The 71,043-nt window shown below is 51.4% G+C and overlaps 1 protein-coding gene across 1 annotated transcript; it reads left to right on the forward strand.

The window, feature by feature from the left end:
* Nucleotides 1-7,983: 7,983 nt before the first annotated feature.
* ANGPT4 (angiopoietin 4) lies at nucleotides 7,984-47,866 on the forward strand. Its single transcript, XM_065892148.1, has 9 exons — nucleotides 7,984-8,803; nucleotides 27,633-27,788; nucleotides 29,238-29,359; nucleotides 32,106-32,338; nucleotides 35,999-36,114; nucleotides 38,961-39,062; nucleotides 40,841-41,007; nucleotides 46,103-46,233; nucleotides 47,197-47,866. The coding sequence occupies exons 1-9, from the start codon at nucleotides 8,495-8,497 to the stop codon at nucleotides 47,355-47,357; spliced, it is 1,497 nt and encodes a 498-aa protein (XP_065748220.1). The 5' UTR covers nucleotides 7,984-8,494; the 3' UTR covers nucleotides 47,358-47,866.
* The last annotated feature ends 23,177 nt before the right edge of the window (nucleotides 47,867-71,043 follow it).

A 71,043-nucleotide genomic window follows, 5' to 3' on the forward strand; every position in this document is an offset into this window, starting at 1 on the left:
TCCATTAAAACCCTAGAGAAATGCTTGCTCATGGTACAGGGCTAGTGTATAAGAAAGCCACAGAACTCGTTAGGAACTACAGAAGCATTGAGTCAACCCAGATGTCCATCCGCAGAGGCTGAATAAATAAAGAGTACCGTGATCATTGATGCCATGCTGCACAGCAGTGAAAAGAAGATGACCCCAGTCACGGGATCTATCTGTGAAATTTGTAGAGATCTGGAAAACATGGTGTGCACGCAGGACATTGCTTACAGCTTAATAGCATATGTTTGAGCTTTGGAAACAAAGAAATAGTATCATTATTTATGGTTACATACATATGGACCTGTGGGCAGGGAGAAGAGAAAATGAGACTGGGGAGGAGGATGTAAGGGATGCCAACTTAACCTGTAACAATATTTCATTTCTTGAAAAAAATCTGGGAAAATTTGCAAAATGTGGACAGGTACCCATTAGGAGTGATGGGTATATGGGGTTGTATTATATTACCCTGTGCACTTCTTATATTTTGTTTTTCAAAAAGTAACACCAATGTAAGTAAAACAAATTTTTAAATGGCTTAGAAATGTTCCTTTGAGGTTCTGGAAGATTTTTTGTTTTGGGGGATTGCTAGAAAACCACCCCAAAATATACGTGTCTGTATGTAGAGAGAAATGATTGGGGGAAAAATACTCCAAAATGTTAGCTGTGGTTTTGCCTTTGGCTGGTGAGAGCACAGGCAACATGTATTTTTTTTCCCTCTTGCTAAGTATGTATTTTCTGACTTTTCTATGAGGGACATACTGTGCTCGTTTAATAAAAACAAACAAAATACAGAGGGGCCTGTTTGTTCTCTGGGTCACAGGCTCCCCTGGGCCTCCGGGGGGTGCCAGGTTCCAAAATAGATCTGCCCTTCGACCTGGCAGCCTCACTCTTTACGTCCTACAGCGAGTGCCAGGCGTGGGCTCAGAGGCAGTGGGGCTCCCCAGGCCTGAGAGAGGATGGATACGGATAGTGGCCCAGGCTGAGTGGCACAGCTAAGAGGTGCGTGTCCTCCACCCTGGTCCCCTCAAACTCTGGGGTAGCAGAGTCAGGCCTGCCATTGTTCAGAGGGAAAGCCGAGGCCAGAGGGGATACCCCAGGGAGAGGCAAGTGTCGCTAACAGCAGAGAGAGCTCTGTCCAAGGCCCGTCTGGCTGAGACTGGACTGGGTGCTGATATGCTGGGTGGCTTTGGACAAATCCCAGAGCATTTCTGGGCCAATTTTTCTGGCAGCCCCGATCTAAATAATCCCACTTCCTGCTGCACCTTTAGCCATTAGAAGGGCTGAAGGACATTTTCATGCAAAGAGATGCTGGATCTTTCCCATAATAGCAGGGATAATAATAACAGCTACCAACTATTAAGCACTTTTGTGCTAAACACTTAAATGGCATTTTCTCATCCTGCCCTTCTGTGGCAGATTATATTTTCCAAAAATGGCCACACCTCCCAACCCACATGCTCTTCCAAAACTTTGCCACTCTCCATTAAGAGGTAGTCTATTCCCTTGCTTCTTGAACTTGGATGGGACTTTGAGAGCTGGCCTTGCATGATTCACGAGGCTAGGTCGTGCCTGATTCTCTTGAGATGCTCCCCCTGGACAGCCAGCCACCACGTCGTGAGGACCACCCCGCCCCCCGACATGCGGAGGCCGCACGTAGTCTTTAAGGCTGACAGCCCCAGCTGAGGTCTCAGCTACACGCATGGATGAGCTGTCAGGTGATTAAAGGCTCTAGCTTTCAAGCTGACCCAGCTGATGTCGAATGGAGTCATGTCAAGCTGTCCCTACTAAATCTGGCCCAAACTGCACATTTATGAGTAAAATAGGTGTTGCCATTGCTTGTAACCACTAAGTGGTGGGTGTTTTATTACACAACCCTGGGAACCGGAAGCCACCCACCCCCAAATCACCTTGCTAATGAGGGACGTCTTGCTCATTATATAGATGAAGAAACCAAGTCTCACCTACTAAAATGGAATCAAGATTCAGTACCATGAGTGGGGAGCTCTTAATTGATAGGTGTGGGTCACAGGAGTGACCTCAATACCTAGCCTGGGCCCTCCCGATCCATCAGCTGTGTTGTGGCTCTAGGTTTGGGGTGGCAGAAAGCAGAGGCAGGGAACAGTTGACAGACTTGTCTTGAGTGGAAGGTCTCACGGGGGGCACCATGATTCCTGCTCCAAAGATCCCCCCCTTGGCCTCCTGGGGACACTGACAGACCATCCCCCCGGTGGTCAGCAACCCCAGAGCTTCCTGCCAAGACTCTCCCCATTGCACTCAGCAGCCCTAGCAGATGCCAGGCCATGTTCTCCAGGATGTGGAGAGTAGAGAACAAGAGGCTTGGGGCACTTCAGGCTGCCCACTTGCAAGCCTCAATTATCACCCTGGGTGTTGAAATGTAGGAAGCTGAAAAGGGAGGTGGGTGGGGGAAGTGCTGGATTGTGGAGATGAAGCCAGGAGTAGGAGACTTAGACTTGTGACTAAATCCTCTTCTTTGGATCCAAAATCAGTAAGTGACTCTCCAAGAATGATCCCGTTTTCCCCACCTTTGTTCCCCGGAGCAGAAAGAGCCATACTTTCAGGAGAATTGACCCCAGTGTGTGACTTGGGGCAAGTCACCTCATGAGCTAAATGCAAGGTGAGAACCCGTGGTATCCCTGGTTATGCCAAGGCTCCCCTGGCTGGGGAGAGGGGGGCAGGAATCCAGTTCACATGGTGAGTGACTAAGATGGGGAAGCAGTGGGCAGGTGGTCTGTGCCCATTAACATCCATCTCCCTTCTGGTCTCTCTACCCCAGGTTTCCTTGAGAGCCACCCTACCCTCCCCTCAATCCCTTTGGGTCCCATGAGGTTGACCCATGAGGCACATGGCCCAGCCTGACCTACCAGAGTACCTCATCCCTCTGGCTACAGTACTTGGTTCAGGAATGCCCATGTGACCCAAGCCAGAACTTTCCCAAGAGTTGTCAGGAAAGGGGTACTCCATTTCTGGGGGCATGGCTAAGTTGATAGATTAGAGCTACCCTCATCAATGGTAGAGGTGATGGTGGTGAGAACTGTCTGGCGATAAACTAACAGAGGAAAACAAGAGCTTAGAGCTAGAGAAAAAGGGGAAAAAAGAATTCCTAATATCACCTGAGCACCTGGATCCAGGCTATGCCTGAAGCCAGATACCCCTACACTTTTCAGTTACATCAGCCAATAAGTTCTCTTTTTGCACAAGACATTTGAGCAAAAGCCAAAATCTCCAGAAGGATATGAATATTTTCTCCACGTTCTGGCTCCACGGCAACAGCAGGCCAACAAAGGGAAAATAAACTAGGGGTAGAGGGGTTGTTTTAAGTATTTGGAGGCAAGATACTTGAAATACCCCAAACAGAAACTTCCTGCTTCCCTTGCCCTGGAAAGGGTGATTTCCTTAGTCTCCACCTTGGGACTGCAGCTCCAGTCCCCACACCAAAGTGGAGACTATTCATTCAACACTCTTTAGAACTTACTATGAAGTTGACCTTAGGAGAGGCAACAGACACAGAAATGGAAAGTGTGGCTGATGCCCTGAAAGAGTTTTCAAACCAGAGGGGGATAAAGGCATACAAACAAGGCTTTATAATACAGGGTGAGAGCTTTGATGGGGAAGCACAGGCAGGGGGCCCCGGGGTCCCAGAGGAAGAGGGCCTATTTCCACCAAAGGAGGGAGGCTGACGGGGAAGGCTTCCCAGAGAAGGTGATGCCTGAGATAAGACCCAGAAGACAGGTAGAAGGAAGCCAGTGAATAAATGTGAGGAGGATTGTTCAAGCAGAGTGACTACAAAAACTAAGGAGCTGATGCCGAAGATAGCAGACAGAGTGTTGGAAATTAAAACCAATTCTTCATCACAAGGTACCAAGTCCTAGGATAAGAGCGGTGAGGCTGGAGGCCAGATCCTGCAGAGATTTATAAACCATGTAAAGAATTTGGAGTTTAAAACTGAAGGGTCTTAAGCAAAGGAGTCAAGAGCTGGATTTGTGTCTTAGAAAAATCACTGACTGTAGCATCAAAGGTAGATTAACAGGAGTTCAGTTCTGAGGCTGTTATTCTCCCTTTGGCAAGGGATGAAGACACTGGGCTAAAAGAGTGACAGTGGGGGGAATGATGACATCATCGCACTGCCATTTATTGAGCCAGACTGTATGTGCCAGACTCTGTGTTAAGCCTTTACAGGGATAAGTTTTTTAATCCTTTTAACAGCCCTACCAGATAATTGCTAGTATCAACCCCATTTGACAGAAGAGAAAACTGAGGTACAAACAGGTTAAGCAAATTGGCCTAGACCATACATTTGGGAGATGGGAAAGCCAGAATTCCAACACAGACAGGCTGGCTCCAGTATGCCCAGAACAGTGAAGAGGGGCAGAAGGGAGAAATATTTAAGGGATCATGTTGGCAGAACAGGTCTGATTGGATGGCAGGTGGGGTTAGGGGGGTGGTGGGGCCTTGTGTCTCCCTGGCAGGACCGGCTACATAATTTGAGGGGCCCAGTGCAGAATGAAAGGGCTGGACCCTTTGTTCAGAACTTATTAAGAATCTAAAGATGGTGACAGCAGAGCATTAAACCAAGTGTGGGACCCTTCTAAGCGTGGGGCCCTGTATGACTACAGGGGTCACACACCCATGAAGCTGGCCGGCCCTGCTTCCAGGACATGTGCCTGGTCCAGGTGCCTGGTCAAGGTGGGGCAATTCCCAGGGATGGAATAATCCAGAAGAAGTTCACTTGGAGTGGAGTAGGGGAGGAGAAAATGAGGAGTTCCGTTTGAGACCTAGGAGGTCACGTCCAGAAGGTGACTGGGTCTGGTGCTCAGGAGGGAATTCGGGGCCAGGAGTCCACAGCACAGAGCACGCTGGTTACCAAAGACCCTTCAGGTCCAAAGTTCAATGTTGCCTCTAGGCTCCCTGAGCTCGCTAACCGACCCCAGATGGCATCTTTCCAGTTTCCTCTCTGGGTCTAGGCACCAGCTCCCCCTGCCTGCTGCCACCTGGGTACTTGCTGCTTCTCGTGGGACTGGCTGGTTCCCATTTCCCAGAATGCCAAGAGGCCACTTTGTAAAACCTCCGTCTCCTGGCTAGACCTATGCCCAGACTACCTCCGACACTGGTCCTGAGGCCCTGTGTTCAAAGATTCTCAGCGGCCTGACAGTTTGTAAACTTTCCCTAGAGCTCTCCTCTGCAAGACCTCAGGAGACCTGGTGGAGCCTGTTTACGCCCTCCGCCCTCCGACTGAGGAGGAGGTAGCTTTGGCCCCAGATGGTGATCTGCCCGAGGCCTCCCAGCGTTGTGCCAGCTGGGACTTGCCCTGGTGCCACAGCCCCATGGCAGCTCCACGGCATCCCACCTCCTGCCCCTCATCAGTCCGACAGAGAGAGCCTGGCTCAAGCATTCATTCACTCATTCATTCATTCATTCATCTGACAGATATTTATTTACTGAGAACATACTGTATATCAAATGCTGCGAACAGAGGGAGATAAGTAATTACACAAGTAATTAACCTCTGAGCACCTTGAGGAGGGTTAAGATAAAGGGGTAGGGCTCCAAGAGGGGCGGGTCTGGTTTGAACAGGGCTGAGGGGGGCGTGTAATCATGTGTCAGTTCTCCGGCCTGTAGCATTTCCCAGAGGTGGCTACACTAACGCATTTCCCATCCTGCAAGCTCCTCTTGTGACGATGACACTCCTCCATCAAGGGATGGTGTCTACATTCCTGCCTTGAACCTGGGCAGACCCCATCCAATAGCATAAGGCAGAGCTTCCACTGAATGCCTTGCGCGGCTAGGTCATAAAAGGCGATGTAACTTCCACCTGGCTCTCTGAGGACATGTGCCTTTGTAGCCACCATCTGATTTCAACTTCATGAGAGAATGGAACAGACTGTCCAGCTGAGCTGCTCCTGAATTCCTGACCCACAGAAACCCTGAGAGATACTACATGGTTATTTTTGTTTTAAACCACTAAGTGTTGGGGTCATTTTCTGGCAGCCACAGTAACTGGAACACTGATGAAAGGTGGGGGTAAGGGCGTGTGGACAGCAGTGTTCTGGACAGAGAAAGCAGCATATGCAAAGGTCCTGAGGTGAGAAGGAGGTGCTACAATGAAGGTACAGAGGTTGGCAGGGCCATCTCCCAGGCTTTCCAGAAGTGTTCTTTTGATTCTACCTGCATTTCTCCTGTGAACAGACAATCCTATTTGCTCTTCTGTGCAGAGAGGCATTCTGTGTTAGTGCAATTATGGGGCCCATGTCTATTTAATTAAGCCCTAGGGAGTGGTAGAAATTAACATTCATTCTTTCTTTCAATCAACAGGATTAAACGCATTGCCCGTGCCAGGAGTTTCTCTTGTCATATTGGTGCCCACGAGGAGGTGTTAATGCTCCCTCCAGTGCACAGATGAAGAGGCTGAGGCTGAGGGGCAGGCGTCCTCACACACTGCCTTGACAGGTACGTGGGAGGAAGTGGGATGGGCTCTGGGGCCAGCATGGCTGTCGAGCCTGCCCACCTTTGCCACTTCCGGGTCAAGCCCCTCCAGGCTGTGTGGCTTTGGACAATTCACTTTCCTTCTCTGGGTTTCAGTTTTCTCCTCTGTAAAATGGGGAGGCTAATAATGCTGGCCTTACTGAGATTATCTCGAGGCTCAACCTACACAATCTTAATGATAGCTGCCCTTACTCTGGGCTCATCTGCGCCCAGCACTGTGATTAAACTCCTGACTTACATTAACATTCTTCTTTCTTGCAAGGGCAGAGGTGGTGTGACCCCCTTTACAGTGGAGACAGTGGAGGCAGAGGTGGGCAAGCAGGGCTCAGTGAATGCTGGTGGCTGATGACCAGCTGCCTTTCCTTTTCCTGCCAAAGCCTCACACACCTGGTTTCGTGTTCTCAGTCCCCCGGATGAGCCCCTACTTTGCTGCTGTCCCAAGCGGCCTGCCCATTTCAAAACGCCATCAGGATTTGGGAAGACAAAGGGAAAAAAACAATACCAAACAGCCGGATAAGCCCCCACTCTGGGAAAACAAGCAGAGAAAGCCAGAAGGCAGCCCACACAGGAAGGGCCCAACCAACTCCTGGGCACCTTCTGTCCAGCAACCAGGTCCCCCAAGGACAAATCCTTGCCCCTGTGGTGTTTACATTCCAGCAGGGTGGGGGAGGGGAGGTACATAATAACTGTGACACTGATGACAACAACAACCAAAAACATTTATTTAGCGCTCACCTTGTGACAGCATTGCTGTAACTCAATTTTCACATCCTGTGAAGTGCATGGTATTATTTCTCTCTGTTCACCAAGAGGAAATGGAAGCACAGAGAGGTTAAGCGACTTGCCCGAAGTCACACAGCTGATAAGTGGTGGAGCCAAGATTTGAATCAGTAAACAAGTTAACAAGTAAATCAAAAATTCCTCAGTCCCCACGAGCAGAACTCATATACATTCCTCATGCAAGAGATGGGATTTACCCAGCTTACACACCAGGGTATGGAAGCCGAGAGAGGTGAAGTTGCCCACCCAAGGTCTCAGGGCCAGTAGTTGGGGCAGGAGGATTTACAGCCAGCTGCCGCTAACTCGGGCACTGCTGCACCCCAAGCTCTTCTCCCCAAAATCTACTGCCCCAAGACAGGACAATCTCTCATTACTGTCACAACAACGGAGCCAGGGCCACCTTAAGGCCCAATGTCCCTCCAGGCCCTGAGGGAGAAAGGAGGATGGGAGCCGCTCTGGCTGGGGCGCCCACTTCCCTGTCTTTGCAAGGATGTTCTCTGTCTCTAGAAACAGATTGAACTGGCTGCCTCCTCCCCAGCCTCACCCATCTGCCCCCCTCCCCTTTGCTCCCTGTAAGGTCACTTCACTGTGTTCCAAGGCTAACTGGGAATCAAAGGGGGGAAGGTGGAGCGGGGAGAGAAGGGGAAGGCGTTGGGGGCTGAAATTTGAGATCCCAGCCTCCCTGTGGGGGGAGGTTGGAGAGAGAGACACAGAGAGACAGAGACAGGAAGAGAGAATTCAGTTGCCTTTGGTTTTCCAAAGCGGGCAGCTTGGGGGTTTGTGTGTGCGCGTTGTTTTCTTTCCTCCGCTCAGGCAGGGAGGCCAGGCCTCCCCTGGATAATCCAAGGACTCAGAGGCGAGGCAGGCAAGCCAGTGCAGGGACACGACAGTGTGCGGACAAGAGTGAGGAGGCAGGAAGGGAAGGGGGGAAGAAGAGAGGTGAGGGGGTGTCTGGGGCGGGAGCCTGAGGCGGTGGGAGGAAGCAGAGCAGCTGTGGTATTCGGAGCAAGTATAAATAGCCGCCTGGACGGAGCTTTGGCCAAACAGGGCTTTGCAGCTGCAGCGGCTGTGCAGGCGGGACTGGCCACTGTTGGCCACGGTGGGTGCAAACTGGGCAGGGAGACAGGCGGTGGACAGGCACGGCCCCTGGGCTCTGACCTGACACCCCTCGCCATCACATCTCTGGATGCCTTCTCGGCCAGCCATGCTGCTGAGTGGCCTCCTCCTCATTGTGGCCACCACGACTGTGGCCCAGCGGAGGGGGCAGGAGGCCGGCGGGCGCCGCCGGGCACACCGAGTCCAGCATGGCCAGTGCAGCTACACCTTCGTGCTGCCCGAGCCTGAGCCCTGCCCGCCCGAGCCCGAGGCCTTCGGGGGCTCCAACAGCCTCCAGAGGGACTCCCCGGCAGCCGCACTGAACCTAGGGGACTGGCCGACCCAGCGGGTACGACAGCTGGAAAACATGCTAGAGAACAACACACAGTGGCTGCAGAAGGTAAGGGCTGGGCCTGCAGGAGGGTGGTGCGCAGCGAGCAGCAGGTGAAACATCTACCCCAGAGGCCTGCCCTGGACACAGATGGCCAGGCTGATAGGTCCTTTGTCTCCGAATTGTACGGGTTGGGATGATGAGGCCCAGAAAGAGAGGAGCCTGAGGCCACACAGCAAGACTGGGCGGCGTCAGAGCTGGAAACCTGACTCCCTAACTGCCATTCATTCATTCATCCGATTAAGGGCCAGGCCCATCCTAGGCGCTGGGGATACAACAGTAAACAGAACCGTACATCCCTGTCTGGACTAGTGGAAGAAAGAGGCAATAAAGAGATGAACAATAAATATCTATTCTGTCAGATGGTGAAGCAAAATGAAAAAGGGAAAAAGGCAAGGAATGACCAGAGGTGACTATTTGAGGTCAGATAATCCGAGAAGACTTCTCGGAGGAGGTGACGTTTGAGCCCAGAGAACAAGCAAAGTGATGAGGCAACCCAGGAAGGTATCTGGTGGGAGGGCATTCCTGGCAAAGCGATCAGTAAGTACAAAGACTGTGTGGTGGGAATGTAGTTGGGTTACCTGGGGAACAGCAGGGTGGCCAGTGTGGCTGGAGCAGAAAGGAGGAGGACAGAGGGGTGAGGGACAAAATCCGAGAGATGAGGGGAGGGCAGACCATGTTGGGCCTTGGAGTCCACTGGGAAGGATTTTGGCTCTTTCTCTGAGCATCACGAGAGCTATTGCAGGGTTTTGAGCAGGTGAGAAACACCTGATTTAGTCTTAACAGAACAGACTGTAGGAGAAGATTCGATGCTGGGAGCCCAAAGAAGAGACCACTGCAGCCACCAGGCAAGAAGTGATGGAGGTGTGGAGCAGAACAGAGCTGGGGGAGGGGGTGTGGCCGTCAGGTTCTAGTATATTCTGAAGAGGGCGTGAATGGGCTCTGCTGACGAATTGAATATGGCGTGGCAGAGATCGAGGAGTTGAGGACCCCACTGCCATTTTGGCCCAAGGCCAGGGCCACTCTAGGGTCTCCTGTCCTCATACTTTCAGCAGACACTCTGAGCACCCTCCATGTGCCAGGCCCTAGGCAAGACACTGAAGTACAGAGGTGAACGAGGCAGGTTTGGCCCTGGGTGGGGTGGGGGCGGAAAAGGCATCCTGTGATGTCCAAGATGGGGAGCAGTCCCTCCGTACCCATGGTTTCCAAATCTTTCAGATCATTTGCCTGATCAGCAAACAATGCTTCGCTCCCCCAGTACACGCATATTTATTTAGAATTTACGCACGTGCACCCATATTAATATAATATGTACAGGGTATGAGACAAATGAAAATGGAACTTTAAGAAGATAAGATATGGGGCTTCCCTGGTGGCGCAGTGGTTGAGAGTCCGCCTGCCGATGCAGGGGACGCGGGTTCGTGCCCTGGTCCGGGAGGATCCCACATGCCGCGGAGCGGCTGGGCCCGTGGGCCATGGCCACTGGGCCTGTGCATCCGGAGCCTGTGCTCCTCAACGGGAGAGGCCACAACAGTGAGAGGCCCGCGTACTGCAAAAAAAAAGAAAAAAGAAGAAGATAAGTTATGACATCATGTAAACTGAAGTTCTGGTGGTTTCCTCCTGTTTTCCAAAGGATTGCCTTCTGCATACCCTGGGTTGGTCCATCCCCCAGGTGGAGAGGTGGCTCTATATGTATCTAGTCAAGCTGATTTATGCACACACTCAAATACACACTTAACCTCCTGTTTCATTCCTGCCCTGGCCATCTGTCTCCCTAGCCCCCCACTCACCATCTTCCCATAGTCCCTGCCTTTTTGCCCTCTACCCCTCCTGCCCTGCAGCACTTCCAGCTGCCACCATCCCACCCCTGGATTCCCCTTCAAGGGAGCTCTTGGCCTCATACACCAGAGCCCAACCCAGGGGGCTCCATGCTGCCTTGAAATCTGTGTGTGTCTCTTCAGGCAGCTGTTTCCAGTCCCATAAGTGTCGTGCCAAACCTCACCTCCTCCTCAGGCCTCCATCTTCACCCCCTGTCCATCATCTCACCAGACCATGGACCTCCTACTTCAAAGAGAAATGGGGCCTGCCCCACACTTGCAGATTCACCCGTGCACCCACCAGTCCCCAGCGTCTTTCTCTGGCTCAGAGGGAAGTGTTCCTCCATGAGCCAAGGCCACTCTTCCCTACCTGCAGGTTCCATCCCTTGCAGCCCCTCAACCTCCTCAAACCAGCCATGCCCTCCTGTGTCTCTAACAGCACCTCCCTCTCTGCTGTTCCTTCCCCTCAGTCTTTAATTGCATCCAAGTATCTCCCATGTTAAAAAAGAAAGAGAACGCAGAGAATGAGGAGGAAGGAGAACAAGCCCCTTCTCCAACCCCCACACCCTCTGACGTCTGGCCTGTCTCTCAGAAATCCACAAGCTCTGCCTCCACTTCCTCCTCCACTCTCTCCTTTCCCTAAGCAGCCTCCTACTTCCCACTTCCCACTTCCCACTTCCAAAGGCCACGGCTCAGTCTTCATCTTACTTGACTTCTTGGCAAATTTAATATTGCTGACCAATATCATCCTTCTAGAAAGAGTCTCCATCAGCCAGTCCTCAGCTGCTACTCCGACTACTTTCCGTACCTCCACCCAGGACCAGCCACCTCCATCTCCTACCTGTATGGTCATCATGGCCGCTGCCCTGGGCTCCATTTCCACCCTGACCCCCATAGTTCATTCTGCACTCAGCAGACAGAGGGGTCCCGTTAAAACCTAAGCTAGATCCTCTCCTCAAAACCCTCCTGGGACTCCCATTCTCTTTAGTTATTCTCTTATTGAGCAAAAATCCTTACAGCCTGGAACACCCCTCACCCAGACACTTCAGTGGCTCACTCCTGACCCACCTCAGGTCTAGTGCTTAAATGTCACCTCCTCAGAAAGGCCCTGCCTGTCCCCCCCATTTAAAATAGCCACAATCCTTCTGCCACTCTCTATCCCTTTACTCAGCTTTGGTTTTCTCCCTTAACACCTACAACCACTTGTTCTTAAAAGCATTCCTTTTGGTCTGTGAGCCCCAAGAAGGGAGGAGCCATGTCTGTTTTGTTCACTACTGGGTTCCCAAGGCCTAGAACAGTGCCTGGCACATAGTAGGTGCTCAATACATGTCTGTTGAATGGATGAATGCATGGATGCACAACGGTCCTCCAATCTCTCAGGCCACTCCTGCTCCTTTCCCCACCCTGAAATGTTGGTGTTTCCCAGGACACAGTCTCCATTCTTTGCTTCCTCTCACACTTCGTGGCACAATCCACAGGGCTGCCCCTGTCACTTCCAGCAGCACCGTCTCCAACCTGCCCCCCAGTGACACCAAACCAACATCTGATGGGCTCCTGATCTCCTCTCCGAGGGCTCACAGTATCTCAACTCCAAAGCTGCCTGAAACTCAGCTCTTCCCTCCCCTGCCCACCTGTCCTGTTGAAGACATTACCACCCAGCCAGTAGGTCATCTATGGCCCTGGGGAGTCCTTCACCCCCAACTCACCCCCAGGCAGCAGGTCCCATCCATCCTGTTGCCTCAGCTTCTCAGGCCATCCTCCTGTCTTCCTGGCCACTGCCCTGGCTCAGGCCTTGTCACCTCTCCTGTGGACACTTCTCTCACCTCTCACCTGCTTTTTCTCCCCCAGGTCTCACGCTCTCATCCATCTTTGACTCCCCTGGGTGTCTAGTGCTTGGATAACATTGGCTGAGCCAAATGATGGATTTAAACCAACGGTTTTCAGGTTAGGCGGTCACTCTCCTCTCTATCTGGCAGTGGAGTGTCCTCTCCAGGTATCTGTCCACGTATCCTGATAATCCCAGGCAGGGGTCACCATGGAACACCATGGGGCTAAAGAGTACTGATGTGGGAATCAGGTGGACCTGAGTTCACATCCCGGCCCCAGCACTTACTTGCCACGTGGCTGTTGATAAGCAAGGCTCAGTTTTCCCTTCTGCAAAGTGGAGAGAAGAACAGTATGTTAAGGGGTGGCTGGGAGGACCAGTGAGACCACTCAAGCACCACTCACAGCCTGCTGCCCGGCTACAACATATGAAGACGTGGGGTAGCTCACCTGGGCAAGGATACAGTAGCTCAGTAGGCTTTTACTCCATTCAACATTATCTCTATTTGGAGCTCTGCACCACTGGGTGGGGGAAGCTCAATCCTTGTCAAGTCAGTCCAAGGGTGGCAGGTAACCTTGGGGCAGGGAGTGTCACTTGTCCGTGCTGGTATTCTCGGGGCTCCCCAATCCTGCCTGGTCTCTGTTGGAGTCCAAGCAGAGGTTTGTTGTGCCATCTCCCGGGTACCCTTGGGTTGAGTGCCCCCTTCATGCCCTTTGGTCTTTGGGTTACTGCCAGGTCACCCTGTGCCGGTGGAGCCTGCCACAAGGTCAGACCCACTGGCAGTCACTTTCCTCCGGATCCTGTCACCTCCTGGGCAGCAGCACAGCCTGGAATGTGAGAGCCCCAGATCTGGAGCCCAGCTTCTGGGATTCGGGACCCCTTCTGCCCCTTTCTGACTGTGTGACTTGAGGCAAGTTGCTTCACCTCTCTGAGCCTCAGTTTCCTCACCTATAAAATGTGGTGACAACACTATCTACCTTTATGAATATTTAATGAGATGATGCATATGAAGTCCTTTGCCCGGCACCAGGCGTACAGTAAATTCTCAATCGATGTTGGCTGTTTCTATTAGGAGTTCTCCCTGGAAAGAAACACAAATCCTGCAATTCTTGAGTTCTTCCTCTCCCAGATGAGACATGTGGCCCCTGGCTCAGAGATACAAGGCCCCTGAACAGTCATCTCTCTCCCCCTGGTCAGGGACGCTTGCTACCTTCTGTGACCATGACCTGCCCCTGGCTCTTCTCTTGTGTATTCTCTTGGTCTGGGCTTATCTCACAGTATTTGAAATTTGAGGGCCTCTTTTTGGCTTCTGCTGTAATCTCCCAGAAGAGAAAAAAAATGAGTTACAAAATATTCTCATCACCATCGCCATCAGGGATGACCAGGGATGACTGGGGAGGACTGGCCTCCCAGACTGAGCTCTCAGCAAGACTCGTTCAGCTGGGACGGCACAGGGAAGAGCCTCCCTGTTGCAAGCTCGCCATAGCCGATACCTGCTCAGCCCATGCCCCCAACCCCTCTCCCTGTTCCCAGTATACAGGCGAGCAAACTGAGGCCAGAGAGGGGAAGGAACTTGCCGGAATGGCACAGCAGCGAGACCCAAAGTCCAGCTTCCTTCTCCAACTCTGCAGGGTGTCAACGAGGTGGAGGAAGCCCGATCTGAGACAATGGGGTGCTCCCTTCTGCCTCAGAGTTCCCAAATCCCCAACACCTACTCTTCTTGCAGCGCTCTGCTGTGGTGTCCTCCTGCCTACGCTCAGGGGGCACGGGGGTGCCCCACCCCCGCTCCCTCTCCCCCATCCCCACTCCCCTGCAGGCACCCCTCCCCTCTCTTCCTTCTACTAGTCTCCTCTTCCTCTTCCCTCTCCGTCCTCCTGGAACCTCTGCCCGATGACTCATGTCTGGAGCCGGCTATCAGCTCAGTGGGATGCACATCAGCTCTTGGCTCTGCTCCACCACTTCATCTGGGTGAAGAGCTGCAGCAGGAATGTTGGGGGGACAGGGGTGGGTGGGACAGAGCCAGCTGGAGAGCAGGCTTCCCTCGCTGGGCCGTGCGGACCAGTGGTTAGCGCCTGGCTCCTGAGTCCACCTCAGATTAGCCCTGGGAGCCTCAGCTGCAAGATGGAGAGTGAAAGGTCCTACTCCTGACATTGGATGTAGGGTCAAGAGAGGCAGCGTCCAGAAAGCATCTACCCATAGCAGGTGCTCGATAAAGCCCCACTCTTGTCCTGTCATGCCCTCAGCGCCCCAGGCCTCCCAGCCAGGAAGTGCCATACTTGGCCCTCTCCCGTACCCCCTAAGGAGACCCGTTCCTTCACATGAGGGGCGTGAGGAAACGCAAGTCCCCAGGCTCCCGTCCCACCCCCAGCACCTGAGGGTAGCAAAGCTTCTGCTGAGAGCGGGGCAGACTCCGAACCCGGAAACCGTGGAGCCCTCCACTTTCTTACCTGTACCGAGAACTGCTGGCCCTCTCTCTGCCGATCTCTCTGTGTGTCTCTGCCTCTCTCTGTCTCTGTGTCTGTCTGCCTCTTGTCCTAGGGCTCTCACAGTGGCCTGACTCGCTTTCTCTAACTCCGTGGGTGCCTCTGTCACTCTTATTCTCTCTCCTGTCTGGCTGGCATCTACCTGAGTCTCTCCCAGTCTCTTGCTCTGGTTTCCCCTCACCCCCAGGCCATCCATCCCTCCTGCCTCTACCTCCCCGGTGTCCACATGCTCTGTCCACACTGGAGGACCCAGGACACACTGGCCCGATGGCTAGCACCCCACCCCTCAGCCAGGCTCAGCTGGGGCCTCTTTCTCTTCCCCTTCTGCACCCAAAGCCAAGCAGAGAAGGGTCAGAGGCTGGGCAGGAGCCCCCCAGCCTCTGCTGTTCGCTCCAGGTCCCTGACGTCAAACCTCAGAATAACTCGGTCCCTCGGCCCAGCGGTCGCGAGGCCTTGCCTGGCTGAACGAGGATCGAAAGTGCATCCAGCGGGAGCTCAGCGTGGGGTCCTGGCCCAGCCCAAGATCCTCCCAAACTGGCCGGGGCTCCCGGCTGCCCTGGCCTCCCCAGGCTGCCCGTAAATTCTTGGCATTTTCAGCCTTCGGTTATCCAAACAAGAAATGAATCTTGGTTGCCGAACAAAATGTCTTGAGGTTTGATTTCCTAACCTCACGGTTGGCTCCTCTAAAGTGTTTGGGGCTGGGGAAGGGGGTGGGGAGAACAGCATCTACTTCTTGGAAGAATGGGGTTATTGTTCCAAGGAGGGAACCTAGAAACGGATTGCACAGATGCCCTGGGCGTAGGGATGACCAGGGAGCAGAGGCAGTGTAGCCCCTCATGCAGGATTCCCCAAAGGAGCAGGCCATCCCATACGGGCAGCTTCTGGCTCTCTCCTCCCGGGCCCCAGAGCTTGGCCTGGCTGGGATACACACAGACCCCTTCCCCTTCACTCCTTGGGCAGGAAATGTGAGAAAACAGGCCCCAGGTCTGCCCCTCAGCCTGAAGCTCTGCCCGGACTCTGGCCTCTGAGCATTTGCTTAACCCCAGAGTCAGGTCTGAAATGTCTGGAATGGAGCCTGAGTCAGGGGTCATGTCCCAGGGGGGCCACCGACCAGCTGTGGGCCCTGGGGAAGCCACCTGCATCAAGTAATTCCTCTGCAAAGTGGAATTTAAAATCCTGCCTCCCAGCGAGAGGGTAAGATAAAGAAATAGAACAGGAGTTATGGCCAGCGTTTATGGAACACTTCCTGTGTGCCAGACACTGTCCTATGTGCCTTGCGAGAATTATTGCACTGAATTGTCACAATGAGCCTAAGACTGTTTGCCCATTAACAGATGAGGAAACTGAGGCACCAAGAGGTGAGGTGACTTGCCCAAGGTCACAAGACCAGGAAGGGTGAGGTCAGGTTCACACTCAGGCTGTCTGATGCCAGAAACCACGCTCTCAACACAATAAACAAGACATGTCCATTGTGACCTGGCCCCTGGGTACCCAACTGGGGCCTGGGGAACAGAGAGGCCCTCGGCCATCACAGGGAAAACTCACAGGTGCTAGATTTTCCCCTTCTCCCAGGAGGCCCTCAGCCAAAGAGAACTTCTCTAGGGCTCTTTTGCCAGAGTAAATTCAGCTAGCACCTCAGCCATCAGGGGCAGCCCTTGAAAGCTGAGGGAACCCTGAACTTCCGTCTAGGCGTCATCACTGTCACAACCTCCATCCTTGGCCCAGGGCCTGGGGTAAATCCCACAGAGACTGAGCGTGGGCCTTGGGGCTCCACTGACTCAATTTGAATCACATCTCTACTGTTTGCTGGGTGTGTGTTCTCAATCACTTTGCCAGTCTGTGCCTCAGCCTTCTTGTCTGTGAAACAAGGACACTAGTAGAAGCCACTTTGCAGGTTGCCGTGGAGATTAAATGAATTAATATACATGCAGGGCTGAAGACAGTGCCCGGCATAGAGTCAGAGCCCAGGGAAGCCAGCTGTTGAAAACATGCTTGGGATGCTCGGCACAGGAGGGCAATCGATCTTGGAGTCAGCGCAGGAACCCAACCAACTTCTCTGTGTCCCGCCTTGTGTGATCTTGGGAAAGTCCCTTTTTCTCCTCCCTGGGCCTCAGTTTCCTCATCTGCCAAGTGGGGAGAATGAAAACAAGTACCTCAGGTGAGGACAAAATGAAGTAAAGCATGCAGAGATCTGGTGGGGCCTGCAGGCTAGGAGGTGACTGGGGACTCTTGTAGCTGAAAGCAAAACGGCTTCCTTTGGACAGAGGAACGGAGCCTCAGAAGCTCATGCTGGCGGAGCCTTGTGGCCCTTTACTCCCGACTCCAGTCCAACACTCGTTGGTCTACCAAGTAGGGCTGAAGGATGGAAGGTGACCCCCAAGCAGCTGACGGGAACCCCCATATGAAAGTTCTGCAGAGACTGTAAATGGGTCCCCCAGGCACAGAGATGAGCTAGGGAGAGGCTGTAAATAAAGCGGCCGGGGTCATGCTGACCTAGGGTCCAGCTTCAGCTCTACCTCCCAGCAGCCCAGCTGTTTCTCTCAGCTTTTGACGAATTTTCAGCGTGCAAAAATTGGGAAATATGGAAGTGTGTAAAGACAGAGGGAAAAAAATCACCCAATCCCCTGATCATCTCCTGGTTAGTTTCCTCGCTGTTCATTCTATGCATTTGTAATTTTTACTGAGATGCTTTAGATGTATGAAAAGGTAGAGAGAAAAATCAGATGAAATTTCTTGTCCCCACAACCCAGCTTAAGAAACAAAGCCTTACCAACCTACTTAAGCCCCTCACCCTCTCCTGCCTCCTTCCCCCACCAGAGATGGCTACTGTGAGTTCTGTGTTGATGACCTCCTACTCCAGGTCCCTCCCTAACCGATGTATATTTGTTTCCTGTATAAGCGGTCACACTGTCTATCTCTTTCTACAATTTGCTTTTGTTCACTCGACCTTGTGTCTGTGAGATTTATAGCTCTGCAAGTGTGGGGAAAGCCTGAGTCACAGTTTTTCCGTCTGTAAACTGGGGACAACGGTGAGCACATGCCTGAGTTTGCCGTGAGGCCCAGATAACTAGCGCATGCGGAGGTCCGGGAGCGTGTCTGGCGCTGGGTCTGCTTGCAGGGAAGTGGGAGATGCCGTTATTGCTTCTTCTCTCTTCTGGGGTGAATGCGTTGCTGTGGCCCCTCCACAGACAGGACTGTCTCTGTGCCAGGCACTATCACACGTGTTTTACAAACATTGACTCATTGAACCTCACGAGAGCCTAAAAGGTGAGGACTGTTATGATCCCCATTTACTGTGGGGACACTGAGGCCCAGAGAGTTCACACATCTAGGATGTGAGGGAGGTAGGCTTGAACCCAGGCAAGCTGGCTCCAGACCTCACGCTCTTAATCACTACACCGACTGAGTACACTGATCTTGGGTGGGGGAATGACTCGACTACATTCACCCCAGGGTCATCGGCAGGGACAATCTTGTGGTGACAGGACACACAGCATGTCAGAAACCTTATGAAAAATCCATGCGTCCTTACAGTTCTGAAGCTCTGGGCTTATGTGCAGACATACAGGCCTGCACACGTGCACACATGCACCGTTCTGAACTTAATTTGCCAGGTAGAGTGTTCATTCCTCCATGCACTTCATCATCCCCTCCACTGATGTTTACTGCAAGCTTACACGCTAAGTGCAGGTGATGGGGATTCAGAGTAAGCAAGGAAGACTCAGTCTTTCCCCTCTGGGAGCAGAGGAAGAGACACTAACTTAGTAATTTCTCATGTGTAATGATAAACCATGATACATGCTGTGAGGGAGGGGCTCACCTGTCCTAGGAGTGGATAATAGGGGGCCCAACCTTGATGGAGGAAGGACAGAGGACAGAGCTGAGATGTAAAGAGTGGATTAGCAGTTCCTAGGCAAGGAAGAGAAGGGGAAGACGTTCCAAGCACAGGGAACGGCAAGTGCAAAGGCCCTGAGGTGGAATGGAGCAAAAGGATTTTGAAGGAGCGAAAAATGTTTGGTGTGGCTGTAACCCAGAGAGTCAGCAGAGTATGGCCAAGATGAGACCAGCGTGTTCATCAGGGCCCAGACCCAACCTCCCCGGGCCTGACCCTGCTCTCGAGGCTTTCGGGTGCTGGAAACTGATGTGGCCACTTTCTGTCCTGCCCCCAGTGATGGGCAGTGGCAATGGACATCTGGACCTGCTCCTCCCCTCTTTGCCTGACCCTGGTCCTATCCCTGTCACCCTGTCTTCAATATCAGCCTTGCCCACCAGAGATGGGGGATGGGGGGATGGGTGAGGGAAAGAGCTTAGCCATTGGATTCAAATCCTCATTTACCAGCTGTGGGTAATGCTTGGTCTCTCTGGGCCTCAGTTTACTCATTTGTCAAGGGTGGGGCAATCTCTCCTTTCCTCCAGGCTGCTGGGGATCAGAGTTATACACCAGAGTTGCGCAGGCAGGAAAACCTGTTGCCGCATGGGGAGATACCCCAGCAATGCCTCCTTTCATCTAGAACACACTTGACTCCATTCCCCCAGGTGGAGCTGGGGCTGGGAGGGGAGCTGGGGTTACTGTCACATGATCACTTCAGTCAAGCCAGCTTTGAAGTGCAGCCTGGGAGAGTTACTCCCAGACAGCCTGGATTTGCCCTTGATGAGCTGTCTGTCCTTGGACAAGTTGCTTAACTTCTATGTGCCTCATCTGTAAAATGGGTCGATAGCATCTCCTACCACAGAGGATGGGATTTAATATACATAGAGGTTAGAACAGTGTCCAGCACATAACAAGCACTAAGTAGACACCTGCCAAGCAAAATGGACACACCACCCCACTCTGTGTAAGGGCTGATGCACAGGTGGCAGGGAGGTGAGTGACTGCAAGAAATGTGCTTCTTCACTTCCTCTTGATCAAACTCCCAATTCCTACACTTGGGAGAATAAGGAAGCCTCATCCACTGGGCCTCATTGTAGACAATCCTTCCAAGATCAAGGTTTAGATACAGACAACCACAAAGGGATAGCTGAACCTGAGGCCAGAGCCCTGGCAGCTCCTTCCCAGCTTATGAGAGGCACCCACATCCAGGTGGCAGAGGCACCCACGCCAGCCCCTCTGCAAGGAGGAATCAGTGAGCCCCATTTTCTGATGAGGACACTGAGGCTCAGAGAAGCTCCCTCACTGGCTCAGAAAGCAAACACCAAAGCTGTGATTGGACCAGCGCCTGACTCTCAGCGCCACGCACCAGGCCCACACTGGACTCAGCGCTCCAGCTGGAAGGTTGGCGGAGCCGGGCCTGTGCCGGGAATCGCAGCTTGAGCTGAGAGTTGAAAAGCGCATTCCTCCTCAACAGCCCGCTGGTCCCTGACGCTCTCCACTCCTGGCTCCCTGCCCACTCACTCTGCTTACTCTGAGCCCTGACCCAGAAGAAAAGCAACAGAATCTCCTGCAGGGAGGAAAATAGCCTAGGAAGTCTGGGCCTGGCGGCTCAGGAAAAACAAGACAACCCCCTCTGCCTTGAGCCAAGGGGTCAGGGCCTGTGTGGGCCCCCGAGGGGATGGGAGGGGCTGGAGCCAGGCAGAGGAGGAGCGGCCAACCTTGGCCGTCAGGCTCACAGCCACAAAGTTCGTTCCATTGGGAAAATGAGGAAACTGAAGCCTGGGGATGACAGGGCAGGATGTGATGGGCCAGACAAAGGGGGCAGGGCCGGCGAGAAAGAGGGTCTAACTTCTGTGACCTCTGCGAAAGCAGTGCAGTAGTTCCGGTCATCTATTGTGTCATAATGCGTCACCCTAAGATGTTCAACAAGTTACAGTAACCACAAACATTTATTATCTCGCACAGTTTCTGAGAGTCAGGAATCGGGAGCCCCTTACCAAGGTAGCTCCAACTCGGGTTTCTTTCCATGCAGTTACACTCAGATGTCAACCGGGGCTGTGGTCATCTGAAGGCTTGACTAAGGCTGGAGGATCAGCCCCTAAGGTGGCCCCAGCACAGGGCCGGGAGGGTGGTACTAGCTGGTGGTGGGAGCCCTCTGTTCCTCTCCAGATGGGTCCCTCCTCAGGGCTGCTTGAGGGTCCTCAGGACATGGGGGCCAGCTTCCCCCCGAGCAAGAGATTCAAGAGGGGGCAAAGCAGAAGCCACAATGTGACGATGTCACCACGGGCTCACCACCAACATCTCTCCAGTGTCCTGTTGGTCACACTGGCTAGTCTGACTACACTGGGGCATGAGTACTGGGAGGGTGATTGGGGCTACCTTGAAGTCTGGCTGCTATAGCAGCCAACTGGAGTGGTGAAGGCTGTGGTCTCAGGAGCCCGAAGGCCTGGGTCCCAAGCCAGCCTCTGCCACTCCCAAGCTGTGAGACTTGGGGGACGGACTCATCTTCTCTGTGCTTCTTTTCCTCATCTGTGAAATGGGAGTGATGAGACCAAGGACTAAACGGGCTAAGTAAAGCCCTTGGGGCCACACCTGGCACCCCTCCTCAAGCAGGAACCAGCCTTCCCTGGTTACCGCTCTCTCCCCAGTGCCCCGCAAGAGTCCTGGCACTTCTGAATGAGTGTGTTGAACAGACGAATGGGCCCCGAGACTGTGTCAGGTTTCTGGAACATTTCCCCTGCAGATACCACAAGCTGGCTCCCTCCCTTGCCGTGGGCCTCCCTCAGCTCCTGCCCCCCTGCCCTCCAGTCTCTGTGCGGCATTTCTTCCCCTTTTCTTCCTGTCCTTGGACCAGTGGTCTCCCCACACTCTGGCCCTCTGGCCATACCTCTCACGGGGCTCCAGGGGCAGCTGGGGCTGGGTTAGGACGTCCAAACTTATTTCTAGCAGCCAAACAATGATTCAGTGGAAATCCGGTGCTCCTTACATAAAATGGACCTATTTGTTCTTTTTAACAAATAGTTTCTGAGCACCTCTTATGTGCCTGGCACTGTTAGAGGCACAGAGGGCGTGGCCATGAACAGGGCAACCCTGCCTCCCGGGGCTGATGTTCCTGTGGGGGGAAGAGACAAATAGGAAATGACCGCAGTGATTTCAGATGCGCGACATGCTGTGAAGAAACCACAGTCGTGGCAGGTGGAGTAGGGCTGGGGTGCGGTTACCTTTGATGGGGTGGCCAGGGAACGCTTCTCAGAGGAGGTGACACTTGTGGGCAGACCTGAAAGTCAGAAGGGAGCTGACAGGAGAAGCTCTGGGAGCTCCTGAGATAGGGGCGTGTGGATGTGTGTTGGAGGATTGGAGTAGGTAACACCCTGGCTCAGGGCCCCTCCTCCAGAGGCAGTGTGGGAACCACAGACACAGCCTCTGCCCAGGGCAGTTTGTCCACATCACTAGTGTACACACCCTTAAACTCGGCAGTTCTGGTTTAAGGGATTTATCCCCAAGCAGCCTTGCAAGAGAGCTAATGACAAGTGAACAGGATGTTCCCAGCAGCCCTGGTGTGATGGCAAAAGCCTGGAAATAACCTACAGCCCAGCTGTAAGCAAACGGTGGGAGGCTGTTAAAACAGCAAGGCGAGTCTCCCTGGATGAATCTAGAACAATCTCCAAATTATATTAAGAAAAAAGACGCAGGGTGTAGCACGGTGAGCTGACATTTTTATAGACTAAAAGCAGGGGGATATAAGCATACTTACTGCTGGTACATGCTTAGAGTTTCTCTGAGAGGAAACCTGGAAGCCCCTTCAGTGGCCTGTGAGTAGGGGAAACAGGACAGGGCTTATATTACCCATTCGAAAAATTTAAATTAAAATTACAAAAATTTGCGTTTAAATTGAAACACATACACAAAACCGTCAAAGCTCTGACCTTCCAGATGTCCATATGTCTGGCTAGACAGGGCAGTAGCTCCTGTGCGTAACTTCCTGCAAGTTACTTTCCCGATTGGGGCCTCAGTTTCCCTGTATGTGAAGTGGGGCTGGGCTGACTGGGCCCTGCATGTCCTCCAGGCTCGCCAGGTCTCTGCTCCTGTATCCCTCCCTGCCTGGGGCCCAGTGCCTGAGGGACCCCTGCTGAAGCCCTTTCTCCTTCCTTAGGCTCTAATCTCTGCCCTTCCTCCCCTGGGGCCAAGGTTCAGCCTGTCCTGCTTCACCCTAATTCCCATCCCAAGACGGGATGCTCAAGAAATAATTTCTGAGTGAATACATGAATGAAACTCAGAGGGTGAGGGATTAGCTTGAAGAAACACATTTATTATTGTAACACATTTTTAAATGGGACATTTTATAGAACCTTGTGTTGCTAGGTTTGTTTTATATTGAGATATAGTCTCAATATGTGGATACAGTGAAATTCACTCTTTTAATGTACAGTTCCACGAATTTTGACAAATGTATATAGTCATGTAACCACCATCACATGATATAGAATATTGCCAGCACCCCCCAAAATTTCCCCTATGTCCCTTTGCTGTGGATCCCTACCCCCGGGCCCTAGCCCCTGACAACAACGAATTCTGACTTTTCCAGAAAGTCATATAAGTAGAATCCTACAGTATGTAGCCCTTCGAGTCTGGCTCTTTTCGCGCAGTGTAATTGGAGATGCCTCCGTGTTGTCGCATCAGTAATTCATTCCTTTCTACTGCTGAGCAGAGTTCATGGGATGAATGGAGCACAGTTATTTACGCATTTACCAGTGGAAGTCTTTTTCATTTAGACCAGGGCCTGTTTCTCCACGGGGGTCCTTCCTCCACCCTTCCAGCTGGTGCCTGAGCCCAGGCTGGGCCCAGCGCCCACCACACAAGCTGACATCAGTCACCAGAGCTGCGGGCTGGCTGAGCGGTGCCCAGATTACCCATCCTAGGGCCCATGAGCATGCGTGGCAAATTGGGTGATGGGCCCCAGCTGTGGGTGGCCTTCGCCCCACCCAACCATTGGCAGCCACAGGACAAGTGGGGGACTAATAAGAGTGCTTAAGGAGCTCCCATTGCTCGAGAGGATCCCAAGCTACCCTGCTCTGCAGACCTGAGGAGTCTTGGAACACAGCCCACCAGCTGGTGACCTTCGGCAAGTCTTCTGGGTCTCAGTTGGACCATCTGCAAATGAGACTCTTTGGGGAGAGGCTTGAGAAGGTCTCATGGCTGGAATAAACTTGCTGTTTGTGTGGAGCAGAAGCTCAGGGCCTGGGAGTCTATATTTTAAACCAGCCTTGTGACACGTGGGATAGTCTGAGAGCAGCCTCAGTATAGCTCTGCTTACCCTTGTGCATATGAATGCACGCTGGGCCGCATGTTAGAGTCCCCAGAGTATTGATAGAGGCATGGCGGGGAGGCTGACCTGTGGGTATGCTGGCAGCCCGGCCCAGGGTTCAGGGAAGTGAACAGATTGGCAACTCACATTAGGATCATAGTGACCAGAACTTGCTAGCGGATTGAGTGCAGTGGGTGACAGAAACAGTCAAGGATGGAGTCTGGGTTTGGGGCTTAAGTACTGAGTGAGGCCATTTACTGTGATGGGAAAGAGGGAGGAGAATGGGGTGGACAGGCAGGGATGGGGTGCTGTGGGAGCTGGGGAATCAAGGGTTATGTGTTGGGTGCTTCTGCCTGAGATGCTTTTGGAAGCCCGGGTGGTGATGGCAAGCTGGTGGGACATTCAGGGGAGAAATCCGGGTGGGATGGAGACCGCGTAGTCAGCACATAGAGGGATGTGAAAATCCTAGGACCCACTGGAGTGGCAGGACCCTGATGCATCTGGGGCCTTGGGCACTTTGCCATCTGGTCCTGGGTGGAGCTTATGGATCCTTTTTCAGACTACTACTTTTTTGTTTTTTTGGGTTTTTTTGCATTACGCGGGTCTCTCTCGCCGTGGAGCACAGGCTCCAGACGTGCAGGCTCAGCGGCCATGGCTCACGAGCCCAGCCGCTCCGCGGCATGTGGGATCTTCCCGGACCGGGGCGTGAACCCACGTCCCCTGCATTGGAAGGCGGACTCTCAACCACTGCGCCACCAGGGAAGCCCCAGAATATTACATTTCAATGCATAAAATAAAAGCCTAAGGACACCCAGTGATAATGCGATTATAATCAAAACATTAAAAGTTAAATCTGTGCCGTAGCTGTCACATTATCCAGTGGTGGGTTTGAGAATGTCTGTCATTCTGAAGTGATGGTCAGTATCATATTTTAAGATACTGTAACATCGGTGCTGTGATGTGAAAATATTTGTGATTTCTATTGGTAATGAAGTTGTACAATCAACTAACAGTGCTATGATTTGGGGCCTATGCTCATAATTGAAGGAAATACCAAATTTTAATTACAGGTTAGTGAACAGAAATGTAATTTTTCTCTCATCCAAGTTCACGGACCCCCTGAATTCTCTTCACAGGCCCTGTGGTCCCCCATTAAGCACCCTTGACCTAGGGAGAGAACGTAAACACCCTTGACGAGGGCCCAGGATGGGGCTCATGAGAGCTCCCTAAGAAGGCTGAAAAAGGAGGACTCAGAGAGGGGGTGATGGGAGGGGAGGGCAAAGGACGGAGGAGGGGAGAAGGAAAACTCAAGGAGGGTACATCTGGGAAATACTTCCAGAAAAAGGGAGCGGCCATATGGGTTGACTGCTGCTGAGGTGGAGAGTAAGCTGAGGGCATAGAAGTGTCCCCTGACCCTCCCCTGTCAAGGAGGGTTATAACAAGGTGCGTTAAAGAGTGAAGGGGCTCCCTGGGGCTGGGGATAGGTCGGCGGGTGCACAGGATTCAACAATCTGGATTGTATATTTTTCTTGAGTGTGGTAAATACACAGACTTTATTATACTATTCTTTATGCTTTTGTGTGTGTGCATGAAGTACACCATAATAATATTATTAATTTTTTTAAAAGGTGGGGACTTCCTGGTGGTCCAGTGGTTAAGACTCCATGCTTCCACTGCAGGCGGCAAGGGTTCGATCCCTGGTTGGGGAAAAAAGATCCCGCATGCCACAGCCCCAAAATTAATTTCGTTATTTATTTATTAAAAATAAAAAAATTAAAAGGTGAGCGTGGGAATGGAGGTGAAGATGGAGACAACTTGTTCAAGAAGTTTTGTTGTTTGGGGGAGCAGAGAAACTGGAGACACAGATAGAGGGGGCTGTGGAGTCAAGGATATTTTTTTTCTTTAATTTTTAGCTGGGAGCCCTTGGAGCACATGTGTGTGCTGGGGGCGGGGGGGCGCTGATGGTGTAGAGGAGGAAAGAAGGGGCCAAAGGGACAAAGGCTTGAGAAGCTCGGACGTACTTGTCTCCCTGGTCCTCAAGTCCCCTTTGTGACCTCTGCACCACGGGTTCTCACACTTAAGCGAGCATCGGCTGGCTGGGCCTCTCCGCAGAATTTCTGATTCAGTAGGTCTAGAGTGGGGCCTAGAAACTTGCATTTCTCACAAGCTCACTGGCGATGCTGCCACAAGGACTGCAAGTTTAGAACCACTGCTCTAATCAACACCACTTGCGCCCCCTTCAGGATTTAACATCGCACTACAACGGACCATGCCCCTTCTAAGGCACTCAAGGGAGGAAGGTATGGGAGCAGACACTTGAGATGGAAGAGACTAAGGAAGAAGCAGCTGGAACCTGACCCCCAGCCAAGGTCACTGCCTCTCTCTTGGAAGCACCAGTCTTCCCAGGGACCCTGGGAGCTGCCCTTTTGGACCTCCTGGAAGACTGACAGGAGAAGGGAAGGAGCCAGGGCTGGGGGATAGAGACTGTGGCAAGAGGCCAGCAAGTGTGCCAAATGGAGATGGAGTGGAGGAGGGGCACCGGCTCTCTGCCTTCAGGCACTGAGCCCTGAGAACATGCTGTTCACCTTTGCAATTTGATCCTAGTCTCACACCAGACCAGTTTTCTCCTGCTCTTGGGAAAGAGAGCCGCCCTGTCAAAGAAACGACCATTAGCTTGTCAGATCCCAAAACATCTGAGCTGGGAGAACCCTTGGAGACTGGCCAGTTCAGCTCCATTTCACAGATGGAGGGGGCCAGAAAATAGAAAGTCCAGCTTGGTTGATGGACCTGCAAACTCTTGTACGGGGAAAGATGCATCCCCACTTCCTGCTACTGACTCAGCCCTAGGAAGCTGGGTAACGGGCATGACACTGGGTGCTATGCTCTGACCCTTGCTGCTTCCCCTTTTCATCGACTCATTGAACACATTTTTTTTTGAGCACCCACTGTAAGCTAAGCATTGTGCTAGATATGGAGATAAAGCAAGATCAAGCCCCTTGCTTCACGGCACTGACATTCCAAGGGTTAATTTTAAAAGGCAATAAACAGATAAATATGTAATACGAAGTCAGGGATTGATAAGTGGTAGGAAGAGACCTGAAATGACATGAGGGAGTGAGCCTTGTAGATGGTGTGTGAGTGGGGAGGATCCACACAGAGGGAACAGCATGTGCAAAGGCCCTGAGGTGGTTGTGTGCTTGCTCTGTTGGAAGGGTGTTACAGAGGCCAGTGTGTCTGGAGCTGAGTGAGGGAGAGAAGGCAAGGAGAGGAAATCAGAGTGGTAGCAGGGGGCCAGGTCATGAAAGAACCTGCGGTCAGAGAGGATTTTGGCTTTCCCTCTGAGTGAGACAGGAACCGTGGGAGGGTTTTGAGCAGAGGAGAAATGTGATTTGACTTAGGTTTAATAGGATCCCTCTGGCTGCTGAGGGGAGGATGCCCCTGGTTGCTCTATGTCCTTCCATGGGGACATATGGAAGGGACAGGAGCCTTCCCCCAGGCCCTACCCATGACCCCAGCCCACCGTCTGTCTCCCCACAGCTAGAAAGGTACATCCAGATGAACCTGAGGTTGGAGCTGGCACAGGCCCAGCAGCACATGGTCCAGAACCAGACAGCCACCATGCTGGAGCTGGGCACCAGCCTCCTGAACCAGACCACCGCCCAGACCCGCAAGCTGACCGACGTGGAGGCTCAGGTACCGGAGGGTGAGGGGGCAGCACTGGGGGGCCTGTGGCAGGCCAGGCTGGCTCACAGCCCTAGTCATCTTGCCCTGACCCCTGTCCCTGGGTGAGGTCAGGGCCTCCTCTGACCCTGTAGCCTCCTGGGCTCCTCCCTGACAACCCCGTTACAAAGCTCTCCCACCAGGCCATGAGCCCAGGGTAGGGAGAGGGGGGAGGGTAGACACTGGGTTTGGCTCTTCTGCCTCTGTGACTCCAGTGTCCGGGTCCGTGCTGGGCACTGGGATGAGGGGATGCAGCAGCACACACACCCCAAAGGACTCGCAGTGCTCCAGGGGAAGGTGGATAATAAACAATTCATTAGAACTCAGGGGGCCAGTGACTCTGAAAGAGGAGGCCACAGGGAACAGCAGAGAGGGAAGGAGAGGACAGGAGTAGAAATGAAAGGGTGAGTGACTGGCTGAAAAGACACTGACAAATGGGCACATGTTGTTAAACCCCACTATGTACCAGGCACTGTTGGATGGGGCTGGTTCTAGTTTACAGCAGTAAACAAAACAGGCGTGGATCCCTACCCCCATGAAGCTTCCTTTCTAATGAGCACCAAGAAAACAAGCAGGATAAATAACATATGTGTGTGAGACGGTGGTAGCACTAGGGAGAAAGTAGCATGGACGAGATCAGTGGGGAGTGTGTGCCGGGAGTGGTGGGAGGGGCGAGTTGCAAGTTTAGACAGTACAGCCAGGAAGGCACCACTGGGAGGGTAGAATTGGAGCCAGGCTTACTGGGAGAACCTTCCCGACAGGGAGAACGGTATATGCAAAGGCCCAGGGGTGGAACGGTGCTGGCAAGCTCCAGGAGCGTCAGGGAGGCCGGTATGACTGGAGTGACCCAGGGAGACTAGTGGGCTCAGACAGGTGATGGGGGCAGATGGCGTCACAGGGCTTTGCAGGCCACTGCCATGTGAGGTGGGAGCCACAGGGAGAGCATAGGGGCTGCTTTTTAAGTCTGCCTCAGACTACCGAGCAGCCAAGGGCTGCAAGGGGCAAGGGCAGGAGCAGAGAGCCCTGTGAGTAGGCTGGCCCGGGTACGGCGGGAGATGGAGGCCGGGGCCTGAGTGGGGGCGGGGAAGCGCAGGGAAGTGGTCAGGTACCCATTTGGAAGGTGGAGCTGATGGGACCTGCTGATGAATTAGATATGGGGGGGGGGGGTCAAGGGTGACTCCTGCTGGGGTCTGAGCAGCAGGAGGAATGGAACTGCCATGCAGTGATGGGGAAGAGTAAATTTAAGAAGCAGATCATAAGCTCAGTTAGGGTCTGTGAGCGAGTGAGTGAGTGAGGAAATACTGAGAGGGTGGAAATAGGTCAGCAAGTTTCTGGAATGGCAGGGCCCAAGGTCAGGTGTGTGGCTGTTGGCAGGGCTTACATGGGCCCCCACCTCCCCCCACCCCCCGCTCGCCGGGGCAGGTCCTGAACCAGACATCGAGAATGGAGATCCAGCTTCTGGAGACGTCACTGTCCACCAACAAGCTGGAGAAGCAGCTGTTGCTGCAAGGCCACGAGCTCCACCGGCTGCAGGGCCACAACAGGTGGGCACGGGCACCCTGGCACTGGACAGGGACAAGGGCTGGGACCAGGGCTGAGGGCCAGGGCCAGCTGGGACCCAAGTGGGCTTGAGACCGAGGGTGAGCACCAGAGCCAGCCAGGGCTGGGCTCGGGCTGGGGCCGAGGTTGGAAGTTGGACTTGGGCTAGTGCCTAGGCTGGGGGGTGGCGCCAGAGCTAGGGGCCTGGATTAAGACTGGAGTGAGGGGACACTTGGGGGACTAGGGCTGGAGCTAAAGCTGGGACGTGACCAGGGCTGGGGGAAAGACTGAAACCAGGGCTGGGGATCAGACTGAAGCCGAGAGTGAATGTGGACCCTGGGGCTGGCGGCCAGGCAGGCCTGGGGCCTGGCTACCCTGTCCTGGGTGGGACAGGGGACAGGCATTTTCCTGGGGCTCAGGACACGCTGATTCTTTCTCTGATCTTTCTATCTTTCCCTCTCTCTTTATTTCCTTCTTTTCTTTCTTCCTTTATGTATTTCATAAATTTTTAACAGCTTTATTGAACTACCATTTACATACCATACAATTCACCCTGTACATTTTAATTTGATTTACTTACTTGTAAACAAATAAATCTGATCTCATCTACCAACTCTCCTTCCCGGAAGCAACCACAGTCACCAGTTTCTTTTCTGCATTAGCAGAGAGTCTCTGCATTTATAAGCAAAGACACACAAGGGGAACACCCTTTAAATTACAAAGAAAGAAAGCGTCCTGGGGTACAGATAAGGCAGAGAGACATGGACCTCTGAAGCTGATTTCATCTTGGTTTCGAGCTGAGTAGAGAAAACACTGCCAAGGTCTGGCTGCTGGAGGAGGCACCGAAGCAGCCACAGGCCTGTGTACAGGGCGAGATGTGACTGTTGCTCACATGCTGGGTCAAGATAAGGCATAAGGGGGCTTCCCTGGTGGCGCAGTGGTTGAGAGTCCGCCTGCCGATGCAGGGGACACGGGTTCGTGTCCCGGTCTGGGAAGACCCCACATGCCGCGGAGCGGCTGGGCCCGTGAGCCATGGCCGCTGAGCCTGCGTGTCCGGAGCCTGTGCTCCGCAACGGGAGAGGCCACAACAGTGAGAGGCCCGCGTACCGCAAAAAAAAAAAAAAAAAAAAAGATAAGGCATAAGGATTCTCCAGCTCCCTGTGACCTGGGGACCGTTAATGATAGTTTGCATACCTTCTTATTCTTACTCTCCACCCTGAGGGGGGGAAGGACTGGGACACTATCAATCACTCTGAATTGAATTACCAAGTGCCTAGAGACCAGTGAAGATGGAGGATATGATCAATAAGCTCGTGGCCCATGGAGACAGCTAAAATCCTAGAACACAGTGTGCCCAAATTCTCTCTTTTCCTGCGGCATAATTTGCGGTCCAGGGAAAATTCCTCCTGCCCTGGCTGGACTCATTTTCTTAGTCTGGAGAATGGGTTGGCATAGCCTCATGTATAGGAAAACATCTCCCTCCTACCCCTATCCCTCAGCCACCCACCCACCCACAGCAGAGGCAAATATGTATGCACAGTCCCTTTTTAAACCCAAGTGAAGCAGACTCCTCCTTGGCACGTTGGTTTTTTGTCTCGTTTTTTCAGTTATCCTAGAGATGGTTCCATAACTGCATGACACACTTGCCCGTTCTTTCCTCCAGCTGCATAATGTTTCACTGTATGGCTGTCCCCGCATTTATTTCCCAGTCCCCAGTTAATGGGTATTGAGGTTGTTCCAGTCTTTTACGATTCCAACCAGTGATGCTATGAATAACATTCCCATATCTTATTGCACACACGTGAGCAAATCTGTAGGCTAAAATGCCAAAAGTGCAAGAGCTGAGTCAAAAGCTTCTTTCTTTTTAAAGACTCTTTTTTTAAAAAACTCATTACAAAAATGCCTCGTGCTTATTAGACAGTCTTACTTATCAGACAATAGAGACCTGTGCAGAATGAAAGGGAAGGTCAGTCCCCTCCACCCGCCCCCTCCTCTCCACCCCCGTCTGCTCAAACCTGCTCTGCAGAAGTAACAGCACTTAGTGGATTTTTTTTCACATTCGCTAGAAACACAGGCGCCACTATGTCCTTCCACGTGTCCATCCACGCCTTTTCCTATAAGCTCCCCAGTATCCCTCTACATTTACATTAATACTTTTTTCTTTCTCTTTTAATTTCCCACATGTGGGGTTAGACTAGAGGTACTGATGCGCCAGGGCGCCCACTCCAAGTCCCCGGCATCTTTCCAATTCTGCGCAAATGCTCTCAGCCTCCTTCCCCTTCACCGCTCCGGAACATTTCCAGGGACACCAGAACAGAACAGACTCAGCCAGTCCTGGCTGTTGGCATTTTGGCTGTTTTGTTTTTCCCTATTACAACCCATCCTCCAAAGGGCATTCATGCGCATGCTCCCTGGAGGCTATCTCTGGTGAGTGGACTGCTAGGTCAAAGGGCACGCATATTTGGGACTTGATAATGGCTACCAGGTTGCTGCTGTGTCCCTCCCACCCCACCTCTTTCCTCTACTGGACTCCAATCCATTTTACTCCAAGGCCAGGTCTCTCTTTCCTCCCCTCCTCACTCTGTGCTATCTGTGGGCACGGACCTCCGGGCTGTGTAACCCTGGGCGGGACGCTACCGCTCTGAGCCTCAGTGCGGGTCTGAGTCTCATCCCCGGGCCCAAGGGAAAGCCCGCGAGTGTGACTGCAACGTGGGGACGGCGGGTTCACGCCTGTGCGCCCCCGCCCCGCAGCGCGCTGGAGACGCGGGTGCAGGCCCTGGAGACGCAGCAGCAGGCGGAGCTGGCCAGCCTCCGCGGCGAGAAGGAGCGGCTGCGGCGCCTGCTGGGCCGCCAGAGCGGCGCCCTCGCCGGCCTTGAGCGCAGCCTGCGCGCCGCCAGCAGCAACTCCAGCCTCCTGCAGCGCCAGCAGAGCCAGCTGCTGGAGTCGGTGCAGCGCCTGGTGCGCGTCGTGGCCCAGGGCCCGGGTGAGCAAAGGGGGCCCGCCAGGTGCGGGAGGCGGGGAGGAGAGGGGTGGGAGACCCCGCTTACCCTCCCGGTTCACGCCAGTCCTGGAAGCTACCTCGGGAAAGACCACCCCCCGCCCCCACCTATGAAACAGGAATAACACCAAACAGTAGTAATAATGGTGACGACAACAGTCCTAAGAGGAACCAATCCAGACTCTTGCCCCGACTCCACCTGTGACCTTGACCGGCGTTCGTTTCCCCATGCGTTTAATGGAGGTGATGATAATAAGAAGGATACCACCAGCCCAGACTGAGGAGTCCGGGGTCCAGGATCCACCCTCCATCCTCACTTGCTTGGGCTTGCCCCCCTCCCCAGGCCTCAATTTCCCTATCTGCAGAATGGAGAGGTTGGACTCAATGCCTCCCAAGGACTTCTCTTACCCTAGTGCCCCCTGCCCCTAAGCCCTAGAGGGCCAAACAGAAGTGGGGAGGCACCTGTGGCCCAGGCTTCTGAGAAAGGAGGACAATGGCCGGCCCCGCTCCCCATCCCTCACTTCTAATGGGACCAACTTCAATCACTCAGTCAACAAGCACTTACTGCGCCAGACCCGGTGCTGGGTGCTGCGGATACAGCTGTGAACAGCAGAGTTCCACAACTGTCTCTTGCAAAAGATGCCCAACCCCTGTCTGTGGGTCTCTGAGGGAAGGAGGAGGAAATACATATTTGTTAAGTGCCTACTATGTGCTAGATGCCCTGCTAGCCGTGTTCCTGAAGTTTCCAGTGGTTAAGAATCTGCCTGCCAATGCAGGGGACATGGGTTCGATCCCTGGTCCTCCGGGAAGATCCCACATGCCGTGGGGCAACTAAGCCCGTGCTGCAACCACTGAAGCCCACATGCCTAGAGCCCGTGCTCCACAGTAAGAGAAGCCACCACAATGAGAAACCCATGCACCACAAGGAAGAGTAGCCCCCGCTCGCCACAACTAGAGAAAGCCTGCGCGCAGCAACGAAGACCCAATGCAGCCAAAAAAAAAAAAACAGCAATAGTGATGGATTCCAGACACTCTGGCTGGCAGTGATTTACAGACAGAGGATGGCACCATGGCTCCATCTAAGTTGGGCAGGCCCCACCAGATAGGGGTGTGAGGCCTGAGGTAGCCACAGGCAAGAGAGGTGAACACCTTCCAAACCATGAGATTAGGAGTGACGCGAACCCATCACTGGCTTGTGCATAGAGCCGTAGCAACGAGGCTGCCCAAATTAATCCTGTAGCTCTGCCAAAGGCACGGGGCCTGGGCCCAACACTTCTCCCCACAGGCTCACCACTAACTCAGTCTCCAGCTGTGGCCCAATGTCTGCTCACCAGTCTGGGTGAGAGGTTGTATAGGGGACTTTGCCTCAGGCACCCTTTGACCAAACGCCTGTCCTGCCCCACTGTCACCAGGGAGAGGCACTACGGGTTGTTTCTCCCTACTGTCTAGATGGAGAAACTGGAGGAAGATTAGTCACCAGGTGTAGAACAGAAGATTGGATGGAGACGGGCACAGGAACCAGGCATCCATGAAGGCCAGCAGGAAGCCTGCACCCCCTCTCTGCACAGCTTTGTCCTAGGCAGGTGGAGGCTGGCAAGGGGTGGAGAACTCAGGGCATTCAGAAGGTTAGAAGGACGGGGACACAGGTAGAAAAGACCTAACCCATGCATGGTATCAGAAGCAGCATTCGTTAACGAGGTCTGTTTGTCCAACCTTGTATGGGCTCAGTGGTGGAGACCCAAGGAGAGGTGGGTAGTAGGAAAGGTACTGGCTCTCCAGTCAAATGGACCAGAGTTCAAGCTCTGGCTCCTTCACTTACTAGCCCTGGCACTTTGCACAGGTCATTTAACATCTCAGAGCCTTGATTTTCCTCACCTATAAAATGGGAATAATAATAGCTCCTATCTCTCAGAGTTCTGGCACAGAGCATCCGATGAGTTCATACACATGAAGGGGCTGAGCATGGTGCCTAGGGCCAAAAGGGGGTGAAGCTGGTACAAAGATTAAGCAGGGTCCAGGCTGAGGCTAAACTATGTTGCATGTCAATACTGGTCCATCCTTGCTCTTATGCTCCCTGAAAATACTTCTCCTGGCCCCAGACTGCCCCTGACAGTACCTGGCTGAGAAACACTACAATGCATGGTGGGTATTTCACTTTTATTGCTATGATTGTCGTTAAGGCTATTGTTGTTGACTAAGGAAAACAATAGTGGACAGACCCTGAGAAGAGTGGCTGGAAATCTGAGGCCAACTCCCAGCTCTGCCCTTGCCTAGCTGGGAAAGTTGGGCCTGTCCCAGCTCGCCTCTAGGCCAGCAACCTACCAGGCTTGGCTAGACTCCAGTTCCCCAGGGACCAGGGGGCTGGCAGATGGGGCCGTGGAGACTCTGCCCAGGGAATGTTTGTGCACAGACTGGGATGGATTTGGGGCCTTTGTCCCTTCATTTGTGATCTTGGAATAACAGCCTCATTTCATCAGGGCCTCAGCTCCAGGACCCAGGATCCAGGTTCAAGAATGAGGCCAAAACAGGAAGTCCCACCCCTTGGTAGCTTCCTGGTTCCTCACTGGCCAGGATACCTATCCATCTGGAACTTTAGCCCTATCCTTGGATACCCACCTACCCACAGATTGGTTTCTGGTGGAATCATAGCCCAAACCTCTAACTGGATCCCAAAAAAGGAGCCAGAGAGGGTGTTTGAAACCTCTGTAGTTTAGTTACCAACAGTCACTTTTTTCAGGTTAAGCCTGAAGGCCTCCAGGGCCCTGGTGGGATTTGGCCGTTAAATTAATATTCTCCCTTAAGGCCAGAGGTCAGCTCCCAGGGAGGGCATAATGAGGGGGACCCACCTAAGAGCTGCAGGGATATCCAGCTGGTAGAGTGGGCTGTGGAGGGGACCCTGGGTCTCCTACCCGAGAGAGCTCCAAGGACAAATCCCCCATAAGACCTGGAGAGAGGGAAAGCCCTGCCCAACCCCTCCCACCTGACCCAGCTGTGTGGCCTTGAGCCAGTTACCTCACTTTTGGGCCTCAGTTTCCTAGTCTGTGAAATGCGGAAGTACCTCAGTGGAGTTCAAGCCCCAATTACCTGTCCTGGAAAACTCTAGCAGCCTCATCTCTGCCCTTCCTGCTTTGAGTCTCATCCCCTCCAATCTCTGTTCTATCCTCTGGCCAGAGGGCTCTTCTTCTGCAGAGTCTGGGCTCCTCAGCCTGGCATTCAAGGCTGAAATCTCAGCCTCATCTCTCCTTCCTTAATGTTGCTCTCTGGTCCATCAAACAGCCAGAGCTCCCTCTGGCCTTAGCTCTGGATTTGGGTGTGAGTCATCTCCTCTTTGTGGCCTCAGCCAAATTCCCCTCACTTCACCCCGAACCCTGCACACACAGGACTGTTCCCGCCTTGGAGCCTGTGCATATGCTGTTTCCTCTGCCTGAGACACTCGCCCCTTCTCCACCTGGGTGGCCTCTGCTCCTCATCCAGGTCCCAGCTCACTGTCAGCTCCTCTATGAAACCTTCCAGGGTCCAGTATCTCTCCCTATCCCCAACGCCTCCCAGCCCAGAACCTGGCACAGAGCAGACGGGAGTGCCCACCTGACCCCTTCCCTCTCTCCTTAGCTCACTTCCAATTGTTTTTACCTTGTCCCATTGCAGCCTCCATGAGGGCAGCTGAGCAGGTGTTCCAGGACTGTGCAGAGATCCAGCGCTCCGGAGCCAATGCCAGTGGCATCTACACCATCCATGTGGCCAATGTGACAGAGCCCAGAAAGGTTAGGGGGCTCCTGGAGGGCTGAGGCTATCAGAGGGTGCTGAGCCAGAAGACTCTCAGACAACCGTCCACCCCACCCCACCCTACCCCCACCAACGTCACCTCCAGGCCTTGTCCAATATCTGAGATTCCAGAGAAGGTGGGGGTGACCCTACCCTCTGGAGCCTGCACTCATTCAGGGGTCAGATCATGCGGTTAAAGCAGAAGTTCCCAAAGTTGGCAATGCATCCTTCTCCAGCACGTTTGCCTGGGATGCTTTTAAGTTAGAATAGCAATAAATGGTTCTGTGTTGGTTCAGGTAATGCTAGCTGATACAGCAAACAAACCTGCAAGAATTTCAGTTCCAGGGACTTAACACAAAGAAGTTTATTTCTAATCTACTTACAGTCCAGCTGAAGGTAGGTGTGGGAGCTTGCTTTAGGTGGGAAATTAGAGACTGGGGCCGATGGAAGCTCCACCATCTTCAGTGAGTGGCTCCCAAGCTTACCCAGAACTTTGAGGCCCAGTTATCAGATGTGTGGGGGGAGGGCAGTCAAGGGAAAATGTGGATGTCAGGAGGGAGGGTTTGGGGGCCAGGCCCAGAAGTGGAAGAGTCTGGGGAACAACTAGCCAGTCTTCCCACTTCATATTCCCTTTTCAGTTTTCTTTCAACCCAGCTGAATATATCAAGGAGGATGGCTCAGATTATCTTCAACAGTTCTCACACACCTGCTAAATCCCCCTTTTAACAAAGAGAGATCAGGCCCTCAATCTCTAGCTAGAATTTTCTAACACTATTTTGTTTTCATTATATATATTTTTACAATTATCTGAATAAAGGCAAGTGTTACTAATTTTCCCTCTATGGTACTAATAAGATTTCCTTTTAAGATGCATTTAGTCTGAGTATTTATTTAAGTAAAAAAAAAAGACACCATTTTTTTTAACATCTTTATTGGAGTATAATTGCTTTACAGTGGTGTGTTAGTTTCTGCTGTATAACAAAGTGAATCAGCTATACATATACATACATCCCCATATCTCCTCCCTCTTGCGTCTCCCTCCCACCCTCCCTATCTCACCCCTCTAGGTGGTCACAAAGCACCGAGCTGATCTCCCTGTGCTATGCAGCTGCTTCCCACTAGCTATCTACTTTACACTTGATACTGTATATATGTCCATGCCACTCTCTCACTTCGTCCCAGCTTACCCTTCCCACTCCCTGTATCCTCAAGTCCATTCACTATGAAAGATACCTTTTTTTTTTTTTTTTTTTTTGCGGTACGCGGGCCTCTCACTGTTGTGGCTTCTCCCATTGCGGAGCACAGGCTCCAGACGCATAGGCTCAGTGGCCATGGCTCACGGGCCCAGCCGCTCCGCGGCATGTGGGATCTTCCCGGATCGGGGCACGAACCCATGTCCCCTGCATCAGCAGGCAGACTCTCAACCACTGCGCCACCAGAGAAGCCCGAAAGATACCATTTTTAAAGTAAATATTTTATATGAAATTAGTTCAGCTATGGTGGAATTTGGGAAGGTGTGAATAACTAAAATTTGGGAACACTGATAAAGAGGGAAGAGCTGGCCTGGGAGGCAAGAGATCTGGGCTCAAACCTCAGCTTTACTTTTGACTCATTTGCCTTGAGCAAGTCCCTTCCCTTCTTTAGGCCTCAGTTTCCCTTCCTGCAACTTCTGCTACCCTCACAACAGATGCCACTGTCTTCTCTCCCTGAGCAGACCTTCACCATCTCAGAGCCTTTACTCCTGCTCCCTCCACTGGAAACACTATTCCCACTGATCTCTGTCTGGCAGGCACATCATCATCCAAAGCCTTGTTCCAATGCCACCTCCCCTGGGAAGCTTTCCAGGATTGCCCCGTGACTCCTTCTTGGGAACTCTCTTTGTAGCTGCCCAAATGTTCCTATTCAATAGTCTGCTAGCCCTATCAGACCTAGCCCTATCAGTCTGCTAGCCTCCTCCAGACCAAGCCAGCCCTGGGGGTTAATTTATCTCTGATTTGTCTCTGATTCACCTAGTACAGGGGCAGGCACCAAGTGTTTCCTCATCAAACATTGAAATGTACTGAGCTGGCTGGAAAAAATAATATGTGAACAAAAGTTAAACTGAAAGATGTGATTGTGGTGGATGGTAAGCTGTTTGAAAGCAAGAATCATTCTGTCTTATCCATATTGGCATTCCCCATGCCTTGAACGGAACCTGGCACCTAGTAAATGCTCAGAAAACATTTATCTGCTGAATGTAATAACATTTCCTTTTTTTTTTTGTATTTTGGCCATGCCGCCCGGCATGCAGGATGGTTTCCCAACCAGGGATCGAACCTGGGCTTCCACAATGAAAGCACAGAATCCTAACCATTAGGCCACCAGGGAACCCCTGTAATAACATTTGCTGAGTCTACACCATGTACCAAGCACTTTACATCTCTTGGCATTTAATTCTTACAGCAACCCTGCAATAATAGCGAGTGAAAGGCCTCCGTTTACTGAGTTCCTAGTATGTTATGTGCCAGGCTCTGTTCTTTTGATGGATGACTCATCTCATTTAATTTTCACAACAATCCCAGTGTGCAGATGAGAAACTGAGGCACAAAAAGGTTAAGGTATTAACATCCCCATTTTACAACTGAGGAAAAGAAGGCTCCGAGAGGACATCACTTGCCCACCGTTTCAGACAAATGAAGACAACAGGTGGGGGATTCGGACCTGGATCCTTGGGATGCCCTTGACCACCAAGCTCACCTGTTGCTCTGTGAGGTTCTGTCAGCCAAATCGCCCTCGGGCTGGCCCAGACCTGGCTTCTGGCTGCCTCCTGGGGCTTCCAACTTCCCACCTCCCCAATTTCCTCCAGGTATTCTGTGACATGGAGGCCAGTGGAGGGGGGTGGACCCTCATCCAGCGCCGTGAGAATGGCAGCATGAATTTCCAACGGAACTGGAAGGATTACAAACAGGTAACATTTCTGCCCTGGGGAGGAGCTTGTCAGCCCTGAAACCTGGGGCAGGAAGTGGGTTGTGGGCAGAGGTCTGGTTTGCCCCCAACCCTTCTCAGAAAATAAATCAGCCCACCTAAACCAACTGCCTTCAAAGAGATTTGGCCAGTGCAAATATGCTATCAGGGACTCCATCACCCGAAATTGAACCCTCTTTTTGCAAGTCCTGACATATATCCTAAGAATGAAAGTTTAAGTTTTATTTTGTTGTAATTTTTGGAAAAGATAATACATATACCTTGCTAAAAATTTTTAAAGAATACAAAAAAGGGAAGAGAAAAAAGTGATCTCCGCTGCTCACCCCTGGCTGCATTGCTTAAATGAATGTCTTTGTCTTAGCACACATACATGACTACATCTGCAGGAGAGGTTTTTTTAATTCAGAATTGCTGGCTTACTCACCCCTGGCTGCATTGCTTAAATGAATGTCTTTGTCTTAGCACACATACATGACTACATCTGCAGGAGAGATGTTTTAAATTCAGAATTGCTGGCTTAAAGACCCCATGCATTTTACAAGACGAGGAGTAGTGCCTGATTGTCTTCCAATTTTTTAATTAAATTTTGGATAAAGGATTTTTGGCAAGCTGACTTAAAAGCTCTTAAAGTTTTTAAGAGCAAAAGAAATAGGAAAAGATACACAGAAATACAATACTATTTTTTGTGTGTCTGCTTGCTGTTCATTTGATAAATACTTTTTTAAAAGTACCAAATTAATCTATGAGTGTTCTTGAACCAATTGGGTTTTAAAGAATCACTCAAATGGCAAAGAGAAATAGGGTGCTCAGAAGCAGAAATATGCAAAAGACTGCTGAATATTCACCATTAGGCTAATAAGGGGTACAGCGTGACTAAAATGGGGAGTGGGGCTTAGGTGTGCCCTGTCCTCGGTGCTGAATTATTGTTCTGCCCAAGGGCATTGGTCACGTGTCACTCTGGGACACTGGTGACTCCCAATGCTCTTAGCTTTACATTCCTATGTTACTGAAATTTTGCAGTGGCTGCCATGTCACTGAACAATGTTTGCTCTACCACTTATGCAGCTGATTTAATTTTTTAATTGAGATGTAATAGTCATGTAGCTAAGTGCACAAATCTGAAGTGTAAGACTCAGTGAATTTTCCCATATGTATTCACCCATGTGACCACCATTCAAAGCTAGATATACAACACTTCCAGCACCCCAGAAACACTCCTTGTGTCCCTTCCAAGTCAAGACTCCTCTAAAGGTAGTAGCTATTCTTTTTTTTGTTTTTTTTGTTTTTTTTTTTGCGGTACGCGGGCCTCTCACTGTTGTGGCCTCTCCCGTTGCGGAGCACAGGCTCCGGACGCGCAGGCTCAGCGGCCATGGCTCACGGGCCCAGCCGCTCCGCGGCATGTGGGATCTTCTCGGATCGGGGCACGAACCCGTGTCCCCTGCATCGGCAGGCGGACTCTCAACCACTGCACCACCAGGGAAGCCCGGTAGCAGCTATTCTGACTTCTACCACCACAGACTTCTTTTTTTTTGCCTGTTCTTGAACTTTATAGATTTCAATTATGATTCATGTGATTTCAGTTATTTTTAACAGGCTTTTACAGTCACAAAAGTCTTAGTCTTTTAGCTCTAGGAGTTGGGGAGCTCCTAGCAAAGTGGTTTTGGGTAAGTGTCCCCAGAGCCCGGCCCAGCCCAGCTCCTTAAGCAGAGGCGTAGCCTTCCTCCTCGGCATGCAGCCTACCCCCATTCTCCTCTTCCCCAGGGCTTTGGCAACCCAGCCGGGGAGCACTGGTTAGGTAACGAGGTGGTGCACCAGCTCACCAGCAGGGCAGCGTACTCTCTGCGCGTGGAGCTGCAAGATTGGGAAGGCAACGAGGCCTACGCCCAGTATGAGCATTTCCAGCTGGGCAGCGAGGGGCAGCTGTACAGGTGGGCTTGGGGCCCAGGCTCATGGGTGGGCTGGGAGACCTGGTCTAGTGGCTACAGAGTATGCACCAACGGTCAGTCCCTGGGCGTCTCCAGTTCCTGCCATCTGTCCCCCATTTGGGCGCACGTCATGGGATCTGGAGGCGGCTGGTTAGCACTCAGCACATCCTGGCCACTGGGTGGGGTGGAGAGAATGTCGCTGACACTGCCATGCCAGGAACAGGAAGGGGCCTTCCAAGGTCAGTCACCCCGAGGTAATCATTTTACAGAGGCCCAGAAGTGGGGAGGTGACTTTCCCAGCCTGTCCTATGCTGTGGGGTGAGGTGGAAATTTCAGGCTGGGAATCAGGGGAACTGGGCTCATTCTGGCTCTGCTCCAGCTCAGTGTGTGAACTCAGGCAAGTCAAGTGGGCTTCTCTGTACCTCTGCTTCTTAACCACAGGATGGGCTTAAATATGAGCCCGTTAGAAAATCATCAAGGTCTCTCACCCCTCCCTCAGCCTGGTTCTTGGCTCTGTTCAGGAAAAGGAATGAACATTTCTTGAGCACCTATTATGTTCCAGGCAAATGACTCCATTTAATCCTCCCCACAACCTTCTGAGGTAAGCATTGCTGTACGTGCTTTAACGATGTGGAAACTGAGACACAGAGCTTAAGTCCCCTGCCCAAAGTTACAAAACAGGTAGGGCCTGGTTTTGAATTCAGTTTTGCTGCCAAAACTCATGGTGTTTCTCCTACATGATGTTACGTCTCTCAGAAACTCAAGGATCTTAAAGATAAGCTAGCTTGGAACCAGGACAGAATTGAATTCGCAGACTCATGCTCTAGGGCCACAAAGGACCTCACATGTCATCTGGTTCTTCACATGATGCTAGAATCTCCTCCACGGCCACATTCACCATCCAGCCATGCTGGAATGCCTTCACTGATGGGAGGTCACTTCCTCCCAAAGAATCTCTGATGACTCTCTGTCCACCTGCATTGTATGCCTAATGCCACCTCTGAGGGCTTCCCGGTGATGTGCCCCCAACCCCTCTATTAAATGCCCCTGGTTCCTCCACCTAGCTGGTTCTGACATCCCTTCTATGGAACCCAACCCAGTCTGATAATGTTCTTCCTTCAAGTGCAATGTCTAGAGCCGAATGAAACATCCGCGGCTCTGGGCTAGGGGGGGCTCAGCTGGATGCCTCCGACTCCATAAGCCGAACAGCGAGTAGCCACAACGTCCTGCTGGCTCCTCTTTAAGCCACTGACCACCAAAGCCAAGGCTTAAATCCTGATTTATCCCTATCTCCCTGAGCGACCCTGAGCAAGTCCCTTCACCTTCTCATCTGCAAAATGGGTGCCATAGGTGTACCTACCTCATTTAAAGTGTTGTGAAGCTTGAATGAGATACTACACATAAAGCATTAATGCTGGCTCTTAGTATATGTTCAGCAAATAATATTATAACATTATATTATAATATTATAATTACTGTCCCCAAGCCAGCCCTTCACACACTTGGCTGGACTGCTCTGGGCAAGTTCACTGCTGTTCCCATCTCCAGTGCCTGGGACATGGTAAGTGCATAACAGGAAGCTGGGGGAGCCTCCCTTTCCTACACAAGTAACAGTTAAACCTCAACTCCATGACCCAATTCTTGGGCAGCAGCTTCTGTGGCCCTAAGTCCAGGATCTGCCATTTTTCTTGCGCAAGAAACATCGGGAAAAGTATCTCATTGTGCTAAAGGACGTGGCCCTGGAGCCAGATTGCCTGGGTATGAACCCTGCCTCTATCACTTGTTGGATTCATGGCCTTAGACAAGTTACTCACCTCTCTGTGCCTCAGTCTCCTCATCTGTAAAATATAGTATCTATGTCATAGCTGAGATAAGCTGCAGAAAACGCATAGCATGTGGTAAGTGTTACATAAATGTTAGAGATATACAAACAATATATTCAAAGACAGAAATATAATATTTCTGCATCTATGTCGATCTCAATTATTTACGTCCATTTATACAAGCATATACATGTATGTTACATTTGGGACCCCTTGCTGTGCTCCCCTCTGTGAATTTGATGCGCTCCCTCTGGCTTTTTATCCGAGACATGGAGAGCTCCCTGCCCATGGTTCCAGACTGTTATGCTCAGGTTTCAAAGGGCCCACATCTATGTGACCCTTTGCAGAGCCCTAAATAATAATAATGATATATTGAACACTTGCTCTGTGCCAGGCATGGGCTGGTTCTGGTCATTTGTGGAAGAATCAGACCTGCGCTCTACCCCTCAAAGTTGTTCACAGTCCAGTGTGTCATGTGTGTCTGAGGGTGAGTGTGTCCACAAGCAAACCCACACCCCCAAGAAGACAGGAGTTGCCTAAGGGGAAAGCACAAGGGCATAGAGATGCTTGTGCTATCGGGGAGGGCTCCCTGGAGGAGGTGGTGCCTATGAAGAGTAGGCATTCTCCAGACAGAGAGAGGATAGAAAGGGCTCCCCAAGCAGCAGGGAGATTCTGAAAAGAAGGCAGAAAGAAGAGTTGACATGCAGCTGGCCACAGAAACCCCAAACCTGAGCAAGGCTCTTTCAAGGGCTCTGGGGATCGTAAGGAATAGGCCCTGCTCATTCAGGAAAAGCCTGGAAGATCCTGGAAAACACATCGGGACCTGGAAACTGCCAGAGAAGGGCTAAGGGGAGAGTGACAGAAACAGGTGCCGTCCCTGGGTCCCCACCGTACAGAGTCAGCTGCCTGGTGAGGTGGGGTGGATCCCCATAGGGAAGCCTAGAGGTGGCGAAACCTGGGCAGGCAGAAGCTGGAGCATGGGCATCGGGGTGGGAGGAGCACCCTTATTTGTCAGACACAATAATGGGAACCCTCTGGAGCCCGGCTGGGGTGCATGCATAAGACTGCAGAGAATTGGCCCACGGAGGGGGCTGGGGGAGGCACAGACAAGACACAGGCACACACTGACACCAGGCACAGGCCTTCCAGAGGTGCCCACACACCCAGACCCGGCAACAAGCACCAGATACACACAGAGTTATACAGGGACACGCACAGACGCACATGCACATGTGGAGGGGCTCACCACACCCCTGGGGTACACACTTGAACCTTCAGGGCACAGACTCACACAAGTGCCATAGCCACACAAACAAGCACAGACACACACCCAGGCACGTGTGTCTCAGAGAAGCCCTCTCAGGTAAACACGCACACAGTCTCAGGCACAAAGACATATTCCAAAGCACACACTCAGACCCACCATAGAGATTGCTGCACAAACTTAAACGCACACATACGCACGCAGGCACAGAGGCGTGTATCCAGATGCTCACGACCTCAGACACAGACTCACGCACCTCACGTGTCTCAACTGGGGGTGTCCAAGGACTCATGTGTATGTTTGTGTTCCCCAGACCTGAGCCATGATTATGTCCAAAGTGCATCTGAGCAATGGGTCAACTGGGGCTTCCCGGCTCATGACTTGAGGGTCCCTTAGAGATCATAGATCCCCCTTCTGGCTCCCAGAGAGGAGGGGAAGGGAGGCTGAGGACTTGGGGCCAGTGCTACTGCAGTGACCCCGTGAGATCATTCGGCTTTGTCCAGCACTGATTCCACACAGCCCCAGACTAAAGGTGACCCCAAACTTTAGCCTGAGTCCCGAGCCTGGCCTTGAACTGACGTGACTGAGCCCTGAAATGGAGCCCTCAATGGCCACAAGGAGAAGCTGGGACCATATGAGCAGGTGGGCCAGCCAGCCTGTCCCCACCCCAGGGAGCCCCTGGCCAGGTAGGCCCCTTGGCGGGGGATTTGCAACAACACTCATGCAAGCCCAGGGTGGCATATTTAAGGGCACAGTTAAGGCTTCACGGCTGGCCACCCTGAGCCAGCCCTGCCCTCACCACAGACAGAGAACACAGGTGGTAGATGCAGGGACTGAGGTGGCCTCATGCCCAGGCCCCACATTCCCTCTGGATCCCAATGGGGGCATCTCGCAGGCCCTGCCCTGGGGAGCCAGGGCTTCCCCGAGCTGCCCCGGCTGCATCTGGCGTCCACTTGCCTCCACCCGTAGGACCTTCTGTTGCTCCCAAACTGGCTCCCGCCTCAGCTGCCAGTGCAGCCCCTGCCCTGCTACAAGCCCCCAACACTCTCCTGCCAGGCTCAGTGGAAGCCTGTGCCAGCCATGCACACGGGCTGGGAACACGGGGACAGGATGGGACGAATCCACAAGCACCGAACGTGCCAGGCACTTACTAGGTGCCAGTGCTGCCCTGCACCTGTCACACGCCGAGGTCACCCCATCACAATGACGGTTAATATACTATCGTTACCATTTTAACAGATGAAGAAACTGAAGCTGAGAGGCGAAGCAATCTGCCCAAGGCCACACAGCTGACGAGCGGCACAGCTGGGATTTGAATCCAGGCATTTTACCCCCAGAACTTGTGGTCATAATCACCACAAAGGCTTGGATGTGCCCGCCAGGGCCTCATAGCCTGACCAAGAAATAGAAACCCTCCCCAGCTGGCTGCAGGGGTGGAAGTCACAGGGCTGGGGGTGCCTCAGGGCCCTGATCCATGTGGGCTGGTGTGGTCAAGGAAGGCCTCCCGGAGGGCGTGGGTGGGCGTGAGGTGTGATAGGGCTGGGGTTGCCGGATGGTCAGCTGGGAAGGTAATGCACACAGCTCCCAAGTCAGGCCAAGTGGGGCTGGGATCTGTCTCTCACCCTCATTGGTTCTGAGATCTCAGGCAGGCTCCTGTGGCTCTTGGGAGCTCTGTTTCCTCTTCTGTAAAATGGGAATACTAAGGTATTTTGAGGATTAAATGAGAATGAATTAACCCATGTAGAGTGCTTTAAACAATGCCTGGCACATAGTAGATGTTCAAAAAAATGTTAGCCATGGTCCTCATTATTGTCACGATCATTCTCACAACTGGCCAAGACTCAGGTTCAGCCAGCTGAGGGAGGTCTGGCACGGGGTGGGCACTCTGTCCCTGCAGGCAGCAGACAGGGAGGAGAGATGCCTCAGAACAACTGGAGGGGAACCCCTTCCGCAACCACCCCCAACCTGACTCTGGGCCCCTCTCCCATCACCACCTCCGGGTGGCCTCCAGGCTTTCCCTGAGTGGGTACAGCGGCTCGGCGGGGCGCCAGAGCAGCCTGGTCCTGCAGGGCACCAACTTCAGCACCCGCGACGCAGACAACGACAACTGCCTCTGCAAGTGCGCCCAGATGCTGTCCGGAGGTGGGTGCAGGGCAGGGTGAAGCCCCACCTCCCCACAGGCACGCCTGGCTGAATACCCCCATCCCCTCCCCACTTGGGTCCTTGTGCAGCCAGGTGCCATCAAGAAGTGGGTGCAGGTCAGGGTCTCGCTCACCCACGGGCTGGCCTGGCCGTGCCTCATCCATACCTTCCCCCTGACAGGATCCTTGAGGTCCCCTCCAAGGTCTCACCTCCTCCTAAAGCTGGCATCACCAGTTCTCCTCTGAGACCTCTGAGAAGCACTGAGAGTGGGCCCCAGGGTGCACCCTAGGGGGGTACAATGCCTAATCTGCCCCAACCCCAGGCCTGAGACTTCCTCCCCAACCCTCCTCCCGGGCCAAGCAGGATCTGGAGGCGGGAGACCTGGGTGGAGGGCAGAGGGGCAGCTGCCCACCAACTCTGGCTTAGGCAGTGTTTTCTGTGGGGAGAGACATCAGAGAGTGGGAGATGCGGAGTGAGAGACAGAATGGGAAGGACAGAGATCAGAGGAGACCTCCAGAGACACAGAGACAGGGACAGATGGAGACGAGAGAGACATCAGGATGGACAGAGTGCTGGGCACAGAGCTACACGGGGACAGAGGGAAGTACAGAGGGAGAGATGGAGAGAGAAACACAGACCACAGAAAGACAGATGGACAAAGTGTGTGAAAGACAGAGAGACCCAGAAAGGTAGGGTAAGGGAGAGCAAAGAGAGACAGAGAGATCAGAGAGAGACACAGAGAGACAGACATGAGTGCACTGCCTCTGGAGGCCCCATACTGAGCAGCGGGTCTGGAGCCTCCCTCCCCCACCAGCCAATGCCCGTTCCCACCCAGCCCCATCTCCAGCAAGCTGGCTTCCCAGAGGAGCCACCAGCCCTGATTCATCTTTGGGGTAGGGGGCTGCCCTCACCCCACTGGCTGGGCCCCCACATCCCCAAAGCCTCTAACTCCCCCTCCACCAGGATGGTGGTTTGATGCCTGCGGCCTCTCAAACCTCAATGGCATCTACTACCCGGCCCGCCACCACGTGCGCAAGCTCAACGGCATCCGCTGGCACTACTTCCAAGGCCCCAGCTACTCACTGCGTTCTACTCGCATGATGGTGCGTCCCACAGACATCTAAGGAGCAGCCACGCCTGGAGGCTGGTCCTGCAGGAGGACCTGGATGTGGTATCCTCTGAACAAGCTGGACCCAAACACAGGACACAATGCCAGGACCTTGTCCTGGACACCCTGGGTCCCCTGAGCCAGCCCTCCTTACCCCAGGAGTCCAGAAGAGTCACCTCCCTCCCTTTTTCCCTCAAGTTGTGAAATGGTGGGTGTTTGGGGGTTCCTGCCTCTTCATTGTCCCTATTTCCTCTTCTCTCCTGCCTCCTGCAGGGCCCTCCGGCCAGCTTGAGGGTCGCAGTACCCTGGATGAGCTGAGAACAGATTTAACTGGGCTCCTCAAAGGAATACACGGCTAGTGGTGGGACGTGAGGCAGGCGGGAAGGTATTTACAGGGAAACTGCCCAGATGGAGGCCCAGAGTCTGTCCCTGGGTTGTTGGGAAGGCCATCTCTTGTTCCAAGCTTTCTCAGCCTTGAGATGTCCTTGAACTTTCTGTTCAGGACTGAAGGAGCTGCATCCACCCTATAACGGGAGTTATTTCCACCCACATTGTCCACCACTCCTAGGCCCCAGCATCTAAAGCTCAGATGTGGTTTCTCAGGGGCTCCAGAAGATCTAAGAGGGATTCCTTTACCCCTTGAATGTCCTAGAATATATTCCAGAGAGAATAACTAGGACTCCCCTCTAAAAGTACCTGTGGTCAAGTGAGGGAGGGAAACACCAGGTTAAATCAACGTGAACCGGCATTCTTAGATGCAGGCCTTGTCAGGGCCATTAGTGTGGTCATGTGCTTAGTGACTGCCCATGAAAGGGCTAGAGTAGGCAGCTTTCCCCAAATTTATTTATTTGAAAATGGGCCCTGATTATCCCAGAGCATCTCTCAGGGCTGCGGATACCCTTGGAAAAAAGCTGGTCCTCGTATGTCATGAGCTGAAACCCCAGGTCACTATCCCCACCCCCAGCTGCTTTCACCATTTCTAGCTACGAGGGCCACAGTGACATTCTCAGCCTCTAGAAACAACTGGAAGGAATCTTTGGGTTAAAACAGATACACCGTCGCTGAAGAAGGGTCTAGAACTAAGTTTCCTGTCTGTGCTCCAGGGCTTCTCTGTCCGTAGGAAGCCAGATCTCTGTCTGGGGGCTGCCCTCAGCACTCCCTGTGACCCCAGCTCAAGTTCAGGGGCTCTTGGGGCCCACTCTGTCTCGAACAGGACACCAGTCGCTGGGTCCAGATCCCTCCTGCCTCCAATGCAGAGCCCCTAGCCTCCTCTTGCCTTGTCCAACAGCGATGCTGCAGCTAGGGCCCCATGGAGACTGGGCCTTTGCTGAGTCTGGGAGACCATGGGCTTCTCATGAACTTTTTTCAGAGAGGGGCCGCAGCCACTCTGCCACCCAGTCCCATTACTGTGTCACCCTCCTCAGACCTGATGAGGCCACCAAAGTCCTGTCATCCTCAGCCAACACCCGGACCCAGCCCATGACCGACCCGCCCTACCGCCAGGTTGCACCTCTGTCTTCAGAAGGTTTTCTCCTGGATGGGGCTGCACGGTGGAAATGGGGCACCTTCATCCCACTGGGCTCTGCCCCCGCCCCTGGGTCCCACCTCGGCCAATCCACTGATTAAACCCAGCACAGATTACCGCTGATCTCCTTCAGGGAAACCAAAGGATGTCGTTGCTAATGGTGACTTGAGGCAGGAGGGAAAAGTACTTAGGGGCAGGTGGCTGCCCAGAAGGCCGACACCGCCCTATCCAGCATTTGCTCGGCCAGCCTTTATTTAGTGTCTACGGTGTGCAGTGTGGTGCTGTTGGCAGGGCTCAGGAGTCAGACAGCCCTGCTGCAGCTCTTGAACTTGAAGCCAGTGGCTCAGCCTCTCAAGGCCTCAATCATCTGGTCTGTGAAATGGAGATGGTGATACTCCATCCTTGCTGTGATGGGACAGGAGGAAAGGAGACCTTGTATTGCAACTTCTTAACAGAGCCTGGCATGAAACAGGTGCCTAATAAATGTTAGTTCCCAAAGAGGTGCATGGGGTGGAGAAATCGGCCCCCTAGTGCATGCCGCCCCTTCTTCTGGACCCAGGGAAGGTAAGCATTTTATTTTTGTATCTACAGCATTTATTTTTGTACTACAAGTGTATAGGCAATGCTGTGTGCCCCAGGAACAGAACTCCTCTGGGTGGGGTGAAGCCCCAAATCCCTGTCTGCACTCCAGTTGTCTAAGAAGACCAAGGAGCAGATTTGGGTAACGCTCACACATCTGTTCTTTAAAATATTCATCCTTCCTTCTTACTTTCCTTCCTTCTTTGTGCCAGGACTCTCAAGTGCAAGGGATAGAAACCTTATCCTGAGGAATGGATTGACTCACATACAGGGAGTCTAGGGATGGATTCAGATGTGGTTAGATCCAGGTGCCCAAGTGATGTCCCTCCCCACCTCTCAGGCCTGCCATCCACCATGCTGACCTCATTCTCAGTCACGTTCTCTCCTGAAAGATGGCTCCAGCAGCCCCAGGCTTGTGTCCTACCTGCTTAGCATCCTTCAGACAGAAAGCTCCCCTGTCCCAGGGATTCCAGCAAAGGCAGGATTCTTTCCAAGCAGGACTGGTCCTGTGTCCATCCCTGTGCTTATCACTGTGATTCTGGTTGACCAGACCTGGGTCATACTACCATGCCTGGAACCAGGGGGTGGAGTTAGTTCCCTCCAAGTCGTGTGGACTGGCCTTGGGGAAACTGAGGAGCCACTTTAGGAAGCAGGGATGCTGGGCAGGCAAGAACAGAGGTCCACTTTTTCTCTTTCCATCTCTCAGATTCCCATCTCTCTTATCTCCATCTCTGCCTCTTCTCCTAGCCTCCCTGCCCCCAAGGCCTGCCCCTCAGGCTCCAGCTAATCCCTGGTTTGCCCCAGACTATCAAGGACACTGCTGTGTTCTGCCCAGAGGTGTCAGACCCTGGTTCGCAGTCCAGGCTCTGTCGCTGGAGCAGAGCCCCTGCCCTCTCTAAGCCTCCAGTTCTCATCTGTGCAATAAGGATGGAACGCCTACAAACATCTAAAAGAGAGCAACGCTGACTCACCGTGGCTGCAGACATGAACAGCTAAAGGATTCTGGGTGCACAAGGCCCTAGGGGGCCTGGCTGGCGAGGTCTTGGCCTTGGGTGGGTCTCCTGCAGGACCTGGCTCCTGAGATACCTACATCTGCAGGTTCCTATGTAGAATCGTTGTCCCCTCTCCCTGCATCAGACCAGCGTTCCCCCATTTTAGTAATGAAGAAATTAGAGCTCAGAGAGGGAAAGAGTTTCATCCGAGCGGCACAGCCAGTCACCACCTCCAGTGCACTTGCACCTATCAGCTGCCTCCCTTGTCCAGAGCTCTCTGGAGGCACCTCAGCACCGACCACAAAAATGCTGGAGTGGTGTCCCCTCCACCTATATCAAGGGCTGAAGGAACTTTCTGGAAAGTTTTCCAAGACTAATCTGTCTTTCCCACTGGCACCTGGTAGGTCCCGTTGGAGCCAGGCAGGCAGAATGCATTGTTCCCGCGATCTCTGCACGTTCGCAGCAAAGGCAGTTGCCACACTGGGGGAGAGAGTTCACTGAGCACAGCCCAGAGACAACAATCATGGGTGGGGTAGGAGGTGGCCCTTTGCAGAGGGCAGGGGATAAGTCAGCATCAGGATGGTTTGCCCTGCTGGCTGGGTGATTTGATCCCTTTTTCCAGACTTTCCCCCCCCCCTCAGTGTCCATCTGGGCCTTCACCTCTCTCACTGAAGATGCTTCGGAAAGCTAATAGTGTTGCCTTGGCAACAGCAGCATCAGCATCTTTTGATGGAGCAGCCCTTCTGAGAATGGAATCTGGTCCAGGCCACATCCAGCAAAAATGTGTTACTTTCTTGTGTTAGATTAACGTGTAATGTGGCCTGTGAGCTTCTGTTGCCTGTGTCCTGAGGGCAGGGAAGTCCAATGGCCTTTAGCATCCAACACATCCCCACCCTCCCCTGTAGGACCTCTCTGAGCCTCACTTTCCTCATCTGCACAATGCAGAGACTGTGATCTAGTCATGGGGAAGTCGTGCAAATTCGGTGCAGTGGTGGACATCTAGGCCTGGCACATTCACTCATGTATTTATTCATTCATACACGTATTCATTCTTTCACATGGCAGGGACGTACTGAGGACCTGCCTGGGCTGAGGCCTGCCTCGGTGATGGGGAGGGAGCAGCAAACGAGACAGACAGATGGCCACAGTCCCGAAATCATAGAGCTTAACAGGCTAGAGGGAGAGACCCGCCAAAATAAAATTAAAAAAAAATTTTTTTATTTAACTAAATTAACTACTTAATATATTGTAAGTGAAGAAAATAAACAGGAGTTACAGATAAAAGATTTCAGAGGCAGGGTGATCAGGGAAGGACTCTCTGAAGAAGGACACTTAAATTGAGGACTAAAGGTGAGAAAGAGGCAGCCAGGTAAGGAGCTGGGGGAAGAGTAGGCCCGCTGGAGGGAACAGCATGTGCAAAGGCCCTGAGGTGGTTGTGAGGAACCGTAAGGAGGCTAGTGTGGGAGAGTGATGCCACTGAGCCAAAGGAGACTGGTGGGAAAAGGTGCCCCCGACACCTGTTTCGGAAATCAACTCCCCACCCCGGTGCCCACGAAGGATTGGATCCAGCACCACTCTGCCCGAGTTGCCGTGGAGCTGGGGCAAATTCCTGCCCCTCTCTAGACCTCAGTTTCCTAATCTGTAAAATTCAGGAGAGGGATCGCCTCTGTCTGAAAGTCATCCAGACCCTGGGTCTAACGTCTGTTGTGTCCACTGCCCTGAGCCTGTGCCACCAAGGGAGTCAGAAGGAGGAAGAGAAAAGTCTTGCCACTGGGCTAAACGGGAGTGAGGGGCCAGCCAGGGGCTCGTGTGGGGATAAGGGGCATTAACTGCATGGCTCCTCCATGTTAGTTCTACACACACCACTTCTGAGTCCTAGTGGGTTCTATTATTGCCCCTGTTTTACAAATGTGGAAACTGAGGCTAGGAGAAGTAAAGTGCTTTGCCTGAGGTCGCACAGAGAGTTCTGGTACAGGCCAAGCTGCTGTAGCAGAAAGACCCCAAAACTCAGTAAGTTAAATATTTCTCTTTTGTGTATGTCTGGAGTTGAGCCATCTGTGTCTGGTGGGTGGCTCTGCCATCCTCCACCACAGCTTCCTTCTCTGGGAGCAGGGCAAGCTGTACCCAAAGGTGACATTTCCCAGCTGGCAGGAAGGGAAGCAGGACATCCGACACCGCTTCCCCTCCAGCGCCTGCCCTCTCACCCCAGCCTCATGTTTTGCCTGGACGATCCCAGCAGCCTCCCAATAGAGCCCCATCTCCAGGTTTGCTCCCTCTTGGCCTACAGTCATGTCACTTCCCCTGCCTAGAGCCTTCAGTGGCTCCCAAGTACCCTGAGCTCAGCCTACAAGGAGGACTCTTCACCGCCTAGCTCAGCCCGTCTCCAGCTCCCCTCCTGCTCCAGGGGTTCTTAAACTGGAGTGCAGGTTTGGGCCTGAAGTATTCCTTCTGAAGAGAGGGTCCCAGATGGCCATCAGTTGTCCTGGAAGAACTGTCCATTTCCACTTGACCTTTATTGCCCTATGGAACAGAATGCAGGGCCCGGCATGCAGCAGCTGCTCTAAGTAACATGGTTCTTTGGTTCAGCCCTCTGGTTCTGTAGAGAGCTAGGTCCAAGTCCCACTTCTGCCCCTTTCGAGGATCATGCTGGAGCCTCCAAAATCCACATGAAGGCTTAGTAAACTGTAAGGGCCCTCGTACATAGTAAATTCTCTGTGATGTTATCTCTAATTATTTCTCTATGCCAGGCACCCCACGAAGAATTTCCCTTAGAATATCTGGGGAAGCCCTATAATGACCGTATGGGATAGGTACTATTATCACCTCCCCCTTTTACAGATGGGGAAATGGAGGTCCAGAGAAGCCAAGATACTTGGCCAAAGTCACACAGTGAGGGGTTTCAGAGGTGGTTTTGGACCCAAATCACCTGCTCCAGAGTCTTATGTTCCCTGTGACCAAGATGAAAGGAAAATAAATACATAAGTAATTGCTGAGTCCAAGCTGACCAGTGCTTGAAACACACAGGAAGATAAAGGCCATTGAGTCCTCTGGATCCTCCTGGGGCAGGGACGGGAGCTTCCTTCCTGCTTCTGACTTCCTGACTCCCCTGCCCTGGCTTCAGAACGTGACCACAGCTCCGCCACCCCCCAACTCTTCTGCAAGTAGGACTTAGCTTTCTTGTCTACCTCCTCGGCCTTCTCGCTGCTCTGATCCCACCTCCGGCTGCACCCATGCACCCCTCCCACCCCGCCCGCCAGGCCCTGGGCAGGGGAGGGTCACACTTGTCACTTGCAATCTGGGAAACAAGGGAGGGCTACGGGAGCCCTGGAAGCCCCCCCTGGCTGGCTGAGGCCCCACCCCTTGGTCTGGGAGAGGTGTCAGGACCACAGTCACCCAGCCCTGCTTGCTTCACAGGGGTTGCCATGAGACTCAGGTAAGATGGTCCCTTCCCTCAGCAAATGTTACTGAGTGCCTACTATGTGCCAGCAACTGTGCTAGGCTCTGTGGACACAGCCATGAACAAGACAGACAGACACCTGCTCTAAGGTGCCTACAGTCTGGGGTGGGTGGGAGGAGACAGAAATTCAATAACCAAACAATGGAAAGCACAGTGACAGGGGACTATACAGCGCTCTTGGAGCAAGGATACCAACTTAGGGAAGGCGTCCTTGAAGGACGAGGAGGAGTTAGGTGAAGAGGAAGAGGGTTCCAGGCAGAGGGAGCAGCACGTGCAAAGGCCCAGGGGCTGGCTCAGGGAAAAGCTTGAGAACGTTCAGGGAGGGGAAGGAAGAGGCCAGAGCTCTGAAAGAGGCAGAGGAGACAGAGCCTTGGGTGCCAGACTGAGCAGAGGACACAAAGATGTGGTCTAAACCGAAGGAAGCCAGGGCCGTTGGGGGGCCCAGAGCCTATAGGCTTTGCCATCCTCCAGTGTGAGCAATGAACCTTGAGCAAGTTACTTCCCCTCTCAGAGCCTGGGTTTTCACTCCCAGTGAAAGAGGGGTCACAATATCTATTTCGCCAAGGCTTTTGAAGATTAGAGAAGATCTATCTACTGTACGTAAAAGACCCTATCCCAATGCAAAAGACTTCTCCATAGACGATGACCACTGTTATTCTCAGTAGCAGCCCATGGCATTTCTGGATCTTCCCATTATTTCCTGCTTCTTGAACATCTGTCATTGCTAAAACTTGGTAGCCGACAAGTGGGAACGAACCCCAAAGGTTTTAGGAAAATTTTTGCACTGAGAAGAGCCGATCCATGCATTTGTTCTTTTTCCTGTCATTTGAGAAAGAACCCCAGGGTTCCACAGGAACCTAGTTTGAGAACAATAACCCAACAGCATGGCAGAACCATAGAGGAGGATCTAACAAACGTGACATCTGTGCAACAGGTTCTGATGACTATAATAAAAGCCAAGGAGCATAGAATGTATTAGCCCCTAATGGGAAATACCAAAAGGAAATTGGATAAATAGTGGTAAATTCATACCATGGAAGGGTGTACTCACTGGGAAGGGGGACTAGGGCAGCTTTTAGGTTGCTAGGAATGTTCGTTTCTTGACCTGGGTGAGGGTTACACATGTGTTTAGTTTCATCAAGAATTCATCAAGCTGTACCTCTATGCATTTTTCTCTATGTATGTTTCTCTGTAGGTATGTTGGGGAGGGGAATTATACATGTACAAATATACTGTAAACACAAAGAAGGCTGTTTAGAGAGGAGTTTGGCAATAGCTAACAAAATTGTGTATGAATTTTACCCTTTGACACAGTAATCCTCGTTTCTAGGAATCTGCCCTAAGTATACATAAACTATGCACAGTTATTCATTGCAGCTTCATCTGTATTAACAAAAGATTGGAATCAACGCAAGTGAATAAACTAGGATACATTTATTACTGCATATCAAACTACCCTAATCTCTGGTGAAACATAACAACCATGTGTTTTATTGTGTTCATGGATTCTGTAGATCAGGAACTCAGACAGGGTACTGCAGGGATGGCTTGTCTCTACTCCATGAAGGCTGGGACTCAGCTGGAAGACCCAGGTGGATGGAGGTGTCTGGAAGTTGAGGTGGGGCTGGGGGAGGGCTAGGAGAGGTAGGAGTGGAATCATCTGAAGGCCGTATTTCTGTCACCTGTGCTGGGATGCCCCAAAGGCTGGGCTTGGGCAGGACTGTTGACTGGAGCACCTACACGTGCCCTTTCCATATGGCTTGGGCTTGCTCCCAACATGGCAGCTGCATTCTGAGAGGAAACGTCCTGACAGCAAGCTTTCCAAACCGGGCCAACAACATAATTTGCAGGGCCCAGTGCAAAATGAAAATGCGGGCCCCCTTGTTCAAAAAGTAGGAAAAACGTGCCAGTAGGAGTATTGAAGTATAAAGCTGTTTCCTCTCTTCTAGTCTCTCTCAACTTGCCATGGTGTTTTTTATTTACTACTAAATGTTGTTCTAAGAAAAATTAATTTTAAATTATTAGCATGAATTTTACCATTCGTGTTTATATTGTGCAATGACAGTTTTAAATGCAATGTAAGAGCGTTTAACTCATATGTGGAATCACTGGAACTACACCATTGGTATCGCATAGCTCATACATTCTTACCAGGACAGTGGAAACGCTGCACCAAACCAACCGAATTGCTTTTATTTCACTTCTTGATATTCACGCATTTTACCAACACTCCCTACTTCCTACTTACTAATGAATAAGGAAGGCTGAAAGGAAAGGGAAGTATGAGGTGTCCTATGCTTCCCCTTCCTTCTATGTTGTCATTTTCAGTGTAAGTGATTGGCTAAAACAGGGAAGTATCATGACTAAGAAAGGATATGTTAAGTTTCCTTGATTGTCCTTGTTTCTTGGAAGACCATTACCTTTTTTCTGTGACCTAAGAAACTTCTAGTTTGAACAGAAAGCATGGCCTCTTTGGTCTGTGCCCCTCCTTACCATAGATATAACACGCTTCCCTTGTACTCATTTTGAGTCTCGCTGAATGTCCATGCGTTGTGGGTTCACCAGAATTCTATGCTCATGGGGCACTGTGAACACTGAATGTGAATGGTGAACACCCATATTGCATGTTTCTCTTCTGCTCACACACAAGATCCATTGCCCATTGGACTTCACTTCCAATACACAGGTTCAAAGATAAAATTAAAAATTTCAAGATGACAATTATTAAGAATTTGAAGATGTGACAGCAGAGCATTAAAACAAGAGAGGAGCCCTTCTGAGCGTGTGGCCCTACATACAAAATAAGCTTGTTACAGAAGCCACGTAGCAGGCATCACAAACGCATATACTAATAAGGTAGCAAGGAACTAATGCACACATATCTCCTGCCACATGAGCCACCATCCCATCAAACTTCACTTACAAAACACAAGTTCAAATATACCATCGTCAGGAAGGTTAAGACTACAGCAGAGCATTGAAACAAGAGAATGATCCTTCTGAAAATCACAGACAAATGGGAGCTCCCAGAGCCCCTGCTCTAAATTACACATGTGGAAACATTTATAGGTGATGGATATGGTCCATTATCTTGACTACGGTGGTTTCACGGGTGTATACGTATGTTAAAACTTACCAAACGCTTTGCTTTAAATACGTGTGATTCATCATGTCAGTTTTACTTCAGTAAAGCTGTTCTTTTTTTAAGTTATTAGATAAGATACAAGTTGTTATTTTTCTCTTCCTGCCCAAATTTCCTCAGACATAGCATTGGGTAGACATAGAGGCTACCATATAGAACTGAGGAAATACAGATATTTCTTTTAATCCTCACAAATTCTTCAAGTAACTGTCTCTGTTCTTTAAATGAGATGAGGTGACTTGCTGTGATTTTCTTCCATTCTGCCACGACTCCTTAGAAAGCACATCACAGAGCTATAATCATTGACCCAGTGCGGCACAAGTATGAGGATTAGCAAATGATGACCACAAATAATCCATGCGATATATGTATTATTGTTATTGATATCATTTAACATTGGGGATGAAAACAATTAACTAGACTTGGCATTTTTGGAAAGATATATTGAGAGGTACGGCTGAGGAGCAGGGAGAGATATTCAGGGAGAATATTAAAGGGCCCCTTCTGGGGGACTCCTATCCCATGGGCCATGGGCTGGGAAGAGCCTTTAGCTCTGTGGCTAAGATGGCTCAATCCAAAGACCCCTCTGGGGATTCAGGCTATGAACCCCAGGACCCCTGTGTGGGTAGGGGGCAGGCTTTACTAGACTACTGTGATATTGTGATTTATAATAAGAAATATATAGATTTGGTCTTCATTCTGTTTCTGGCACACACTTCTAAATCCTTGGAGTGAACACGGGCTGGAGGTTTTCACCAACAACCAATGAGTTAATCAACTGTGCCTGTGTAATAAGGCTGCCATAAAACCCCAAAAGGATGGGGTTCATAGAGCTTCTGGGCTGGAGAACACATGGAGGTGCAGGGAGAGTGGGGACCCAGGCAGGGCATGGAAGCTCCGCCTCCCCTTCCACATGCCTTGCCCTCCGCATCTCTTCCATCTGGCTGTTCCTAAGTTTTATCCTTTTACAATAAACTTGTGATCTAGTAGGTGAACTGGTTCCCTGAGTTCTGTGAGTTGCTCTGGCAAATTAATGAAACCTGGGGAGGGGGTCTTGGGAAACTCCGATTGATAGCTGGTCTGTCAGAAGCACAGGTGACAACCTGAACTTGAGACTCATGTCTGAAGTGGAGGGAGGGCACTCTTGTAGGATCTGACACTAATTCCAGGTAGTGTCAGAACTGAGTTAAATTGTAGAACACACCCAGCTGGTGTCACAGAACTGCTTGATGTGTGGAAAACCCAGTCCGGCGTCAGCAGTGAAGTAGTATTATAGTGGGGTACTGAGGGCCAAGAAGCCCTCCAAGAGTGTGGTTTTCCTTTACACTTCCCAACGGCACTGCCACTCCCCACAGGCAGCCTGGCACGGGGACTGTGGTCCCAGATAGCCTTCAGTCACAGGTGCCCAAGAGAAGGGCTCACTATGGGAACCGCCTCCGCTTCCCTCCAAATTCCCCTCCCCCCAGGCTGCGCCCAGGTTACATGTCTAGACCCAGGCCAGAGGCTGAGCCCTGGGGTTATGCTTGCCCTCCTACCCCACCTTCACCTGCTGCCCCTTCCCCCGGGCCTGGCCGCACTGTCCTTCCCCAACCCAGCCCTTCGGTTTCCAGGGCCCAAGGGATGTGGAGATGCAATTAATCCAAGTGATCCCAGAAGTCAGACAGAACCCCCCGAGTGGACAGGTGTTTGTGGTTCCCTTTTCTATATGCATTACACACACCCACGTACAGAAACGGAGATCCATACAACCACATGCATGACACCTGCCTAGGGACATTCACATGCGTAAGCATAACACAGAGAACAAGCCCACAGCAGACCACACAGCTCTCAGATTAAATAAGGCACTACAACTTGATATCTGCGTGACCTTAAGCAAACTGTACAACCTCTCTGTGCCTCATATCCCACTCTGTAACATGCTGGTAATAATACCTGCTCGTGGGGGTCACTGGAGTATTTAATCAATGCACAGGGCTCCTCACATCTGTCTTGTCATGGATACCTTTGGATCTAGTCACGGAGCACTTCTCAGAATGATGTTTTCAAATGCTTGAAATAAAATGCATCAGATTTTGAAGGAAACAAATTTATTAAAATTGTGGTTATCAAAATATTTTTAAAGAACACAATTGTGACATAGTATTATATATGATTCTTTATTAACACTTATGGGGGGAGTGATAAATTAGGAGTTTGAGATTAACATATATACACTACTATATATAAAATAGGTTATCAACAAGGACCTACTGTATAGCACAGGGAACTCTTCTCAGTATTCTGTAATAACCTATATAGGACAAGAATCTAAAAAAGAATGGATATACGTATTTGTATAAATGACTCACTTTGCCGTACACCTGAAGTTAACACAACATTGTAAATCAACTATACTCCAATATAAAATTTAAAAAATTTTTAATTAAAACACTTATTGCACGATCTAGTGGTGGATGTCATTAGTACTGCAATTTCAAAGTAATGGTGGCTGTGAACAACATTCTGAGCTATCTGAAACCACTGATAGGATATGAAAGTAGCCATGGTTTCTAATGGTGACAAAGTTCCAGGCCCTAATACCACTGTGGCTTGTCTCCATGTTCATAACTGAAGAAAGTGCTGAAATTTTTTTTTTTAATTTTTGGCTGTGTTGGGTCTTCGTTTCTGTGCGAGGGCTTTCTCTAGTTGCAGCGAGCGGGGGTCACTCTTCATCGCGGTGCGCGGGCCTCTCACTGTCGCGGCCTCCCTTGCTGAGGAGCACAAGCTCCAGACGCGCAGGCTCAGTAGTTGTGGTGCACGGACCCAGTTGCTCCGCGGCATGTGGGATCTTCCCAGACCAGGGCTCGAACCCATGTCCCCTGCATTGGCAGGCAGATCCTCAACCACTGCGCCACCAGGGAAGCCCGAAAGTGCTGAATTTAATTAAACGTGAATGAAGATAAATTCCATCCATGGACTGTGGTAAGACCCCAGTTAAGAATCCTTAAACGAATAGATATAAAATGCTTGGAACAGTACCTGACACAGAGCAAGTGAATGATAAATATTATTATTACTATTATCTTATTAGTTATATAATTCATTTATGTGCAATTAATACTATAACTATATGGTTAAAGTAGTGTTAATATAATATGTAAGTGGGAGAGGAAAACTTCTGGGAGAACAAAAGTGCCTAAAAATAGCGGTCCGGTTTGGGCAGGAGTGAACTTTTGCTTCAACTTGAGATCTTTGAAAGGGGGAAGGAATCCTCCCAGACTCACCAGTGTTGACTTAAGCTGAGAAGGAGGAAAGCAGACCTGCCATCCAGGAGCTGGCACAGATGGTGATCACGTTGCTACAAACTGGCCCGACCCTCACAGGTGACAGCTGATGTCTCACCAAACATAAACAATTTCACAGAACACCAGCGACAGACAAGGTGCTGTGGCTGACGGCTCAAGACAAAACCAAGACCACTTGTAATCATGTCCCAGGCAGAACGACCAAACACTTTGCTGACACACTGTCCCCCTACCCCACCTGACACAGTGACTGCTGCTTCTTCACCACTTACCAGAGTTAGCCTGGCTCTAGCCCACCTTCTCTTTAGAGAAGATTATCAAGATCCCAAGCCTGTAATGACTCCCACTTCCTGACAGCATCCAATCGAGAGAAAAACCCCACTTCCCTAAACTCTCCTCAAAATCACTTCACACGAGCCCAAATCCTATGATAAGCCTTCTCTGACACCCTCTTACTGAGACACCTGGGTTCCCCATGGCATGCATTCCCTCCCTGCAGTGGGTGATAAAGCCCCCGTGTGTAACCACCACTGGTGTGCTCCTGGTGGTCCTGGGCTGGAGGCATGGACAGAAAAGTGTTGATTTGTGTCGCTCACAAGATGAGGTCTCAGGTCTTGAAGCTTATAGTCTTCAAACAGCTATAATCTGAAACAAAGTTACAAATTAAATACTAACACACTACAAAACTAATAATAATAACTATTACATAACCATAATGGTTATATTGTATATCTTATATATCTTATAGAAATAGAATATAATTACATAATTATTCTTATTATTATTACTATTAATCTACCGAGGTACTATTACATGTACTGTCCCTGCCTCACTCATTCAAGTCCCACAACCTCCCTATGAAGTAAATACTGAGTCCTTTTAGAATTAGGCTTGACTTCATGTAACAGAAAACTCAACAGATTGGCAAAAGAAAGTGGCTTGTGTAGCAGTTAGTTTTTGCTTCATAACAAACTACCCCACAAGCTAGTGGCTTAAACTGACCACTCATGTGCTCATTACCCTGTGGGTGGGCAGTGTGGCCTGGGCTCAGTGGGGATGGCTCGCCTCTGGGTCTGTCATCCATCTGCAGTTAGCTATGGTCGAAGGCCTCCCACACGTGCCTGCTGCCTGGCTGTAGGCAAGGGTAGCGGAGGTGACCAGGCCACACGGCCTCTTTTCCTCCACAGGCTAGCACTGCTTGCTCACATGGTGGTCTTAGGGTTCTGGGTGCAGCAGCCCCAATGCACAAGCCTCTTTCATGCTTTGGCCTCTTCCCATTGGCCAAAGCAAGTCACTTGGCCCAGCCCAGACTCCAGGGATGGAGAGAGGGTCAGGTCTTGATGCCAGAAGCTATAAAGTCACATTGCAAAGGCATGAGCATGGAGGAATGGGAGGAATTTGAGACCACTGTTGTTAAAAATCTACCTCAGTTTGTTTTACTCTCACGTCGAGAAGTCTGGGGAACCAACAGAACGGGATCCCAAGGTCCAAAGGTGGAACAATTTGAGCAAAAAAAGTAAAGTTTTACTGGATTACACCCCAAAGAATAAAATACATATCCATGAGCCCATACTGTTATAAATAAGTAAATAAACAAACAAATAGAAGAGATAGCTCTCCTAAGAATTCGGAATAATTTACGTAGATACTCCACCCTTAAGGAGGGAAACTAACTCCCCACTTCTTGAGTGTGGGCTGTGCGTAGTGACCTTAATCCGAAAAGCACAGCATAGAAAGAGGGGAAAAGGAGTAACTTTACAGAGAGAACCTGACAGTGATCAAAGTTCCCCTCCACACTAAGTCACGTTGACAGTATCTACCCTTGACAGAACATGAGGAGGCTGCCACTTCAGGTCTGTGACCTCCCTCCCCAAACACATCACCCAGTTCAACTATAAGAAAATCATCAGACAAATCCCAATGGAGGGACATTTTTCAAAACACCTGACCGGTATTCCTCAAAACTGTCAAGGTCATCAAAAACAAGAGAAGTCTGAGAAATTTTGATAGCCAAGAGGAGCCTAAGGGGACATGATGACTAATTAGTGGAGTGTGGTGTCCTAGATGGGATCCTGGAATAGAAAAGGGACATTTGGGGAAAACCGAGGAAATCTGAATGAAGAATGGACTTTTTAGTTAATAATAATGTAACAATATTGGTTCATTAATGGTGACAAATGTACCATACTAATATAAGATGTTAATAATAAGGGAAACTGGGTGTGGGGTGTATAGGAAGTCTCTGTATTATGCAATAATCCTGTAAACCTAAAACTGTTCTTTCAAAAAGAAAAAAAGTTTATTTTAAAAAAGAAATCTGGAAAGATCATTCTGGGCCAGGGCTGGTGCAGCCTCCATGGTGTCACCAATGTCTCAGGTTCCTTCCGGCTTCATGTTGTTTCATCCTTAACCATATATGGTTTCATCCTCCAGGTCCTTTTTGATCCAAGATGGTTGCTGGGGCTCCAGCCTTAATGCCTGAGTTCCATGTAGGAAGAGAAAAAAGGGCAAATTGGTTTTCTTCTCAGCTGCGTCAGCATCTTCTAAGGATATTTCCAACAAACCTCACTTAACAGCTTCCACTCCTTAGCTACAGGTAGCTGCAAGAGAGACTAGGAATGAAGTGTTTTGGCTGGGTACATTGCTACCAGGACTAAAATCAGGGTTTGGTCAACAAAGAAAAGGAAGAGAAGGGAATTGCATAGGGAACCAGCAGTCTTTCAAGTGCTATTATAGCTCCATTTTAGAGATGAGAAAACTGAGGCTCAGAGAGGTTGAGTGACTTGCCCATAGTCTGAGGACTAGGCAAGGAGGAAGGTGGATTTGAACTCAGGAATCGTGTCTCTTAAGCCCTAACCACTAAGTTATGCTATCACAGCATCAATGTAACAATATTAATTTAGTGATATGGACAATGTTGCTTTGCTAAACCTGAATTGTCACTAGCAGTGTGAATGTGGGACACTCAATTGTGCTGCCATTTCTTTTGGGTTCGTCACACACTTCCACCCAACTCTGTGTGCTGCTGACTTTATTCTCCCACCACTTGGCTCTGATTTACCCATGGCAAAACTTCCTTCCCACGCTCTACCTCTGCATCACATGGCCTTCACTTAGCAGGAATTCATTTTACATATCAAGGCCACGCCTGCCTTTTCTCACCACTCCGAGCTGGTTACAGTGGTAAAGCATTGTGGTCAAGATCACAGGCTCCGGGGCGAGCAACTAAGCCCGTGCGCCACAACTACTGAGCCTGCGCTCTAGAGCCCGTGAGTGATGACTACTGAGCCCATGTGCCACAACTACTGAAGCGCACGCGCCTAGAGCCCGTGCTCCGCAACAAGAAAAGCCACCACAATGAGAAGCCCGCGCACACCGCAACGAAGAGTAGCCCCCGATCGCCACAACTAGAGAAAGCCCGCGCACAGCAACAAAAACTCAATGCAGCCGAAAATAAAATAAATAAAAAATAAATTTTTTAAAAATAAATAAAGGTAAGCAAAATTACCTTAAAAAAAAAAAAAAAAGATCACAGGCTCCGAAGTCAGCCTGGGTTCCAATCTTGGCTGCACCCCATACTCGCTGTTGACCTTGCTGCAAATTACTTAACCCCTCTGTGCCTCAACTTCCTCTGTGAAATGGGGATAATAATAGTACCTATCTTATAGGGTTGTCGTGAGGGTTAAATGAATACAACATGAAAAGTACAAAACACAGTACCCAGCCCATGGTTAGTTCTCAATAAATGTTATTCTTTGATGCCAGTGTGACCCCAAATCCAAACACAACCTCAGATAGGACTCACCTATGGTCATGCAGATGATTCATGATATTTTCGAGTTACTTTTTTAGGGTTACTGTCAAAATGAAAGCAAGCAACTTAAAAAGTCTTATGGGGAGCTCATTAACCACTACCCCCAGTGCATCCCCGAATACCAGCTTGGGAAACACTGATTTAGAGCAAAAAGCACAGGCTTTTCAGATCTGGCTCAAACTGCCATGAACTTGTGGTGTGACTTTGGACAAGTCTGTCTTGGGGCTCGCTGGGCTCAGTTTGCTCAGCCCCTGAATATGACATTGATAATATTGCTGGGCCAAATGTGACAACTGGTTGGGAAAGGAATTTGTGATCTGTGAAGTGCTTGGGGCCTGAGGTTCACCTGGGGGAAACAAGCCCTGCCACTAATTAGAGACAAGCTTCCTACTCCAGGGACTGTCCCATCCCCAGGGCTGGCATTTGGGAGACCCAGGAACTCTCCAGGGTCTGTCCTAAACTTGCTGCGTGGCTTTAAGTAAAACCCCTCCCTCCTCTTCCTGGTCCTCGGTTTCCCCATCTGCTCATTGAGGTCCCCTGTGGTCCCATCCCACTGGACCACACAGAGAGGCTGAGTGATTTGCCTAAGGTCACACAGCCAGAAAGTTGTGGAGAACCAGACTTCGAGTCCAGTGCTCTTTCCGGGCAGAAGTAACCGACAGCTTCCTGCATGGACAAGAGGGTTACTGCCCCATCCCACAGTCAGCCCTCAACCCGCCACAATGCTCTGTCCCCCCAGTCACCATGTTGGCCAAGGCGAAGTTGGGTGACAAACACCAGAAAGCGACTAACCGAGGGCCTGGCTGTGGATTTATGGGAGGGGCTCTGTCTATGCGCCCTCTATTCAAGTTTCAGATTTCTGGGAGAGACTCTGGCCTGCCCAGCCTGCAGTCAGGTGTCTGGAAGCACCTGAGAATTAGCTGTGGTCAGAGGACAGCGTGCATAATTCAAACATGGCCAGCGGGGACCTCGTGGCGATGCCCAGCCCAGTTTGTGTCTATGATACACTTCCCCACCTCCAGGTGTTTGCACAAGATACTGGTATTCCTCTAGAGAAAAGCAAGAAGTGGTTCTCAGAACTGGGAAGAGAAATAAATGCATATTTTTGTTTCCCAAAACCTGCCTGTGGGGTTGCCGTTTATAAGCACTGTGATACTGGAGGCTTGGTTCAAGATGGGTGCAGGGCCAGAGGGCTGGGGGAAAAGAACTAGTTTTATTTTCCCAGCAATGTTTGTAGGCCCAGCCCACAAACATTTGTCTCCAAGGAAACCAAACTTCCCCCACCCTGGGAGGCTCTGCCCTATTGCCCCTGTGAGCTGGCACCACCTAACTTACCTGCTTGGAACAATGATAATGATGACAATAATAAAACTAGCTGACATTTTCTGAGACACTAGCCTAGGTATCTGACCTGCGTCTCTCAGGTAATGGTATGTATTATTAATAGCCCATTTTACAAGTTAAAAAACTGGGGCTGAGAGAGCTTAAGTGACGTATCCACAGCTGATAAGAAGCAGAGCCAGAATTTGAACCCTAAAATGGTCAACTGTTAGAGCTAAAAGGGCCCCCAAAACACATCTAAGGCATGAGATCAATTAACAGATGGGCAAACTGAGGCCCATAGGAAGGAAGAGGTTGGGGACGTGCATTTGTGCATTTACGGAGCTCCCACTAACAGTTTCATGTACCTGAGCTCACTGGCCATCTGGAGGAAGGCATTCCTGCTCCCATTTCATGGATCGGACACTGCAGCTCAACAAAGGGGTTTCCCTTGGCCAGAGTCTTACAGCCAGCGAATGGCAGAGCTGGGATTCTAGCCACGGTCCCTCTGACCTAAGCCTGTGCTTTGTCCCTCTCCCCGGGGCTCTCAGATTCAGGCCTGGCTCTTATGCCCTTGGGCCCTGCTCTGCTGGGGGCGAGGGTGCTCCACCCTCCTGGTCACTGGGCCTGGCCTGACAGAGAACCTGCCTGAGCTTGCTGGCCCGGGAGCTGAGGGTATTCAGCGGGTGGTCAGAAGCCAGCTCTCTAGGAGGCCGGCGCCCAGACGGAGGAGGGGTTGGCAGAGGAGCTGGTACCGCAGCCTCCTAGGAGACGAGGGGCTGGTCCTGGCAGGGCCTCTAGCGCTTGGGCAGCTTCTGCCTGACACTTCCTCCCTGCAGGGACCAGGGTTCGAGGCCCAGCTACTCTCTGGGCCCCAGTTTCCCCATCTGTAGAAGAGGAGGTTGAACTCAGTGGTTGCCAAGGACCTCTTGAGCTCTGACACCGTAGGACTCCAGGACACCTGTATTAGTCACCTACTGCTGAGTAAAACATTATCACCAACTTAGTGACTGAAAACAACATCTTACAGTTTCTGTGGGCCAGAGTCCGGGCACGGCACAGCTGGGTTCTCTGCTCAGGGTCTCACCAGGCTGAATCAAGCTGTCAGCTGGGCCGTGTTCCGTTGCCGAGGCGCAGGGTCTTCTTCCAAGTTCATTCAGGTGATCTGCAGAGTCCAGTTCCTTGGGGTTGCTGGCCTGAGTTACAAACTTCCTTGCAGGCTGTTGGCCGGCAGTAACTCTCAGCTCCTAAAGGCCACCTCGGGGCCAAGCCATCCTTCATGTCCTTATTTCCCTCACCTCCCACATCCAATGCTTCCACTGCGGCTCCACCTTCAGAGTAGACGCAGAATCTGACACTCCTCACCCTCTGCCACCTTAACCCCAGTCAGCTCTTTCATATCCCACCAGGACTATTGCAGTAGCCTTCTGGCTGGCCTCCCTGCTCCCTGTCCTACAGCCCATTCTCCACCTGGAAATCTGGGAAGGGGGTTGTTAAAATACAAGCCCAATCCTGTCCCACCTCTGTTCAGAACCCTCCCATGGGTTCTCAGAGTAAAAGCCAATGTCCTCACCATGACCTACAGGGCCAGACACCATCCAGCCCTGTTACGCACTGACCTCACCTCCTAGGCCTCTCCGCCTCACTCACCCTGATCCCAACACATTGGCCTCCACGCTGTTCTTCACACACACCACCCGCCAGTTCCCTCTGTCTAGAATACTCTTCCCTGCAGACACCCACAAGGCTCCCCTCACCTCCTTCTGGCCTCTGCTGAAATGTCACCTGGTGAAGCTTGCCCTCACCACCCTATTTAAAAGCACAATTCTCACTTTTAATAAAGTTACACATACACTTCCTACTAGACCCAGCAATTCCACTCCCAGGTATTTACCCAAGAGAAATGAAAATATACGTGCACACAAAGAGTTGTACAGGAATATCCATAGCAGGTTTATTCGTAAGAGCCAAAAAGTGGAAACAACCCAGATGACCGTCAATACGTTGGATGAATAAACAAAACATGGACATGGGATGCTCAGCGACCAGAAGGAACTAACACGCAACAGCATGGGTGAATCGCAAATGTGTTACGCTGAGTGAAAGAAGCCCAATTTCACTTGTATGAACACCAGAAAAGACAAATCCAATCCACAGTGAAGGAAGACTGACCGGCAAGTTTCTAGATGGGAAGTGGGGTGGGAGCTGGGGATTGACTGCCAAGGTGCGTGTGGGAACTTTACAGGATGGATGGAAATGTCTATAACTTGTCTAGATGGGAAGTGGGGTGGGAGCTGGGGATTGACTGCCAAGGTGCGTGTGGGAACTTTACAGGATGGATGGAAATGTCTATAACTTGTCTAGATGGGAAGTGGGGTGGGAGCTGGGGATTGACTGCCAAGGTGCGTGTGGGAACTTTACAGGATGGATGGAAATGTCTATAACTTGTCTGGAGTGGTGGATACACACATGTATACAACTGCCAGCTCACCAAACTATATACCTAAAATGGGTCAGTTTTATTGTATATCAATTCTACGTCAGTAAAAATGGAAAAACCCTAGAGCCCCACCTCCTTTCCCTGCTTCTTCTTCCTCCATAGCACTTCCACTCGCTGGTAGGTATTGCCTTTCCCCACACCGGAGGGCACGAGGTTTTATTTGTTTGGTTCTCTGCTGTTTCTGTAGTGGCTAGAAGAGTATTCGGCACATAGTAGGTGCTTAAAGAGTATTGGGTAGATGGATGAGTTCAGTCCCTGAAGGCTCAGAGCTAGTTAATGGGGGTGGCTGTTTCAGTGTCCACACGCCCACCTGGAGGTTGCGAGACAAACCCCCGACAGCCAGGCCTGTGGGACTGCGGGAAGTGCCATCATTCCACTGGGGGCTGTGTCATCACTCGAGCATTTGGATGACGCCATTCCCAGGGATGTGTCATGCCCACCACCAGGCGGTCCAGCCAGGAACCTGATGCCCATTGGCTGGGGTTTCCTGTGAGTGCCGTGTGTGGGGAAACCAAAATATTACTGTAGAGGATGGAGCCACAAAACCAAGCCAGGCAGAGCCCAGAATGCAGCTGTGGCTGCCCCAGGGGAGATGGGGAGCCGACTGGGCCTGCAGCCTGAGGTTTTCTGTCTGTCTGTTTCAGGTTTCTTGCCGTCTACTTTATGTTACTTTATTTTGAATTTATCTTTATTTTTTCTGCATAGATAATACATTCACATGGTTCAAAATTCAAATGGTACAAAGAGGAAGAAGTGAGTCTCCCTCCCACCCCTGGCTCCAGCCAGCCAGTTCCCCCCAGGCAGCCAGTGTATCGGGTTCCCTGTGTAGCTCTCCAGGAGATTGAAGGCCAGTACAAGAGGGTTTGGGCACATATTCTGGTTTCAACAAACGTAGCACGTGGCGCCTGGTCTCACACCTTGCTCTGTTCATGGAACCAAGTACCTTGCCAGTCCACACCAGTGCGTGCAGTGCACCTTCCCAGTGCCGCAATGGGACATTACGTGGCTGGGCTGAGCTGATGTAACCACTTCTCATTGATGGGTATATCCAGTTGTTTGCTATTACAAACAATGGCGTAATAAATACCTATAGCCTTTGTATGGGGTACTTTTACACTTAAGTAGTTACTTGCCCACATTTAAACAGCGAGAGAACAACATACTAAATTCTTTTTGAGGGAATTCCCTGGCAGTCCAGTGGTTAGGACTCCGTGCTTCCACTGCTGGGGGCCCAGATTCAATCCCTGGTTGGGGAACTAAGATCCCACAAGCCGTGTGATGCAGCCAAAACATAAAATAAAATAAATGCTTTTTGAGATCTCGCTTTTCATGAGAACCCAGAAGTTTGGGGCCCACTGAGCCCCCGTTCTCAGGAGTGAGCCTGGGCTGGGACAGGGCCCCACTGCCCCTTAAGCCGGGGCAGGCCCTCTCCATTCACCTGGGCCCCATCCCATTTTGCCAAGAGGCACACCGAGACCCAGAGAGGGAGTGACACACCTGCTTGAATAAACGCCAGTGGGTCGGTCTCAAGGATCCCAGAAGAGTGAGTGCTGGGGTCCCCGCCCCCTCAAACTCACCTCCCTCCCCACCTCTGCCCTCCTTGGCCACGTGACCTTGAGCACATGGCTTCACCTTTCTAAGACTTCGTTGGAGGATGTGGTACATGGTACCCATGTCACAATGGCACTCATGCCCAGGAATGAGCTCCCCTGGGAGCACTTTGCTCTGTGCCAGGCACACAGTAGGGGCTTTGGGGCCTCATAGATGCTCATAGTTGGTTTGTCTATGTGATTCTTCCAACTGTTTAAATGCTTAAATACTGGCAACTAATTCAATTTTTTAAAACCTGGTCAGTGCATATAATGTTAGTCCTACTGGTGTCCAGATTTAAGGGATTTGTCCTATTGGCAGACATTGAGGTGGGGGACAGTGGTAACCCAACAGTCCACGCAGTTAGGATGCAGCAAAGGTGGGATCTCAACCCAGGCACTTTGATTCCACAAGCTGTTAACCTCCAGCCTATCAGAGACTCTGGGAGCTGGTGGTGAAGGGAGGGCACTGGTAGTGAGGTTTAACCGTGATAATGCCACCCTACACACACACACACACACACACAGAGGCAGGCAGGGCAGCGCAGGGCTGCACCAGACCTGGGTTCCCCCATAACTGCACTAAGTCCTGGCTATGTAACCTCCAACGAGGCAGCTGTCCCCTCTGAGGCTTAATGCTCCCACCAGTAAAGCAGTTACCATGCAGAGTGAAATAAGACACAGACCAAGAAGGAGTTTTGCAAGCTGCAAAGGTTGCAGACATGTAGAAGATTAAGGGATTTTCCCTGCCAGTGGACACTGAGAAAGGAAGGGGAGGTGCGGAGGGAGGTTGGCGGCATCCAATAGGCCCAGTTTGCCCTTAAGAACCTCCCAGGGCTGCCTGGCCCAGCTGTCAGGCGGCCTGATTCCAGCCCAGCGCCAGGCTGGCAGGCTCCAGACAGAGCCCCCTGGCTCCAGCTGCGTGCCACAGTGAGGGTAAGGGGCCAGCGTAGGGGTTGGGCTAGGCTATTTTCATCCCCAGGAAGGCAATGGAGAAGGCCCCAGTTCCCTTCCTCCCTGACAGGCCCTAACCCTCCATAGCCTGGAGCCTTCCTTTCCAAACCCAGAACGAACCTAGAGACCACAAACACCTCACAGCACAGCTGGGGAAACCAAGGAACAGAAAGGTGAATGATTTCTCTAGTTCACCCAGCTGGGGCTTGAAGCCAGATCTCCTAATTTCTAGGAGTCAGTTCTTTCCAGCACGCCATTCACTCACTTGTTTTCACTCATTCCTTCACCCAACAAGTGGTTATGAAACACCTCTTGTTCCCCAGGGGAGGGGGACACAGCCTAGACAAAGTAGAGCCCATGCCTCCTGGAGCTGCATTCTAGTGAGAGACACACACAAGAAATATAATGTGGCCTTTGTTTACTGTAAGTGTCGGTGGGAGGTGCGGGGAGGGAGTATTTTTCTAGGAAGAAAAATAAACCAGGGTAGGGAACTAGTGGCTGTTGGGTGCTGATGGTTTAGCTGCGGAAAGCAGTGAATGGGTG

Source organism: Phocoena phocoena, chromosome 15 (assembly GCF_963924675.1).
Source record: "Phocoena phocoena chromosome 15, mPhoPho1.1, whole genome shotgun sequence".
Classification (NCBI taxonomy): domain Eukaryota; kingdom Metazoa; phylum Chordata; class Mammalia; order Artiodactyla; family Phocoenidae; genus Phocoena; species Phocoena phocoena.

What these genes read in the sequence shown, in the direction of transcription:
- ANGPT4 (XM_065892148.1), top strand. Translation starts at nt 8,495, where the DNA reads ATGCCTTCTCGGCCAGCCATGCTGCTGAGTGGCCTCCTCCTCATTGTG. An exon ending in ACACACAGTGGCTGCAGAAG is followed by an intron (nt 8,804 to 27,632) that starts GTAAGGGCTGGG and finishes GTCTCCCCACAG; the next exon opens with CTAGAAAGGTACATCCAGAT. An exon ending in CGTCGTGGCCCAGGGCCCGG is followed by an intron (nt 32,339 to 35,998) that starts GTGAGCAAAGGG and finishes GTCCCATTGCAG; the next exon opens with CCTCCATGAGGGCAGCTGAG.